Here is a 72,089-nt window from a genome sequence, read left to right on the forward strand (position 1 = left end):
ATTTTCGTAATTTCGGTTGAATTTGCCCATTTTGGTAATATTGAAGGCAAATATGCCTAGTTTGGTACAAAAACCTAATATATGTGTTTAGTTTAAAGGAAACATTTTCTTTAATTTTAAGGTAATCTTCCATGCCTGAAATTAATAAATAAAAATTGTTTTTAATTTCCTACAAATTTATCCCTTGAAATATTGTGAGCATAAGTTCATCAAAGAAGCTTGTGGTATTACCTTTTCAAAGTTCAGCCCCATTGACCTGTGCAATCAAAACAATCTATCTAAAAGGAATTAAAAAAATGCACCAATATATATTTTCTTGAAGTTTTTTCCTTTATTATATAATATGAGAAAGAAAGTTTATGACATAATACATAATATGATACGATTATGCATTAGAAAAACAACAAAAGCAAAAGTACTTTTAATAAACATTTTTCTCTATTCTCTGTATATAGTTCATCAAAACCTTAATTAAGAAAGAGTAATTAAAATATTTGGATTTTTTTAGCTTAGAGAGATAAGTGTAAAAACAGTGGTTAAAAATGTTACTCAATGAAGCAAGAGAAAAAGAAATAATTGCATTAATTTTATCTATTAAAAATAATGTTGGAAATATGTTACAGACTATAATAGAATGTTTTTGTACTAATAACTTAAATATTAGTTTATTGGACTAACTTATAAGTTAGTTTTACTAATATAAAAGTGTTTAGTAAGATATATTAAAGTGATTCATTTTAAAAATTGAGATGCTTGTTTAATTATTTTTTAACCTATAATGTTGTAATATATTTTTTATTAAAAAAAATTTTTAATTTTTTTAATCATTAGTGTTTCGTTACACAATGTTATATGAAAATTACTTATAAAATAATAGTTAATGTTAAGTAATAAAAAAATAATTTCAAAAAATAAATTAAAATAAATATTTATTAGAATGATTTGTCTAAAACAAATTGGATAGATACAACTTTTAAAAATAAATAGAAAGACTAAAAAATTTAAATACTTTTTTGAAAGCACTCAAATTACAATTACATAATATATCTTTATATTGAAAGTATAAATTTTATTTATATAGCAAAACTTACATTTATCTATCATTTTTCATTTTTTTCAACTTATCAAATAATCTTAATCGGATAAAGTAGTTTATTACTTCAGCTAATTTTCCCAAAACACATTCATAATCTAATTTTAATCATTCTATGTAAACATTTCAAGAAATGATGATCATCGCACTTTTGATAAGAAACATTTTCCACAAACTAACTCTTTCCTGTGTTTTATATATGAAAAATAAATATTTAATGTGATTTAAGAAAATAAAAAACAAATACAATATTTTCATGAGTCAAAATTGAAAATTTATTTCTAAAAAATAAAAGTAAACATTGGTCTCCCTGAGGTGCAAGTGAAAGACCTACTCTAACACTTCCTATCTAACAACTATATAGACTAAAAATGTATATTGCAAATGAAGGAGGAAATGATATCATAAATGTATTTCACTGAGATTCTATATATTTCAAGGTGGTAACTGAAGCGAATGGAAACTGTAACAAGTCTCTCTAAAATAGCTCTAAAAGTTTAATTATACAGAATACTTAAGAATAATACATAGAAAAAAAACACATCAAGGCAGTGAAATTTATGTCAATGTGCCTATCTGTTGCAGCCTTGATATGAAAAGATTGATACAAGGGAAGAAATACATCTGAAAACAAGAACTGTTTCCTAAGCAGTTCCAAAGAAAATGAAAAATGAGAACCAGTCAATGTATAACTTGCTTCACATCACATGCATCAGGCTCACCTTGAAGTGTTCTTATGATACTGAGCAGTCCAAAATGATTTGACAAAGAGGACTGTAAACAAATGAACTGATCTACACTGTATGCTCTATCTGGTGATACTCAAGATTGCGAAGAACAATTCGGGCAAAGATTTTTGCTTCAAGTGGAGCGGTTGCTGCTGCAGCCGCACCACGCAGAACTCGGGGTGCTCCCAAGCTCTGCATGAGGCTAGCATGGTGCATGGCATGTCGTCCACCAGGAATTGTAAACTGCAATTGAAAAATCAACGCATAACAACGTCAGAATTCAAACTGAATATGGATTACAAAATGCCTATGCTGCTACTTGCTATAGTTACCTGGAGAAGAGCAAATGCTGCACAAGCCTTGAGTATAGATGATTGATTTCGTAGCATAGTGATGAATCTTCCAATTTCAGCACCACTGAGAAACAATAAAAATAAAATACGGTAGAGGTTCCAACATGAGTAAACCATGGATAACCGATTGCAGAAGAAAATCTTAATGAAAGGAAGAACGAACTCTAGAGCACAAGGTATACCATTAAAACCAAAAAAAACAGCACAACTGCAGAAACATAGAGAAGAGACAATATAATGAAGCTGTCCAGCCTCCATGCATGGTGATATATTATACATCTATGAAAGATGATGAATGAGAGAAGCTATAAACACGATCCAATCCCATAACAAACCTAGCAGCATTACACGGCAAGTGCCAAAAGCCACAAAAAATTGACCTTGCTTTGGCATAGTAAAACATCTGAAAGTAGGATTTAAATAGCATACGCATGTTAAACTGTCATAATAATTATTGAAAAAAAACATTTTGTAATTCCTTCCAGTCTTACGCTCCATGAATTAGACACGAAGGAGACTTCTCAATCAAGCATTGTCGCTGAGTAAAAAATTCACTCAGAAAGAAGAAAGAAACAAAACATACTAGGGGGCAGTTTTTATCACTTCATTTAATATTCACAAACAATACTTTCATGAAACAGAAACTTCGGAAATAATTGGTCAAAATACCTATATATGCCCATACTAAATATATATATAGCTGAATGAATGCCCATAAACGAGGAAAAGTGTTAAAAAATTAAAATTCTATGCACTATTGCAACATAAAATTTTGATGCTAAAACAAAGAATACAGGAAAAGCAAGCAGCTGACAATGGCTTTGTATCATCAGAAAACAAGATCATACATGAGGTAGTAAGGTACAACAATAATGAAGAACAACTTTTACAAGGTATAAGGAGGAAAGCAAACCTGCATCTTAGATGTCCCGCTTCTTGAATACGTGCACCTTCAGTAACCTGTGCTAATGCTGCAGGAGCAGATGACGCAGCAGCAGCCGCAAATGCTTGTGGATCAGAGAACATTAGAACAAAAGCTTCAATGTGTTTCAAAGCCATCCTTCTAGCTCCATCCAAGCTCACACTCTTAGAAGTACTTTCAGATGGAGTGCCTACTAAAGCATATTCATCCATTCTGCAAAACATGTCACGATGCTCAAATATACACATAAAATGATCTCTCATACCCAGTTTCATTGGTTAAGCAATTATTTTACAGTAAAGTCATTTTATTTTTTTTTCATATATTCACACTATAAATACAGAACAGAACAAATTAGAACAGAAACAAAATAAACCAAAGATCCACCAAGTATTCAAATAATAAGAATGAACAAACTTCAATAAATAACATTTACCAAATGAAAAAAAAAACATTCAAAGAAACAAAAAGAAAGGGTAACAGGGACACAGCCGATTTTAATCAAATTAATTACCTCCCGTCAAACATGTAAGCCAATGCCAAAGCAGCCATGAAGCGTGCCATTTTTGATACTGATGAAGAACAGAGATCAACAAGCGCAGATACTCCACCTTCCTCTACTATTCGTAGAGCATTACTAGCATTGAAAGCAAGATTCCATAGTGCCCCTGCAGCAGTTTCATGAACATCCTGAAAGTGGAAGGTGGCTTGAATCTAATCAGAATTTTACATATATAAATAGATAAAGATGCTAAAAAAAATACAGACAAAAGGTATGTAAATGCTTGTGGGATGATAAATACTTGTGAGCAAAGTCTGAAGGAGCCAAAACTCACATAGTATACACGACAAAGTATCTCCCACAAGAGACTAAGATGCAAAGAATGAAAGCTTAAAAACAGGAAGACCAGATATTCCTTTAGTAAAAAGTTGAATTTCAACACATGATAGGCCTGTGAATTATACGCATTTCATGCCCAAACAACTCTTGCTTGAGAGGGAATGTGATATTCATGTGTCATCACTTGATAGCTAAAGCCCTTTGGGATGTCAGCAATAACGAAAGTAAAAAAATTATCATATCATAACCTAGAAAAGTAACTACTAAAAAACAAAACATCCCAGTTGCTAGCAACAAATAATAGTTGTTCTGTTTAACCACCTACTTAACCTGCATAACATATGCAGTATGAAAAAAACTATTGATAGAACCCAAAAGGGAAAAAGGCTTATGGAACCCCACCAATATAATTGCAAACAGCTACTCTAAAGCAACTTAAAAGACTAAAATAATAACACCACCAACAAGGAACTAGTTGAACCACCAAAATGGGATACTTTTTTGGAATTGCTATGTACTTGTCTAGCACTGAATTATAAACATACACGTAAGCATCAAACATGAAGGGAATAAATTACCTCTGCTTCAGAGCGTGCAAGTGCAATCAGAGGTGCAACACCTCCTTCTCGTCCAATGGCAACACTAAGCAAACAAAAACCAACATTAATGAATACAAGCATAATCTAATACAGAAAGATAATGAAATTTTATTATGACAATTTTTTTAACCAAGTTCGAAACCATATCTTAGTCAAAGAAAATGAACAAAAAGTAAAAAATAGAAAGAGCACATTGAACTAAAATCATTTATTTTATTAGTGAAAACCAGAACAGATCCTCTAATTCGTCTTCTGCTTTTAAACAAAGGAGGTTGGAAACTATCTATGATGCAACTACAAAAATTATATGCAACTACAAAAACAGCAGCATTGCCCATACAAATAACCAAAAGAAATACCAGAAAGGACATTAAATATTAAACCTTATATCTATCTGGAATTGGATGAAGGGAATGGAAGAGAGATTTAGCTTTAGATAATTATAGAAGGTATTGCAATAAGGTCTAAAAGTGTACAAAATAAAATTGAAAGGAAAAACAGAGTGGTAGAAAGCCTATTCCATGATTTTCCAATTTCCCCCATGGCTCATCATAAAGATTTAAGTTTATGAATGGCGATAAGATTACAAATATTTAGAAGATTTCAAAACTCAGTATCATTTTTATAAATTAAAAAGAAAAGATAGATTTGTCAAAAAAAGGAATCAAGAAGAATATAAAAAGGCACACTTGTAATAATTTGTATATTTTATATTCAAGAGTTGTTTTATATAAAGTGAAGATAATGGATAAAAATATTAGCAATGAAAAAAGTTAATCTATCATTCCATTTCTTAAATAGTATGCTTAACATTAACTTCGGTGTTAAGAAGATGGTTCACTGTAGTGTACTAAATTATAAACACATTCTTTAATTTTTAAGATGACTTTTCTCTGCAATTAAAGATAGGTTCTCTCTGTTAGACTGACTTTTGACAATTTATAAGCATAGACAAAAAGATAAATAAAGCATGATATACATAAGATTTCTAAAGTATTTTTTTAATCAAATCCTCTCAAACCCAAAAGAAGAGATAAAAAATGAAAGGAACATAAGAAAGCAAAAGAGCAAACAAAAAAAAAACAACTAAACCAAAACACTAATAAGTAAGTACTACTACGAAACCTGAAATAATGAAATCATTCAGTCCTAAAAGAGAAATGTGATTTTTCGTAGACAAATGTTTGTACCCCGATACTACATCAGATATGACATATTCCAAACAAGTCTTAAGAATCAAGATTCTGGGAGATCAAATACAAACTGAAATCTTTGAAGTACCTATTAGTTTCCGAGACTGATAATCCCCACAGAGCTCCAGCAGCCCTCTCTTGAAGTCCAGGGGAGGCATTAGCACAAGCTTGGGCAAGAGCAACCTATAGAAACCACAATGTCAAAACATAAACACACTAAACTTTTCAGTCTCCTGCAAGATCAATGCTCTGGTAAAAGGATTTACAAGATCCATTAAAAGATTATATTTGTTCAGAAAGTGGAAAAAATAATTTTATTCATCTCTATAACCTCTACATATTGACTGTCAAATAAAGTTGAGAATGTTTGGGAAACATTATTTCTTAGTATCCAAATATACTATTACATAAAAAAATGATTCCAGTAGAAATTAACATTTATCACATACTATTTACAAGGATGCATTTTAAAAAGTCTAATCATGTATACCAAGTATCTTAGCCTAGGAAATAGTACCCATTTATGCAGAGATTAATAGAGACAAGGATAAAGCTGAGAGAGGGAGAAAACTGAAGAGGAATTTCTGATAGTGATAAAATGGATTTGTTACAGAGAATGCAAATGTACATGTATTGTAGACTACTACGGAGTGGCTGCTGAGTTAACAGTCAGTTACACAGTTACAGCTAAGCTGAAACTTAGCAGACTATCATTAACACTAGAATATTATATCTCTAAAATGGATGTTCTGCATATAGGATGTACTGCAGAAGAAAGCAATTTCACTCAACCAATTCCATTCTATCTCCCAGACTCTCTCACCCTTTCTCCATTCCTCTCCCTCCCCCTCTCTAAATTTAACAACGGTTTTAAAGTGCAGGTTTCTCCCTTATTTTCTCTCAGATTTTCATTTTCTTCGGGAATGTTTCTTATCATCCCTTGTATCTTTCTATTTCTATTTAATACTACAATTTTTTCTATTTAAAAGTAATAGCTTAACCTTGTAAGAACTTACCAAGGCCTGAACTCCACCAGATGCGGCAATGGCTTCTCGATTTCTATCGTCAAATGACAAATTCCAAAGTGCACCTGCAGCCTCTTGCCTGTATAAATATCAGGGTTAAAGGAAAGGTACTGCAATAATTAATATGTTTCAAGGTAAAAGATCACAGGCTGAAGAGAAAAGGCAACAATTGTAAATCAATTAAACTGTTGTATAAATGGTTTATGAAACCAATTTCTAAAAGCAATGGCCATTTTCTTTAATCATATGGCAGTTCAGGTCATTGTTTGTCAAGTCTGTAGTTAGTTACAGCTTCTAAGATTAGTATTGGTTTAAGTGAGTTTATTTGTAGCAAACTTTTGCAGTTGCGTTGAGATATATAATTTATTAAAAATACAGGTGTTGAGTCAGTGTTTTCTTTCACAATTATTCAGAGTCTTATCTCATACAAATATATTCACTTGGGTTCCCTTTATTCCACCTAATCCCTATTTTTTTTATCAAAAACATACCTAAAAGCTATACACAGGTACAATATCACACACATGCAAAGACCAGTTAAACATTACCTAACGCCCTCGTGGGGAGAACGAGTAAGTTGAACAAGAGCCTCAAGAGCACCTGCTTCTTGTCCAACGGCAGCATTGTTACTGTTACTATCTCCATGAGCAGCTAAGTTAGCCAATGCACGAGCAGCCTATATTTAAAAGTAGTTATTTTAATAACCCCACACCAATGCAATTGCATCCCTCAATGGAAAGCAAAAGATTTGAAAAAAATATAACAGATTCTGAAGAATCAATTTATAAGTTAAAAAATAATGCCCATGCATATGTATTTAATGTAAACATGAAGAATTCATAGAAAATTATATAAAGCATCTCTTAGCTAGATCATCATTAGCATTGTATATATTGGCAAGATCACAACTAACACAGGCATGTCATCCCCCATGCGGCACTAGCACAGAACCATTGACCAAAATAGGACAGTGTAGACCACATTACCATCAAAAACAGAAATGGCATATCAAACTATTCCATTTCTCTCAATATATATAAAAAACTACAAACCTCTGTGAGGTATAACTTATAGCAGACAACTACATATGGAAATAGATCCATGATTCTTGTTCCACTTATAAGTGTACATCATCGTTATCCAGAATAGGAAATATGCAACATTGTTCTCAATCATGATTATCAAGCTCGAGTTTTAACTCTAAAAATGTACAAGTTGACAAATCCACAACCCGTTTCATGTTAACTCACTTGTAGGTTTGTTTTTTATAGTGGGCTCAGTGGGATCATAAACTCAGGTGAACTTGGTCAAACCCCCAACTTAGAGAGTTCAACTGCCGTTTTTTAACTGTAAATGATGCTCCTTTGTGTCATTTTGGCATGCAAAAATGGAAGAAAAGGGAAGACCCACGTTTAGGGTTCTCCACAATTCATCAATGTGTTGTTTCTCTTTGCTGTTGGTGACAGAGCTACTCTTCTCATCATGCTGCCCATCTCGCTGCTGATTACAATGCCCATCCTGACTCACTGCATCCCTTCTCTATCTGCTATTTGTTCTTCGCATCGAGGTTTCAAGCACGTGGCAGCTATCTTCTCCCTACAGTCTTGTGGTTTGCAAATTTCTTGAAACTCCATTTTCTCTATACAATTTGCAGACATTTATCTTCTTTTATCTATGAAATGTCATCATATTAAGAACCTGTTTTGTATGAACTTATATTCTATTTGGAGTTGTTTGAACTTATTTAATAGCAATGAACTACTTGACTTGTTACTTTATCATTGAGGTTAAAAATTTTGCATTATGGAAGTAAAAGGCTCAAAGTTATTACAGGTATTTCAATAATTTTTTATATGAAGTAAATAGATAAGAGTTCACGTTTCAAGTTTATGAATCAAGCTTACAGACCTTTCACTAGTTTGCATAAACTCTTGATTTTTAGCAACCTTGTTATTAATCGAAGATGGCAGAAGGCAAAAATTCTGCCATACAAACATACCATTGTGGCCTATGGTGCTGCCATTGTGAGCCTCCCTTCACAAATTGCCTATGGCAGTTGGCAAAAAAACCGTCATAACTGCCATGGCACCAAAAGTTAACACTGAGAAAAGATAGAGAATATAAGTCCAGAAATTCAAGAAGGAACCTAGAATCAGAATGAAATTCCAGATTCAAGTAAACAGCCTTGTAATGCGATGGCACCATCAATGTCAAAAGGATTTAGCCATTGCTAAGCCTTCCAACTTCCAAGCTAAGGACTCTAGGTAAAAAATCAAATAATACCACCGACAACACAATTTCATAGCCCCCACCCCCACCCCCACCCCTTTGCAGGAGCAAAAAGGAAATAACAATTATTGTTGGAAAGCCACCTCAATCATGGTCACTCCTAGCCAGCCTTAATTTCAGGCTCAAGGATGGTGTTTAGCCTTGCATCAACTAGAGATAAGATATGAATTAAATAGAGCTTATGAAGTTTGTAAAATCCTCACTTTACAAACCGATATTATGGAATTAAATTAAGCCCAAACTCTAAGAATTTTCAATCATGTACACACTCATAAAACCATTTTTAAAATATCTACGATGGGTTCCAATATTGAATTGGCAGGTATTATCAATGAAATAAAACAGCTTCAAAGATTTTAGTAATTGAATTGGATGGTACCCAAATACTAAAAGGTGGTGCTACCTGCTCTTGCACTCCCTCAAATTTGCACTTACGTGCAAGCATCACCAGAGCATGCACACCTCCTGCCAGTGCAACCTCTGTACTACACTTGTCATCGGCTGCCAAATTAGCCAATGCACCAGCCGCCCGTTCCTGAAAAATTAAAACTATCTAATCAACCAACTGTCTTACACATTATAAAACAGCAACTTACATTACTGGATATAAGAAGTAATATAATAAAAGTAACTTAAGAAACTCAACATAAAACCAGAACTTACTAAAACTCCATCTCCACTAGAGGACCACTTGAAGATAAGATCCACTAAAGCTTGTATTCCACCGGCTTCAGCAATAGCACCCTATGATGGAAGGCTCTTAAGTTTATAATTTAAAGCATTAAATGCCAACAAATGAAAACTATATAACATACAAAATCCAAATTCCAACCTTGTGCTCTTCTCCAACAGAGAGATTCCATAATCCTCCGGCAGCCTCTTCAGCCACCAGCTTGTTCATAGACCTAGCCAAACCAGCAAGAATCTCAATCCCACCTTCTTCTGCAACAGCTTTGGCCACATTGGCATTGACAGACAAATTTGCAATGGCCTGCACAAATTTTGAAAATTTAGAGAAACAAGTCCACATTGATTATGTTAGATTGTTCTTGGCTCAGATTTATAGTGAAAAACGCATCTTAAACGCACAAAATATCAAGACCACCTCAGCAAAAATGTAAGCATTAATTTTTCTCACAACAGATCAGGTAAAAAATGACTATAAATTATCAGGTAGACTGTATTTAAACAAAGGGATAGAAAGAGTACCTTGGCCGCCTCAGATTGAAGCCCTTCCCTCCAAGACTTTGCCAGGCCAAGTAGGAGGCGTATGCCTCCATCTCGCATAACTGCTTCAGCCCTTCCACAATCTATGCTAGCATTTTCGTCATCAATTACAACAAAAGTTGCAAGTCCTGTGGCTGCCCTCTCTTGAACATCCTCCTGAGAACTCTGCATTAGACTAAGCAAAAGTGCTCCACCTTGTTCAACCCAGAAATTATCAAGACCCTGCTGAGGACTCTCAGCAGAACGCAAAAGTGTGTGAGACAGCATCCACTCAAGCCAGGGTATAATTTCATTAAGATCCTTATCATTATTCTTTGAGGTCCTCCAGTTCAAAAACACATTTTTTCCTCTCTTTGTATTATCAAAAAATAAAGAAGCCAGTCCTTTAAAAATATCAGTACGAAGGGAAACTAATAACTTGTTTTTATATTTACTAGCAGAAAAGCTAGTGTCCTCTTCGAGGATAGGACAATTCAGAGCAATCAAAACCCTCAAATTCTGTGTTAAGGATAACAGTCTGAAAACAGCGGATGGTCCAATATCAGTTCTTGAAACATCTAACCCAATCAGGTTAGGAAGTTTATGCCAAAGATGGGAAACCACACCCCACTTCATACTTGAAGTCCCCGCCACAGAAAGGAAACGAACTGATAACACATTTCCCAGTGCAACCTCGTCAACATTCAGACAGTCAATGAAACCAATATCAGTCAACTTTGGACAATGCTTAGCCAAAACATTAATAGCATCACCATTTACATCCCTGATACCCGAGAGTCTGAGCTTACTCAAGTTAGGACAGCAATGAGCTATTGCTTTAATAGCATCACTACTTATTCTCTCACAAAAATCTGGTCCAAGCTGAAGGCTCTCAAGTGCCTCATGCCGAGCTACAATCACTGAAAGAGTTGCATCACTAATCTTCCTGCAATAGTCACCGCTCAATTCACGCAAGTTCTTAGCTCGAAGATGAATTATTGCATTAGCAGATTCCTCCCCCCGAAACCTGAGCTTCTGTAGATGCACACACCTGGGAGCAAGTGATGAAGCCATGTCAGCATCAAACCTGTGCGAACGAAGATCCAGAGAAGTCCACAGACACGGGGAGCTACCAAGAGACCTCCATGTTTTACAAGTTGACGACAAGCTAGCTCGATCTCGGTAACTCAGACATGACAACAGCTGAATTACTGTGTCATCAGGCAAGCAGTTCCAATCAACAACTCCTTGGGGTTCCAAATGCAAAACCTCCTCCTGAACTTCAGGGGAACTAGATTGCACCACATTCCCTTTACTTTTCCTTGCCACTTTCCTCCTCACTCTACGATTCATTTCTCAACAAAATCACACAAAAACCTTCAAACTTCAAACCCCAAATCCCCAAAACACTGCAAGAATTCACCAATACAACATCCTCAGACACACAAATCCAAAACTACTGAAAAAGATAACACCAACCTCCAAAACACAATCACCCCTCCACCCCAAAAAAACCCTAGTCTTCAACCAAAGTTAACACATCAAAAACAAGATAACAAACAGACCTGAAACCCCGCAACACAAAACAACCCACCTTAGATGCCTAAAAACGGATAAAAACACAAAATTCATATGCAGGTAAGAGCACACAAAAAAATATTAAAATGTTATTATTTTCTCAAACCTGTGGACTCAGGGTATTTGGTCTTTGTTGTCACACAAATCAGATGCATTCAATAGAATTCTCAATGAAACCCATCAAAGAAAAAGGAGTAAAGAATGAAGTTTGTTGAATGGGGTGCGGAGAGAAAGATGGATAATTCAAAGGGAAATTCAAAGGATGAGAAAAGGTTGTCTTACATGAGAGGGTCGAAGGAAGAAAATGAGAAAGAAAAGGAGACGGTTGATTAGGTTAAATAAAAGGGAAATGTGAGAGAATACAATAGAATTCCAGCATTGGGGAAAAGGGAAGGGAGGAGGGACGAAGGATGGGATGGGAAGGAAGGGGAGAACAACAATGCTGTGAAACTACAACTCACAAAAATCACCATCTTTTATATCCCTTATTTCATAAATAATTTCATCCATTTGCATCATAAATAAAATAACATCATCTTATTTCTTATTCTTAGACATCATTATTCATCTTCTCAAATTATTATGTAATGATTTAAAATATGTATTAGGATACTTTAAACAGTTTCTATATCTTAATTTCTCTTACATGTTTATTCTTGTACTTTTTTTTTCTATTGTCTAATATGTTATCTTTTTTATGTTAATATTATGACAGAGTACGTAAAACAACATGTCTATTAATTTCACCAAACTTTATTATTCTCCATGTAGTTATGGTGGATTAGCTTCTTAAGTAGTTCATTGTGGCAATGAACTTTAACTGTTACATTAATCTCAACACTATAGTTAGTTCGGTGTACTTCAAATGTCATATCAGTCGCACACCACCTCCATGACAACATAGCCAAACATAATTTCTAAAAGCATAACATTATGAAAATCAATGTCTTGAAGTATAAGAATTTTTAGAAATTAATTTTCTGAATTCAAATTTAAAGATGAGTTTATACATATTAAATAAATTTAATATATATGACATTTGAAAAAAAAAATAGAAATGTCATCTACTCCAAATCACAAAAAGATTCACTTTGCCACTCTAGGATTGTTGTTTTAGAAAACTAGACATAATCAAACTTAACCGAATATTACATTAAAAAATGTATTTATTTAAAAACATATAAATTGTATGGTTGTTTTAATTTGGTTTTAAAATTTAAATTAATTATTAATAAAAGTGGTTCAATTAAACTTAATTTAGCTCGTAAAAAACCCATATTCAATTGAATTTTGGAAAAAAAATTCATTAAGTCACTTCCATATAAAACAAACAAAAAGGATTGATAGTAATATAATTTTTGTTTTAGTGATAGATTGTTTTTGTTTAGTATGCCTCAAAAAACCTAGTTGTTATGACAAAATCCATGCCCTTAGAGTTTAATTTTTGACATTTTCTCTACGAAAAGTGTTGTTGAATCTTCTGTATTTTAATCGTTTGGGTAGTTCAAAATTTATCTAAGATTATATTACCTTTGTCTTATATGTATTAAAACAATGTTAAACAATTTTATTATCTTAGTTATAAGAAATATGGTACCACTTGTATTAATTGTTAATTTTCTGTAAGCTTTTTACTTTACTGTGAAGTATATTTAAAAGTGCAATCAATTGTTAGATTAGATTTTAACTTAATTCAATTTAACTAGATTTAGTTGAATAGATTAAATAATAATTTTAATGTATAAATAAAATAATAATTTTCAAAATATTATAAAGTTGACAAAATACTAAAAATTTAAAACAATGACCATAAAACTCATACATGTTTTAATGGGATCCCATAGAAGAATGACAAACAGGATCTCCCACTAAAATATTTATATTTTTCAATAATAATTCGTGTGATATAAAATATTCTATATGATAAAACATAATTTATTGTATAGTATAATAATTAGACCGTTAGAATTTGTACTATATATTTATCACGTAATTAAGTCAAGTTATCGGTTTAATACTCATATATTCATTCATTGTCTAATCCAATCTTAACAAATAAATAAAAAATAACTGTAAAAATTTTGTTAGTTAAGGACATTCGCTCGTTTTCCTTCAAAGTGAAAATAATTTGTCAACAACACGTATTAATAGTATAAGTCATACTTATTTGTTAAGAGAGATATTACTTGGAATTATAAGTTATGACATTAAATATAATCATTACTTAAATCTTTCAATTTATTATACTTCTGAAGTATAATAGATTAATTTTTTAATAATTTTGATGAATTATACATTTCTTTTTTATACCAACTCTAAAGACGTATTTATTTCAATAGTCTTTTGAAGTTTCATTTTTCCAAAAAGTTACCAAATTTTCAATTTTTTGAGTCAATTCCAAAAGTGTTTATCATGGTTTTCACTAAATAGGTTATTCTAAAAGTTAGATTATTTAATTTACGGTAAACACAATGGACATTCCAAATTCAAAATTCCAACCATTATTGGTTTATTAAAAATAAAATTAAAATATACAAAATAGAGATATAAAATAAGTTGTTTAGAAGTAAAGATGGGTCACGATAAGTAACATGACTACCAAAGCAAGGTTGAAGAATTCCTAAAGGATCTAATAGAAGTTAAATCGTGTTAAGTGCAATGACAACGAAATATAATAATGTGAAAATAGAGAAAAAAGAGAGTGAAAAGTTGTGTTTTTTTTCCCTAAAATTAAAATATACAATATTAATCCCCATAAGAAAAACTAACATGATATGAGGAGACCCCCCATTAATTTTTATAACAACGGATTTGGTTTCCCCATTATAGTATGTTACACTAATTCTTATAATTGTGACACATTAAATGATTTTTTTCCCTAATAGATATTAATGTAAGACATCGATATATCCAAGTTAATTATAAAAATAACTTCTTTGTATTGGGTAAGTATGGTTTCCCATATTCAAACAAACTCTAGGTTGGAATATACAGATAGATGATAACTTATTATTCCACTAACACTATTCGATAAAATTTAAATAAGCTAAAAACACAATAAACTCGTATATATTTAATGATCGAAACAAACTAAATAATCTCTTCTTAACCATTATATGAGTGTCCAACATGTATATAAATTATGATAGTTATACCAAATTATTTAGTAAGAATATTTTAAAATTAATATTTACTTTTATTTGAAATTGAATATTAATAATTTCAAATTAATGAACATGTTGTACACCGAAAAGTATTCATCTAACACCTTAAAACACTTTTGATGTAATGTTCTTTTCAAAGTTATCAAATTCCATTAAAAGTATGGACAATATGTTCTCCCGAATATATTTTTAAAGAAGAAAAAAACAATTGAAATGATAAAATATTGAAAATCTTGTAAAATACCAATAATTTTCTTTCATACGAGTCTTCCAACGCTCAAACGATGGAAAGAATTCATTCTTTATGATATTTTGAACAGAGTTACATACTAGTTGATGGAAGATGATACATTTCTTCTGAACAGAGTTACATTGTTCAAAGAGTGTTAGAGCAACTTGTAGTAGCAGTTATTTTCTGAGAGGAGAACCTCGTAGCCTTTCCCACATGGACACCTAAATCCAAGGCTTACGCACTTTTCAGCCCACTCAACACTAACAGCTTCTTCAGAATCTCCTGCTCCCAAATCATCCTGCAAAACCACATGAATTCAAACATCAAAATTAATCTAAGAAGACGAAGCCAAACATACACATACCTGAGGAAGGACTTTCTCATCTTCGGCAGCTATACACTCTTCTTCTTCCCTTACATTTTCTTCCTCATCATCCTTCATAACCTCATCCCACCATTGCCTCATCTCTTTCAATCGCTCCTTCATCCTTCTCAGTTTCTGCAACCACAAAACAAACAAACAAAGCAAACCCGTTATTCCAAACCCTAAAAGATCCAAACTTTTTATTCCCCTTTTAATTTCTCAACCCTCCGTACCACTGAATCAGGAGTGGCGGTTTCCTCGGCGTTCAGACTCGGCGAAGGTGTGGAGAGATCTGAGACACTCCTCCTGAGGCCCGGCGGCAGGGGTGGCAGCCCGGACCCTCTCTCCGCAGGAGTGGGAGGCGCCGGAGCCGGAGGGCGGTAAGGGTCGGAAACGCAGCGGCGGAGGACGGGGAAGGAGCGGCGCTTGTTGACGAGGGAGTTGAGGTTGAGCGGAATGGGGACGGCGGAGAAGCCGTAATGGGAGAGGTCCTCCTGGTCACAAAATAACTTCTTGGTGGAGGGCTCCCCGGAGAAAGAACACGAGGGCGGCGATCGGCGCTTCATGGGGTTGTTGACCGCGGAGCAGGGCGGCTGACGGTGGCAGCAGCCGTTGTTGAGGTGCATCATGGACAAGAGGTCGGTGGGCTCCACCACTGTCGTGGGATCAGCGTGATCGTGCATCGGTTGTGAGTTTGCCATGCTGGGGCATTTGTGTTTGGGAGGTGTTTGTGTTGGCGTTGGTTGTGGAGAATTTGCGGTGACGGGTTCTTTCTGAGCATGAACTTCACCCATTTTCTTGAACTCTTTCTTTCTGATTTCGCGTTCTTTTTCTTTCTTTGGTTTTGCTTCCAGAAAATGGGAGTCGCCACGGTGAAGAAGGCGAAGGGCTTTGGGTTATATATGTGTGAAGAGTATTTTGAATTTTTAACGGCTATTGGCGGCTTCTGTTTAAGCTTTTAGGATAACCACGCTTTATTAATGTTACAATTTTTCTAAATAGAGATAACTAATTAGTCTGAATAATTATTAAATACTCTAAAACAATTTTTTAATAAGTATTTTTATGTACGTTCATTAGTTTTTTTAAAAATTAAAATATATAATATTACATTTGAATATAATAATCATGATCGTTGTCAAAATTTGTGTAGAAGTCAGATTAACGATTAATAAATTTCTTTTCTTATTAGCAAACGTAATTTTTTTTTCTAGAAAACATAATTACAGTGTAGTAATTTATTCTAAATCCTAACAATGGATAATTGTAGGCGGAAGCATATACTTTGAAACAAAGAAAATACGTTCCCTTTTCAAAACATGAATTTGCGTATCTTGCTTAATTACTAATTAATGAATCGACTATATTTTAACTGTTCGGACTAGATTCAACCACATTCAATTTTAGTTTAAAACTTTTAATCCGTAAAAAAAAGTATTTGATAGCATTTTATTTTTATAAAAAATTAAAATAATTTGTTTGAATATGACATGAAGAAATTAAAATTTAAGATATATATAATATTTTGATTAGTTAAAATTTTAAATAATATACCATTCTTATATTATCTTTTTCACTCACTTTTAATTGAGATATTTTCCGTTTAGATTTATTTTATGTATTATCAACCTAATTTAAATCAATATTTTGGGAAAAAAAATTAAGGTATCAAAACAAATATACAAACTTTTTTTAAAATAATAAATTAAATATGTTTTTAGTCCCTCGTGTGATTTTAGATTTCGTTCTTCTTTCAAACGTTGATACACTTTGATTATTCATATTAAGAAACTTTAATTTTTAGTCCTTGAAAACCAACGGCGTTATATTTAATCTGATGTGGCTAACGATTGTATCACGTATGATATCAACTTACTTTCCCACTATGTGCCACGTTTCATACCAGTGTTGTAACTTAAAAACTCTTATTCTTTCCACAACCACCACCACCGTAATGACGTTAAGCCATCACCTTCCACCATCATCGTTTTCATCTTCGCCATCGTAGGACCTTCACACTGCCATGACGAAACAAACCTGCAAACTCAAACCACCATCGCGAAGCCAAATCGAAGTCAAGAGACCTTCATTGTGCATCAATTCATCTTCCTCCACCACCATAGAGACCCAAATCAGAACCCAAGAACACCAAAATCACATAACCCTAAATCCCCAATTTTCAAAAACCTCCACATCGTGCGTCTTCCTTCTCATCACAATCATTTTCAATTTCAATTTCACAATTGAACCTAGACAAAAGAGAATTATCGTCTATGATTCAAGATTGGATGAAAAGGTGTTTGGAACATCTCCTACAATGAAATTTGTTGTTGATGGTGTAGATGCATGGTCTTTGAATAACTATGGACCTCTATCTTTTCTCAAGGTTTGTGTTTAGTGTTGTCTTCTGCAGTGAGGCATTGTTAATTTCACATTTGGTAACTCTTCGTAGTGTAATATCATGACAGATATATGAGGCGTGTAGATCATTGTCCTTAAGGACTTATACGCGGCGTATTGTGCAAGCCCCTCAGAATACAACAAGAACTTCTCAGAATATCTGAGGATCTCAGAACTAGCAAGGATCTCTAAAAAGAGAATAAAAAACCCAGAATATTTTTAGGAAGAGAATAAAAGAGAAAAAATGAAACTAAGAGAAGAGAGAATTAGAGGAGAGTGATTTCTGGTGATGTGTTTTGGAGTGAAGAAAGTGCTCTATTTATAGAGCCTATGACGGAACCGACCCTCCTTAGCTTGAGGAGTAATTCACGCGGATACTCGTTACCAACACGCGGATACCCGTTACCAAAAAAAAGAATAATAAAATTTTAATTAATATTTTTAAAATTAATTTTTTTTATTACTCTTAAAAAAAGGAAAATTTTAATAACAATGACTTAGGATTCCTTTCAATTACCTTTTTTTTAAAAGAAAAAAAGATAAAAAGGGGTTACATTACTTTTGACCTAACCCTAATAGAGATATAAGACATATACATAGAATCCTATTAGAAAATTCTCTCTGAACGGAGGACTCTTTTTTCCTTCCTTCTGGTTCAGCTCGTAGAGGGAGTAGGCTCCATTCCCTCTTCCTCTCTCTCTATTGGTTCTGATTGGGGTTTTGTTTCGATTTGAGATTTGAAATTAGGGTTTATTTGTTATCTGATTTTGGGGGTTTCTTTTGTACGTTTTGATTCGCATTTTGGGAGTTTGTTTCTTGATTTCTTCCCTGTGGATTGGTGACGCGATTTTGGGGTTATGATTCGAATGAGTGCTTTGAGTTTTTTTGGATTTTAGTTCATTAATGTAGATTCGATTTTTGAAGACCCCGGTGGTTATCGCGGTTTGGAGATTTCTGTGATTGCATTCGTTTTTGGAATTTAGGTTTAGGGTTCCTGTTTGCGTTTTCTTGGAAATTATTTATCTCTCTGTTTCATACATTGATAGGTATTTGTGGATCAATCATGTGACTAAATTGAGACTTCAGTTACTGAGTGTTTCTTCCTCATATCTTTTTTTTCTCAAAAGTTGTTCAATATTTGTTTTATTCAACTTGTTTAAAAATTACAATGTGTCTTTTTAATATGTAGCAAATATATTAAATTGTTCTCTTTAACTTGTAATTTAATTTAAACCTTATTTAAAAATTCAAAAAATATATTTTTTAAATATCTGTGGGTTGAAAACAGGTATCCAACGGGTATCCGCAGGTTGAAAAAAATCCGCTGGTTGGAAAAATCCGCGGGTTGAAAAAAATCCATGAATTTTTTTTATGCGGATATCCAGCGGATAGCAGATCGGGTTGCGGGTACGATTTTTGCATGCAGGTCGGGTTGCGAGTAGACACTATCCGTGCCCGACCCAACCCGTTGTCATCCCTACTCACCACCTCTATTTGATCTAATCCTCTTAATTTTCTTATTTAATTGATTTTCTACTTCTGCTTTATAAGTTAAAAACACATAAAAGGCTTCATATTTATGTTTGATTAAGTAAACTTTGGTGTATCTAGAATAATCATCTATAAAGGTCACAAAATAATTTTTACCTTCTCTAGACATGGTTTGTTTCAAATCAGCTATATCAGTACGAAGCAATTTCCTTTCTTCTTAAAGGTGAGGTTAGGTGTGTTGGGTGATATTTTCGAAAATTATTTTTCTTATTATGATCAGGTTTGTCTTCTACCATGTTTGCTTTTGCAGACAAAGCTTTGACACTCGCAGCAACACACTCTTTGGTGTTGGTATCTTCAATAATTATGTGAGTGATCAATTCTGAAAGTGACATTTTCTTGTGTCTGTGTTTCAATTGTTGTAATCAGTCCAGGAAGGCGGCGGTTTCTCGATCAGAAGCTCTGAGACAAATTCATCTGGTAGAAGAACGTTCTCCGCTTTGATATCTTCGAGCAGCTTGTGGTACTCATTGATTTGTGACTTGATATCCTTGTCTTCAACCATTTCCCAGCGATAGTAATTCCCAATAATAAACCTTTGTCTAACTATATCTTCAACAGTGTATTTGAGAATCAACGAATCTCAAATATCTTTCGCTTTCTTATAGGAACAATACACATCGAACAAATCGTTAAAGAGTGCACTAAGTAAAGTATGACAACATACCTTGTTTGCATGAACCCAATCCTCAACTTGTTTTGAATTTGGAAGGAGACTGGAGTCCGATTTTGAAGATGAAAGAGCAAAGGCGACTCCGTACATGTCTAAGAGGGTTGACACAAATTCTTGCCAGCGTCGAAAATTCTGACCAAAGAAGACTTCAAGTTTTGATACATTTGGAAAGGGTTTCGCGAAGACCGTATGAGTTCCGGAAACAATATTTTGATTCTCCGAGATTGAGTTATTGTTGTCAGGTATAAGTCTTTAAGATTGTTGCAAAAGCTGACAATAAAGAACAAAGATCACGAACAAAGGATTTCCTGAGGCGTGTAGATCATTGTCCTTAAGGACTTATCCACAGTGTATTGTGCAAGGCCTCCAAGATACAACAGGAACTTCTCAGAATTTCTGAGGATCTTAGAACTAGCGAGGATCTTTGAAAAGATAATAAAATAAACCTAAAATATTTTTAGGAAGAAAATAAAAAAGAAAGAAGAAAACTAAGAGAAAAAAGAATTAGAAAAAAGTGATTTCTGATGATGTATTTTGAAATGAAACAAATGTTCTATTTATAGAACCTATGATGGAACTAATTATCCTTAGTTTGACGAGTAATTCACGTAAAAAAAATGGCACCGCCTGTCAAAAGGCTTCCAACAAATTTTTTTGAGAGAATCTTAAAAATAATCAATGAAAAAAAATACCTTGAAATCATTTTAAAGTAATAATAAATTTAAACTATGTTTTATTAACTAAAATTATATCAAAAAATATGGACAATCTTACATAAACATATCAATATTTGAATAAAAATATTCGAATGGGAAATTGGATGACGGAGAAATCAACTCCATACAATTTAAAAGTTTGTTTTTGGCTTAAATTTATACTCATTGCGAAATTTTTAAATACTGTATCATAATCTTAAACTATAATTCAAATATAAAATTATGTAATTGGACTGAAACAGGGCCAGATTCAAATTGACCCACGTGTTGTCTTTACCAGGATAAACATATAGCCAAAAAAAACTTAATTATCATATACAAAAAAATCCATATTTGTTCCCTTTTATATTTAATAATAATAAAAAATTTATTATTATTGTATTTTGTTTCCCATCTGAATCAACTTCCGTTTATACTTTTTTATATCAGCATGCAAAGTTTGCATCCACTCTGACTCTCTTTCTCTCTCCCAATCCAAAATCTCTGTGAATCTGTGACACTAGTTTTTTCCGTGTCTTCTAGTTTGACCTTATTTTCGCCATGAGAATTGCTACTCCTTCTTCTTCCTCGTCTTCCTCAGGTTGTTCTCATTTCTGGTCGTCGGCGCGCCGATCGAAACGCCTCGCGACGCCGGAGGAGAAGGCCTACCGCGACAGCACCGACCTCGGCCTCTCCCGCCGCCTCGGCGTCATCGACCTCGTACTCCTTGGAATTGGCGCATCCATCGGCGCCGGCATCTTCGTCGTCACCGGCACCGTCGCCCGCGACGCCGGACCCGGTACACCTCTACTCTTTTAGCTTCTAAAGCGTTGTTGAAGTTTATTTATATAATTATTTTTATTCTTTGAGAAGTAAATTAATGTCACTTTAGTTTAATGAATTATTAATTAAGTGTATAAGAGGAGATTATCAAATTAATAGTATTTATTTTCGTATCTGAATGACTGAAAAAAAATGACTTAGTAATAGTCTTAAGTTGCTTTATTAAGTAATTATTTTTGTGAAATTTTAGGACCGAAGACACTTTTTAAATCATTTTATTGCAAGATCTTATTTGAACAACTTTTTTTGTAGCTCCCATACAACTTAGGGCATTAGATTTCTTAAAATTCCATTTAAATTTTTACTCTAATTTAAATCTCACCTTTAAATCTTAAGTAATTTTCTCTAAGTCTGACCGTCAATTTTTTTACTAAGAAAAGATGTAAACTATGAACTTTTTTATCATTCGAGATACTGAGAATTCTTATAGGAGAACTCATTCTTCGCGGTGGAGATATCTATTCCTCTATTGCAAGGTCTTGTAAATAATAGATCTCATGTTTAAGATTTTTGTTGAAGGTCAACTGTTAAAGATTCCCTTACTACTTGTAACGTTATTTTTATTTATTTAATTTTGGACAAAATTTGGCTACAATTCTCTAATTACAATTAAGGTTTCGCCCGGCTTGTACTTTGTGTAGGAAATAACATAAATTACCGAAATAAATCTCCAAAAGCAAGCATTAATGCAATAACTGTATCTAAGTTTTACGTTTTGTTCTTTTATCCGCTAGGTTTGTTGTTGGACTTGGAGGTGTGCTAGTACCTGGGTAATGGGAGTTGAAGAGCATTGAACTTCATGTAGCAATAACCTTAAATGACACGGACATGAATGCAGTACTACACTCACACAAGGATAACACAAATTTTAAATATTACAAAATAGGACACATCTATAAACTTAATATCAGATTAAGAAGAGACCCAGATCTTTATTGAAATAGAATAGAGATATCACTGTTTCAAAAGTTTGAATCAGTTATCAGTCATTACTGACATGTCAAAAACTGCGAATTTAATTAGAAAGTGCCGGTGTAATCTGATACTTTAGAGGACTTTTAGACTATAATTCAATCATAATAGCATGTGTTGTAAGATTGTTGATTTTTGCAATAATTAGTTTAAAAGACGTCTATGGGGATTTCTATTTGGCTGGTAGTGATAATCCTTACAAATATTGAAAATCAAACCCAAATACTTTCTGCTGCGAGGCTTGATATGCACTGGTTATTTTCCAGTTACGATTATTCCAAACTTAGTGGCTTATTAATGTTTGTTTCTGTGATACAGGAGTGACGATAAGTTTTATACTTGCGGGAGCATCGTGTGTTATAAATGCACTCTGTTATGCTGAACTAGCTTCTCGTTTTCCCGCTGTTGTGGGAGGAGCTTATCTATATACATACACAGCTTTTAATGAACTTACGGCTTTTCTTGTTTTTGCACAATTAATGCTTGACTATCACATTGGAGCAGCGAGTATTGCCAGAAGCCTAGCAAGTTATCTGATAAATATTCTAGAACTCTTTCCTGTTTTCAAAGATAACATTCCAAATTGGATTGGACATGGTGAAAGCATTGGAGATGTGTTATCCATCAATATCTTGGCTCCTATTCTGCTAATACTTCTCACTTTAGTTCTATGTCTAGGTGTTCATGAATCGTCAATTGTGAATTGTATTATGACAGTGACCAAGGTTCCTTTCCATCTTACAAGTTTTCAAAATACAGTATTAAGCACGTGTTAATTATGGATTATCTGATATGGAATCACAATTTGTTTTGCTGTTTGTTGCAGGTAATCATTGTTATCATTGTCATTTTTGCTGGAGCATTTGAGGTCGATGTTTCCAACTGGTCTCCCTTTGCTCCAAATGGTTTAAAATCTATATTTACAGGAGCTACAGTAGTCTTCTTTGCATATGTTGGTTTTGATGCAGTTGCCAATTCTGCCGAAGAATCTAAGAGGCCTCAGGTATTTCATTTGAGATTCCTCCCGTAGTTTATGAATTTTCCAGATGCTATATCTCATTTATCTGTTGACAATTATAGTTTTATTGGAAGTAAAATAGGGATTGCTTTGAATTTATGTATTGCTCAATGCCATATTTTGGTTGATAATGAGTACAGAATATTCCTTGGATCCGAGGTCAAGGATTCCTCCAAGATGAAAACAAATAACATTATAAATCTCTGTTAACTCCTTTATGCGTGACTATTCATGGTTTATATTGTAGATGAATCACTAACATTAGTGACAAAATATAATAACAGAATGTCTAAGTGGCAAGATAAACATATGAGAAACAGAATTCCTCTTAGCCTGCCTTCCTATGTTGGTCTCATATGAATTCATCTTCTCATAAGTTATGTTTCCCTACCTGTCACTTGCATGGGAGTTTGCGATTTGTAAGGAGTTCAATTGTGGAGCCAGGAGTCCCACATTGAGTGAACATTGAAATTAGTTAATATTAGTTTATATTATCTCACAATAATATATTTACGTAGGCTAATTTTTATTTACACTTTCACTTATTTGTTCTTTTCTTTCTATTCTCAAGAATTAGTTCACCCAGACTTTTTTGTATTTATCTTTTCTGTTTGTGAAATTTCAGCGGGATTTGCCAATTGGCATAATAGGAAGCCTCTTAGTATGTATTGCATTGTACATTGGAGTATGCTTGGTTATTACTGGAATGGTTCCATACAATCTTCTAGGAGAAGATGCTCCTCTGGCTGAAGCTTTTACATCTAAGGGATTAAAATTTGTTTCTGTTCTGATTAGCATTGGTGCTGTTGCCGGACTTACAACAACACTCCTTGTTGGTCTCTATGTTCAGGTAAATCCCTTCTGAATTATGACACGATTGATGTGTCTGACATGTGCTAATGTATATAAATGGGATGTTTCTGATGAGCAGTCTCGGTTATATCTCGGGCTTGCCAGGGATGGCTTACTACCATCGATATTTGCAAAGGTTCACTCCATACGCCACACCCCTATTCATTCTCAGATCTGGGTTGGCTTGGTTGCCAGTATTTTGGGTGGGCTGTTGGATGTGCGTGTGCTCTCTCACATTCTTTCCGTTGGTACACTGGTAAGAGTTGACGTCTAATCTGTTGGTAGTGGACTTGCCAACAAAATATCTAGCTTATTTTGTATCATCATATAGTATATATAGTATATACGTGTGCTTTGATTAACATGAAATATGTGTGGACTAAGGAAAGTTGGGACATTTGTTGTTCAGTGGGTGTTGCATACATTAATCTAATCTTACCATGTTTTGGTATGTGTTAAGATAGTGTGCATCATATTTTTCCATTTAGGAAATAATATAGCATGATGTGCCTTGACAAAATGTATTATCTATGTTTGATTCGTGATTGAAAATTCTTAGTTAATGTCCCTCACATGATGTATTAACTTATTTCAGACTGGATATTCAGTTGTCTCAGCATGTGTTATTGTACTTCGCTGGAAGGATAAGAAAGGTAGTCAAGTGTCGTCTTCTGCTGAGCGGGAAGGTGTAATTTGCCTCATTGTCGTTGCTCTTTTTGGATTTGCTACTGGGCTCTTGTACCGTTATGATGCTTCATTTATTTTTCTGATTCTCACCATAGTTATCGCAGCCGGTGCTTCTGCTGCTCTTGTTTTCCGCCAGGTGAGGGTTATTTTATATTTTATTAAAGTGTTATTTTGATAAATTTCTCTAAAAATATTTTAAGAGAAAAAAATTAGGTTAAATGATTTTAGTTTTGTATAAAGTCAAAATCAACTTTTGAAGAAGATTAAATGATAAAGCTAGTTTATGCTAGGTAATTTTAACTTACGGGTTCACTTTATCTTTTTATTTTCTTTTCATATAAGTATTTATTGAGAAATTTATCTAAACAGTGCTTAAATGTATGCTGCTTTGGGCTATGTCGAAATGCTTTAGTTGCAGAATATGTTTGTAATAATATATAGTTATATTCTATGGATTGAAGGTTGTTGTATGATGAATGAACATGTAAAATTTCCGATTTGGTTATTCGACAATGTATAAATAGTAATCAAAGTGTCGAGTTTTTAATTGAGTCTCGTCATTAATGGAGATGGAGAGAGTAATCTGAAACCGTTTGTTGCCTTCTTTTCCTGGATCATACCACAAAATGAAGAACACATTATGTGTCAAATACACCAAACGGAAAGGCAATCTGAAGGTCAACAACTCTGCTTCCCGGATTTCATCAAAGACCATGTTAAAATTTGTGAAATTGACGAGCTTGGGGGATTTTGATGTTAATTTCTTTCACTGATTCCATTCTTCTATCATTCTGCTTTATAGGTTTACGCAGATGCACCGGGGTTTTCCTGCCCAGGGGTTCCCATTCTGCCAAATATCTGCATATTTTTCAACATGTTCTTATTTGGCCAGGTATGCCCATTATATCTCCTTTTTTTTAATACATGGCCAAAATAAAAAGTTTTTCAGTTGATTATTTGTACGTTAATTAAAACTACATAACGACGAACTTCTGTTGGCAGTTGCACGAAGAGGCATGGGTGAGATTTGTCGTTCTTTGTATTGTCATGATTGGTGTTTATGCAATATATGGCCAGTATCATGCGAACCCCAGTGCAGAAGATAATATCTATATCGAGGCACCTGTGGAAGAAGATCCATGAGTTATCTGTTCAATATTATGCAATTTCTTGCCATTTTTGGCCTACCAGGGCGTCGTTAAAATGTATGTTGTAGTAAATCAGCATTTGTAGCTTCTGTTAGAAATGTCCATTTTGTATGAGTAACTACTGTCTGTCCATATCTGTTGAATATGATACGGTCAGGTAGCATGTATGATGATGTATCTCTTCTCTATTACTTCATAAAAAAAGAAAAATCATCGTGTATCTATCTTGTTCTAATTTCAAATTGAAACGTTCCCAGGGTGAGGGTGTTTCCCTCTGAACCCATCGAAACTCATTCTGTATTCTTGAATAAATCTTGCATACGCATGTTATTTCTTTTCCTGGGCCGTACTTTCAAGATTGCGTATTGAAAAGTATTCTTGGAATATCTATTTCCTAGTGCATTTCGGATATATAAAGGTAGAGTATAAAAAACCGAACCGACCTGAACTGGCCAATCCGAACCCAACCCGAACTAGATCCAACCCGATTCAACCCAATCTGATCCAACCCGATTCAATCCGACCCTACCCCACCCGATCCAACCCGACCCAACACAACCTGATCCGACCCAACCCAACATATCCAAACCGTACCTAATCCAACCTAAACGAACCCAATCTAACCGAACCCAAGCCATCCCAACCGAATCCAACGAACCCAACCCAATTGAACCCAAACCAACCTTATCCAATAGAACCTAAGCTAACCCAATAGAACTCAACCCAACCCAACTAAACCCAATCCAACCCTATCCAACCGAACTAAACCGAATCCAACAGAACTGAACCGAATCGAACCAACCCCAACCCCAAACTTTAACCCAACCCAACTCTAACCCCAACCCAACCCAATCCCACACAAACCCAAATCCAACACAGCTGAAACCAACCCAACCCAAACCCAACCCCACACAAACCCAAATCCAACACAGCTGAAACCAACCCAATCCAAACCCACGCCAACCGTGAAACAACCCAACCCTAACCGTGAAACAACCCAACCCCAAGCCAAACCCAAACCCAACCCTACCTACCCAACCCAACCCAACCTACCAAACTAACCCTTAGCCAAAGCCAAACCCTAAACCCCAACCCCAAACCCAAACCCCAATATAAACCAACCCAACCTTAACCCCAATCCAACCTGACCTAAACCCAAACCCAACCCAACTCCTACACCAACCCTAACCCAACCCAACTCCAACCCCAAACCCCAACCACCAACCCCCAACCCCAAACCCCAACACAAACCAACCCAACTCCAACCCCAACCCAACCTGACCCAAACCCAACCCAACTCCTACACCAACCCCAACACAACCCAACTCCAACCCAAACTAACCCCACAAAAACCTAAACCCAACCCTACCCAATCCAACGCAACCAAACTCCAACCCCTATCCCAACCAAATCCAACCCAACCCAACTGAACCTCAACCCCAACCCAACTAAACCCCACTTACCCCAAACACAACCCACACAACCTAACTCATCTGATAATGTTAATTCTTACCATTATCTAAGCATTATTTTAGTAGCAAAATTAACTCCTTTCTAGTTTGTAACTTGCTTAATCATCTTCTTTTGTCTTGTTTTCTTAATAAGTGTTTTAGATTACATTGATGTAATTTCATTACTAATCCCCTTGTTTTGTAATGGAAGACTGAACCTTAACCCCAACCCAACTAAACCCCACTTACCCCAAACACAACCCAAACAACCTAACTCATCTGATAATGTTAATTCTTACCATTATCTAAGCATTATTTTAGTAGCAAAATCAACTCCTTTCTAGTTTGTAACTTGCTTAATCATCTTCTTTTGTCTTGTTTTCTTAATAAGTGTGTTTTAGATTACATTGATGTAATTTCATCACTAATCCTCTTGTTTTGTAATGGAAGACTGAACCTCAACCCCAACCCAACTAAACCCCACTTACCCCAAACACAACCCACACAACCTAACTCATCTGATAATGTTAATTCTTACCATTATCTAAGCATTATTTTAGTAGCAAAATCAACTCCTTTCTAGTTTGTAACTTGCTTAATCATCTTCTTTTGTCTTGTTTTCTTAATAAGTGTGTTTTAGATTACATTGATGTAATTTCATCACTAATCCCCTTGTTTTGTAATGGAAGACTGATTCAAATATATATATATATATATATATATATATATATATATATATATATATATATGCATTTTCTATCAATTGCTAGTATTTTTGTTTTCGATCTTAAAGCTTGCATGTAATAGGAATGTTCATGACTTGAATTTGGGGTTTCATGGATTATGAGGATGTAAGATGGAACCTAGAACTGAAACAGGAGTCCTTGTGGTCATTGATTTTAGAGATGGAAGATGATTCACATGTTGTCTTAAGATCCTAGCTCTTTAATGCGGGTTTGCATGTTAGATTTTCCAAGGATTGATGTTTAATAGGGAAAACCTAAGCTCTTTCACCCAAGGGATTAGGGTTAGAGTGTTTTTGTGAATTGACATTAGTAAATTGATGGAAATGAGATGAAATTGGGTAATCAAAAGAGTGTAGTAGGTGAAAACTAACCTTAGCAATGTTATTTCATACCATTTCTAGTCTATTCCATTTCTAAGTGCCTTTAAACACCAAAGTCCAACCATTGTGTATTTGTAATTTTATCTTTTTGCACATGCTTGTAAATGGATGTTACGTTCTTGAGTCTAAATGAGTTGTTAATTGTACAATTCTCTAGTATTACGAGTTTCTTGGGAAAACGATACATGATCTTACCATGGTTTATTACTTGAAGCAATTCGGTGCACTTGCCGAACCATCCAACATCATCCCAACCAGACCCAACCTAAACCAAACTAACCAACCTCAACCACAACCCCAACCCCAAACCGAAACCCCTAAACACCCAAACCCACAAACCCCAAACCCACAAACCCCAAACACCTAAACCCACAAACCCCCAAACCCAAACTCCAAACCCCAATCCCTAAAGAAACTAAACCCAATCCAATACCAACCCCAAACCTAAACCACAATCGTAACCCAACCCAATCCTACCCAATTCCCCAAACCCAACCCAACCCCAACCCCAGCCCAACACAACACAACGCAACTCAACCCAACCTAACCAAACCCCACTAAAGCCAACCCAACCATACCCAACACAACTCAATCCAACCCAACCCAACCCAATTCAAACGAACCTAATCGATCCGAACCCAACCCAATTGAACCCAACCGAGCCCAATCAAACCTAACCGAACAAAACCCAACCCCACCAACCCAACCCCACCAAACCCAACCCAACCAAACCCAACCGATCCAAAATCGAACCCAACCTAACCGAACCCAACCAAACCAAACCTAACTGAACCCAACCCAACATAACCCAACCCAACCAAACCCAACGAACCCAACTTAACCGAACACAACCCAACCTAACACAACCCAACCTAACCCAACCCAACTGAACATAACCCAACCTAACCTAACCAATCTGAATCGAACGCAACCGAATCCAATCGAACCGAACCCAAACCAACCGAACCCAACCCATCCGAACCCAACCAAATCAAACATAACCCAACCCAACAAAACCAAACCAAACCAAACCCAACCAAACCCCGCCCAACCCCAACCCTAACAGCAACTCCACCCGCAACCCTAACCCCAAACCCAAACTACAACCCAACACAACCCCAATCCCAACCCAACTCGGCCTAAGCCAGCATCATCCCAACCCCAACAACAACCCCAACCCAACCCTACCCCACCTAATCAAACTCAACCCAACTGAACCCAACCCAGCCAAACCCAAACCAACCGAATTCAACTGAACCCAACCTAACGAAACCCAACCCCTCCCAACTGAGCCCAACAGAACCTAAGCCAACCCAACTGAAACCAAACCCAAATGAACCCAATCCAACCGAACCCAACCTAACCCAAATGACGCCAACCCAACCCAACTAAATCCAACTGAACCGAACAAACCCTAACCCCAATCTCAAACCTAAACCCGAACTCCAAACCCCAAACCCACAAACTCCAAACTCAAATTTTGAACCCCGAACCCCTAAGCCCAAACCCCAAACCCCAAACTCCAAACTCTAACCCAACCAAACCATACCCTAACCCCAACTTCAGCGGCAACCCAACCCAACCCCACCCAAACCCAAACCCAACCCAACCCAACCCAACCAACCCCGACCCAACCCAACCTAACCCAACCCCAACCCCAACCCCAAGCCAAACCCAACCCAACAAAAACACAACCCAACCCAACCCCAAATCCAACCCAAACCCACAAACCCACAAACCCCAAACAAACCCAACCCAAACCTCAACTCCAACCCCAAACAGAAACTTAAACCGCAACCCAACCTTACCCAACCCAACCCCAACCCTAACCCAACCCAACCCCACCCCAACCCAAACTCAACCCAACCCAATCTAACCCAACACAAACCCCACCCCAACCCCAACCAAATCCTACCCATCCAACCCAAGTGAACCAATTGAAACCAACTAAACCTAACCTAACCCAATCCAACCGAACCCAACCCAACCCCACCCAACCGAACCCAACCCAACTCAACCTAACCCAACTAAACCGAACCTAACTGAACCGAATCCAACAAAACCCAACCCAATCGAACCCAAACTAAACCCAACCCAACCCCAACCCCAACACCAAGCCTAACCCCATCCCCAACACCAAGCCCAAGCCCAACCCAACCCAACCCTACTCAACCCAAACCCAACCCAACCCAAACCCTACCCAACCCAACCCAACACAAACCAAACAAACCAACCTCAACCCCAACCCCAACCCCACACCCAATCCAAAATTCAAAACCAAACCTAAACCAAGCTGAATTGAACCCAACCCAACCTAATCCAACCCAACCCAACCATACCAAACCAAACCAAATTAAACCTAACCCCAGCTCCAACCCCAAACCCAACCTCAAACCCAAACACCAACCCTGAACCCTAACCCCGAACCCAAACCCTGAACCAAGCCCATCCAAATCGAAACCCAACCCAACCTCAACCCCAACCCTAATCCCAACACCAATCCAACCCAACCCAACCCACCCAAAAAACTCCAACCCAACCCAAACTCATCCCAACCCAAACCCCAATCCCAACCTAAAACCCATAGCTAAAGCCATACTCTAACCCCCCAACCCCACACCCTTAACCTAAACCCCTAACCTTAAACCCAAACCCCAACACAACCCAACCTAACCTCAACCGACCCCCGACCCTAACCCTAACCCAACCCAACTTCAACACCAACCCCAACCTAACCCAACTCCAACTCCAACCCGAACCCAACTTAACCCCACGAAAACCCCAACCCAATCCAACTCAACCCTACTCAACCCAACACAACTGAACCCCAACCCCTGCCCCAACCCAACCCAACCCAACCCAATCCAACCCACCCAACCTCAACCCCAACCTAACCCAACCCAACTCCAACCCCAACCCCACCCAAACCCAAACTCAAACCCAACTCAACCCAACTCAACCAACCCTTACCTAACGCAAACCAAACCCAACCCCAACCCAAACAAACCAACCCATACCTTACCCAAACCCAACCCAAACCTAACCCGAACCCAACCCAACTCAACTCAAACCAAATTAACCCAAACAAACCTACCCAAACCCCAACGCTAACCCAAACCCCAGTCCTAACCAAAACCCAAAGCCAACTCCCAACTCCCAACCCCCAACTCCCAACCCTAAACCAAAACCTAACCCTAACCCCACCCAAACCCAAACCCAACCCAACTCTAACCCCAACCCCAATCCGACCCAACTCAAACCCCAACATCAACCCAACATAACCCCACCAAAACTCAAACCCAACCCAACCCAACCCAACCCCAACCCCAACTCCAACCTAACCCAACCCAACCCACCCAACCCCACCCAAACCCAAACCCAACTTAATACAACCCAACCCAACTCAAGTCAACCTAACCTAGCCCAAACCAAACCCAACCCAAACAAATAAACCTAAACCCAAACAAATCAACCCAAACCCCAACCATAACCCTAACCCTAACCCCAACCCAACTCATCCCAACCGAACCCAACCCAACACAAACCAAACAAACCAACCCCAACCCCAACCCCAAACCCCAAACTCCAACCTCTAAACACCCAAATTCACAAACCCCAAACCCCAAACTAACTCAACCCAATCCAACCCCAACCCCAAACCAAAATCCAATCCCAAACCAACCCAATCCTACCAACCCAATCCTACCCAACCCAAGCCCAACCTAACCCAAGCCCAGTTCAACCCACCCCAACCCCAACCCAATCCAACAATAATAAAAAAAATTAAGTTATATATTTTTTAATTAAATTTAATTAAAAATAAAATAAAATTATATTTATTAGGTTAAATTTAATTAAAATTAAATTTTAATTTATATTTAATTTAATTTATATTATATTATATATATTTTTTGTAATTTTATTTTAAAAATGTATAAAATATTTTTTTTATTTTTTGCGGATATCCACAGGTTTTAAAACATCCGCGGATAATTTTTAAATGGATATCCGTGCGGGTAGTGGATCGGATAGTGAGTATAGTTTTATCCAGCGGGTCAGGTTGTGGGTAGACACTATCCGTGTCTAACCTGACTCGTTGTCATCCCTAAATCCAACCCACCACCTTACAATATAACAGTAACATGTCATTATGAAATAATAATACATGATCTTTTATGTTAGTTAACATCATACTTTCAATCATAAGAAATTTTATGACTTTTTTAATCTACACAATATAAGAAGGTTTGTAAAAATTAAAAAAATATGTCATTAACAATTATAGAAGAAATCTAGGTAGACAAAATTTTGTCCGGCAGTGATTTTAATTTTTAGTTATAATATTTTATCAGAAATGTATTTACATTAGACATTTTAAATTGTAATAATCTATAATTAAAAGCTTGCTGATAAAATTCGAAAAAAAATCGGGCATATAAATTAAACAAATTCCAACATCATTTTTACATTACTTTTAGTTCATAATTGAAATATCAATAAAAGGTACATCAAATTTAAAGGTATGTTAGTTCTATAATGTTAATACTTTAACGATTTATGTTATTAGGGGACTAACATGCATTATTCCCTTTTATAAATAACTAATGTCGAATCTTAGCTTTTCCACCTTAGCAACAACACAATATGCTAATATTCTAAGTGCCTATTTGCATAAATGGAAAAGAGGGGTCTTCTACCTTTGCCTCATCTTGATCTTTATTCCATGATGACAGATAAACCTTATTCAAGTCACATGGTTATTTGTCTAAATCATCTGTTTAAAACAAAAGCAAAACTTCTTGTAAACATTAATGTATTCCAGAGGCTAACTCTTAAATATAAGAACATCTGTATCTATATATGCGGCTGACATTTTTGTATTTCACATAAGCCATGCATATAATAGTTTTCATCTCCATCTCCCTTCTACAGTGAAAATACAAATCTATATCTATGTTAAGTAAATGTTCTAAAGGGTAAAACTTTGCTTTACAAACAACTATTTTCATATTTGTATTTAAAATAACGGGTGAATTTCATCCCTCACCCTTTTATCCTAAGGTTCATAAAAGAGGGATAAAAATCATCAATTATAGAAAAAGACAACTAAAGTCATTGTTTTAAAATATAGAATCCAAGATAAATTTTGACCAAAATAAGGGCATTTTATCCTATTCTAAATTTACAACATGATTTCTATTAGTCATCAAGCAAAGAGACTTAAATATCTCTCCTAAAGCTTAAAATGTTAAGAGAATGCTTAAGATTGACTCACATAAGACCATCTCTATATTTTCAAATGATGTATAGAAAATGCATTTGATAATTAAAACTGTGCTATCATGTCAAAGATCAACTCTCTTAAAAGCATAAGCTGCTAGGCAAATCATTAGTTCAAGAGGGGCAACTACAATATGACAACCAGTTAGATAAAGCGATTGCTCCAAAGAAACAGCACACAAAAATGAGTAACTAACACAAAAATTCAAATGGTGAAGTTTAACATGAGAAAGATACAGTGGCACCAGAAGCAATATCCATAGATATTTTGTTGTATGTGAAAATAAATAAATGGAAGACCTGCTGCCACAAAAATAACAGAATTTCAACTTCAGCAGTTATGCAGAAACATAAGAAGAAAATAAAATTTCCTAAAGTGAAGGAAGCTGAATGATGCATACTACTATTAAGATCTCTGATGAACTCCATGTTCATCGGGTTAGAAATAATTGGATCACAATAGTTTACAAATCACCTAATCATCTTGTTTCCAATGGTCTTTTGCTCTTTTGCTCTATCAATAGATCCCATTTTCTGAAGCCTGATTTGAGCTTTGAACTTAGCTATAAATTCACTGGCTTTCTTATCTACTTCAGAATCCAGATCTGAATCATTGACAAATTCAGGTACCCCAGTTTCATCTGAGCTCATCCGAGTATTTTCAAGCTCGATATCTGAGTCTTGCTTTGACAAATTCTTGGTTTCTTCTAGCTTATCTCTTGTTCGATGATTGGAAAATTTAATCACAGGCTTAGGACAATAAAAATCCTGAGTTTTGTTACTGACTCCTTTCAATGGAAGATCTGATTCTACACTTTTCATTTTATCCCTTTTCAATACTGACTCTACATTGTTGACATTCTTTTCAACCTTTTCATCACTTTGCTTGCTAGATGTTTCTCCTATTCTCATTGTCCCTGAAATCAGTCCGCTGCTTCTTCTTGTTCTAACTGATTTTCCCCTTGATGGAGCTTTCATTAGGCTTGCAGGTTTTTCTGTGTCTGATTGCAAAGCATGAATCTGGGACTCTTTATTGCTTGGGGGATCCTCACTTCCAATCTCATTTAAACTTCTCAAATCATCATTCAAACTGTTCTTTATGTCATCTGAGAGTGAGGAACCATTGGTATAACCTTGTGCTTCAAATGCTTGCAATGAAGCTTCACTATTCCTTCTAACCAGAGGTGATGGTGAACTAGAAGAAGATTCATGTGAGCTCTTCTTTTCCCCTAAATCTTCCTTCTCCAAGTTCATATTCTCTGATAAAACAGAATCCAGGGAAGAAGATAAACTTGACTGTGATGAGAAAGATCCCATAGACTGGAAAGACCGTGAGCTGAGCAATTCAAGTTGAGTTTCATCAACCGACATTGGCCTTAAATGTGAAGGACGGGAATCAGCAACATATTTTCCCTTAGATTCCAACATGCCATTTCTAGAAGACATCTGGAAATTCTTCTTTCCAAAATCCACCTCTTGAAAATTCATATTTTCTGAAGCAGGCACGTAGGAAGTCTGCTTTTGTTCCATATCTTCCACTTGGAAATTCACATTTTCTGAAGCTTGCAAATAGGAGGTCTTCTTTTGTCCCATGTCTTCCTCCTCAAAATTCATATTTTCTGTAGTATGCATACGGGAAGTCTTCTGCCCCATATCTTCCTCTTGGAAGTCCATTTCTGATGAAATTGAATCCAAGGAAGAATAAATTCTTGTGTGGGAAGAGAAGGGTCTCACAGACTGGACAGATTTTGAACCAAGTGAGTCAAATTGATCTTCATCAACAGACATTGGCCTGAAATGTGAAGGAAAAGATGCAGCACCATATTTTCCTTTAACTCCCATCCTTCTATTTTTTGATGAAGACCCATGGAAAATCTTCCCCAAATCTATCTTCTGAAAACTTGTATTTTCAGAAGTAGGACCGTAGGAAGCCTTCCTTGTACCCACATCTTCATCTAGGAAGTTCATAATTTCTGAAACAGACACAAAGGAAGTTTTCATTTGCCCGACATCTTCCTGTTGAAAATTCTTCTTTTCTGAGGCAGACACATAGGAAGCTTCCAGTTGCCTCATTTCTTCCTCATGAGCGTTTACATTATTTGTTGAAATCGAATCCAAGGAAGAATACATATTGTGGGAAGAGAAAGATGGTGTTTCAAATTTAGTTTCATCAACCGAAAGAGGCCTAAAATGTGCATGACGTGTAACATTGCCATATATCTTCTCTCTATCCATCCTTCTATTCCTTGAACGCCATGGAATTGGGGAAGTTGATCCACCACCACCAGTAGTATCACTAAATTGTTTATCCAAATTGGAAGGTCCCAGATCCCCAAATTCCTTATCTCCGATCTTATCTGAGGCCCTGGAAGAGCCCCTTGAACCTGAACTGGAGTCACTTTCATTGGCATATTTAGGACTATCTACATCTCTTGCAACCGATCTTAAACTGCGAATCGGTAGCCCTAGAGGTTTATAATCAACAACCTCACCACACTCACCAGTGTTGTAGTTTGGTTGAGCCACAACCACCACTGGCTCACTATGATAGTACTCAGAATTCCAAGCTTGAACTACATTGGTTCCGTTCCCATCACATCCAACAGAAGAATAACCAAAACCATCTTCAGAAATTGGCAAATGGGTTTTGTACTGTTCATCAAAAACACCAACAGTACCACCCCCGTTGGAGCTTACAACCCCAGCCCCCCCATCAAAGTACTGAGGATTCCAACAATGCATCATCCTCTTCTCATCAACCCCACATGGATTTTCATTAGCATTTTCATTTTCATACCCATCATCAAAAATAGTGGAAACAGGAAACACTTTGGACACATAACTAGGTGCAGTGGCATTATCGTCAGCACAAGAAAGAGTGGTTTCTATTTCTACGTGTGTGTCAAGTTCTGAATTTCTTCTACTAAACAAACCATAAGTCACAGCAATGCCAATGAAGAGAAGGTGGAGAAGCTCCCAGAACTTGTTGAGTATGGTTTGGCTCACAAAGTCAGGGGCTTGAGAGGGAAAAAGTGGGAGAACGATGATAAACAGAGCCAAGAAGAGAGCTTTGAAGATGAAACCTGAGCAGGACTTACCTTGGTTGGTGGGTTTTGGTTGGATCCGTGAAAGTGGGAAATGGGGTTTGGTGTAAGGGGTTGAATCCGCCATTGATGGGAAAGTAGAGTGAGTGCCCCTTTGCTCTGTGGTGTGAACGTGTTTGTTTGATAGCTTGTTGGGTGTCTGAGATGGGGAATGAAGAAAGGAAGACTTTGATAACAAGGAAAAGTGCATCTGGTCTGGCACTAACAGGGAAGACAAAAAACATTATGGTAATTTCCCAACATTATTGTAATGACATTCTTACCCTTTTCTTCTATGTTTGACCTTTGCCCATTATTTGCTTTAAAAACGGTTGGGCCATCACAAGCTCACCAGCCCAGCCCAAATACACCACGCTAAAATCTGTAGAACTTCGATTTTTATTAAGGTTCATGACAGATTTCACAACTTAATGTTTATAAAGATGTATTTACAAGGAAATTTTCATATTAATAATGAAATTTGAGCTCTGATTTTTATAATTCTTCTTATGAGAAAAAACGGCGAGCGCTATTGTGAGCTGCTCACCCTGAAAATCGGAATTTGATGGACGTATTGAGCAAATAGATTAATAGATTAATGATGGAATTCACAACTATCAAGTATTTGGTACATCAAAATTGTTACACATTTTACTGCATTCAGACATGTAAAATTATATATGAAAATTTGAAAGTGTTTTTATCTAGTTCAATAAATATATTAAAAAATGCAGTTTAATAAAATATTTTAAGTCTTTTTATTATAAAATAATTCAAATTTGTGTTTATTTAAATCATATTTACATATGACTTTGATAGTTGATCTATTGGTTATTTATATCCAAAATTATTTATCATCCAAAATAGTAAATGTGGAGAAACACATGATAAGAGACGACTGCGCAAGAAATAGGTGAAGGAAAAGGGAATAGAAGAGGTTGCACAACCGAAAAGTTAGGTAACGAGAAATTTAGGTAACCTATATTTTCATTGGAATTCATGTAATAAAATAAACTATATCTTATATTTTTTTTAAAATTTAGACCTCAGAAGCTATTTAAGTAAATATAAATAATAATATTTTTTTATTGTTATTATAATATATTAAAAAATATATTTATTCAATTTTATTATCTATTAAATATATGTTAGTCTATATAAAAACGCCGATAGATAATTTTGTTTTGTTTAACAGTCATGTAAAAGATCTGTCTGCTCAAAAAAATAATTTATTATATATATATATATATATATATATATATATATATATATATATATGTATGTATATATATATATATATATTATATAAAGAAGATTTCACGTGTTTATATTTATTTTCCAATCCTCTTTAAATATTTTTTAAATTTAAAATGAATATTTATTAATTTTATTTTTTAAATAACAATTTCTTTAAATTTAATTTTTGTTTTTTGTAATATCCCAAAAATACAGTCTAAAACTATATAATAAAATAATCACATTCAATAATAATTCAGATCAGTCTTACACTAAAATCGTACGGTTATGGTCGAACGGCCTTACAAAGCAGTACGAGAAAAATAAAGTTGTACAGGAGTACAATTCTGACCGAACGGTTTACAAAAGAAAATATCGAATGATCATACTAAACAAAAGGGAAGGTGATCGAACGACCACCTTACTATAGACTAAACTACTGACCGAACGTTCTACTGTTCGGCCTTCACTTCTACCTCGACCAGGTTCTCTTCTTCCAGCGCATCTTCCAACAGCTCGTCTCCTTCTGCTCACATCCACACGGATGATCATTGCAATGATAAAGACGAACATACAAAACAAGACAAGACAGGAAATACAAGGTAAGCTTATGTAATTTAATTCATGTATAAACATACATTTCACACAATCAAACACGCAAGATATATTTCATCATACGTTTCATACAAAGCTTAATACTAAACTGACAGTCCGGACTGTATGAAATCTGTGTAGCTACAGGCATTCGTGCACCCGGGTGATGTAGTAACTGGGATGCCCTCAACAGCTGCCACCCGAGGTTAGTCCTATCTGTCCAAATTAACCATAAGGACTAGGACCTCCTGGCGTTCCCACACATGACCTACCCTCCTCTACGTGAGGACGAGTACTCACGGAACATCAGGATGAACCGCCAGCTTAGCATGACCACATTCATACTTTACCAATTCCAATATTCAACCATGAGTTGTTCCTCCTCGGAACGCTCGTCCATAATCCAACACATTTCATTAATATCATATTCTCTTCATCTTTCATTATTATTCATATCTCACTTAAACCATTTGTACATAGATCCGTAAAGACACCAATTACCGAACGTTCAACTTTAACCTTTAACGAGACCGAACACTCGAAGCGAGACCGAAGGTCTCCAGTTCCAGAACAAACTAAGACTAAAAGGTTTACTATCGGTTTGAAAAGGAAACTGAGTGCAATAGATATTGCAAGAAACGAATGGAACGAACGTTAATTACAAAGTGAGCCAATTGGATGAACTGACTCTTGAGAGCTCCAACCGAACACCCAAAAACCATGCTAAGTACTAAGACTCTAGGCTGGGACCAATGGATAGAGACATTTCAAGACGTTCAAAGAATAATACTTAGAAGAATTCACATGAACAAACCGAACGTTTATAAATACTTAGCTTATTTGAGTTTAGCCTCAAGAAAACCGAATTCAGTCAATGACCGAGCACGGTAGAGAGAGAACTCTATTAAATTAGACGGACGTTATTTTCATCAATATATATATCATAGGAGAGAGAATGAGCACTTGGTGTAAGACCGAGCACTACTCAGTACGAGCGCTTGGTGTAAGACCGAGTTCTACTCAACTTATATTAGAAAGCTTGATAAATATAATAAGATACTATCGAAGTAGTGTTTAAGAATAAACGAGACTATACAAATATATATATATATATATATATATATATATATATATATATATAGTTTATAACCGAACGCCAAGAACCAACTATGTTTGGCCGAACGCTCATGAATAGTTTCTCGAAACGAAGACGTTCGTCCTCAACTAGGATTCTTCCCAAATGAAAGAATCCAATTCCATCCAAGTTTACTAGGATTACCAAACGGTCAATGACCGTTCAGTGACGAACGTACACTATCATAGGAAAATTTCATATTCATAATTCATTTATATTCAACTTATTTCTTAACACATATTTTCATAACTTTATACATTCATATCAAAAATCAATTTTCATACTTCATACAATCCAAACATATCAACCATCATATATTAATTCAGTCAAGTCAACGATCGTTCATGCAACACACATAATCATACAAATTAAATTAATAAGCTTCCCTTACCTATGAGCGTGAACGAACGTTCCTAGAGGCAGAATTAAGGTTCACCTGACTACAATTCTTTCTACCCTCACGTTCAACAATTCTTCAAAACTAAACCAAACAGGAAACCAACAATGGCTCAGACAAGATGAAATCATGCAGCCAGAACTTGGTTTGCATGTACCAGATAACAAACGACTAAGGACAAGAAGAACTTACCAGTTCAAAACTCGAAACCGATCGGTTCAAACTGAAGCTCTTGACGTCGGAAGTTCTTCTACGGTGCCTGAACGGTGATCGGAGAAGAAAAGGTGAGTGTTTCTTTGGAGAGAAGATGACGGAGATGTAGTGAGAAGGAGGAGAAAATGGAGTTTCGGAAATCAGAGAGGAAAATGGTTGCATGCAGAGAATGGTGTAAACTTTTGAAACTTAGATTTTGCTTTTATCAACCAAAATCGAACATCCAATTCCTTGCAGTCACCTGTTTTCCATTTTCTGAAATTCTAACTCTCGTCTCGACACTTGGCTTCCACTAAAAAGGGTTTTAGAGTGCGTTTTAATGAGGTCTGACAGTTTTTATATTTTTTTAAAATTTAACTATTTTTTAATTATAAAACTATTTATAAAGTAAATAATTATAAAAATTATTTATATTTAATTTTATAATTATAATAATGACACATGATACTTGTTTCCATTAAAGAAAGTATAAAGCTTCACTTTCAAATTTATTGGGTATACCTCTTTTCAGTTCTTTTACTCATTTGTATGTAATACTTTCAATTATTAATATAACTTATCTTTTGAATCATTATATATATATATATATATATATATATATATATATATATATATATATATATATATATATATATGGATTTGCTAACGAGCGTATATCTGTTTTTCAGTTGGTACATTTTAGCAATGTGTATCGGGTTTTAGTAGACAAAAATACTCTTATATATCATCGATTCTAAGTTTTAAGGTTAAGGGTATTTTAATAATTTTCATTCTCAAAACTAAAAAAAAAAAAACCCAAACACTTACTCACCTTTCTCATTCCTCTCAACCTTTTCTCTTTCATGTCCCTCATCCAACCTTTCCTCTGTCATCCCTACTGTAGTCCTAATTAAAAAAAATCAGAAACACTCGTCGATAAACATTTTGCCTTTGTAAAGAATTGAGTCATTGACATATTCACCTTTAGGCAAAGGTTCAATTTCACCATTTTCACTAACCTCTCTAATTTCATCATCTGCATATGTTGAATCATCATCTCTAAAAAAAATCCTCCAGGCCAATTACCAATTCCTTCGGATGTTATTATGCTTGTGAAAATTAGATAAAATTATATACGACAAAAATTATAAAATGAAAACTCATTATAAAATCATTTTTGTAAGAAATTGTTTAACAATGAGTGTTTCTATTTTTTCCAGGCCAATTACCAATTCCTTTGATGTCATTATGCTTGTGAAAATTAGATAACACAAAAATTATAAAATGCAAACTCATTATAAAATATTTTTTATAAGAAATTGTTTAACGACAAGTATTTCTGATTTTTTCCAGGTCAATTACCAACTCCTTTATGCTTGTGAAAATTGTATAAAATTAGATAAGACAAAATTATAAAATGAAAATTCATTATAAAATCATTTTTTTTGTAAGATTGTTTAACAACCCATGTTTCTGATTTTTTTCAGTTGGGGCTACCATAGGATGACAGAGAAAATGTTGGAGTGAGAGAGATGAAAGAGAAAGGGTTAAGAGGGATGAGGAAGATCAGCAAGGGTTTGGAACTTTCTTTTTCTTTTTTTTAGTTTTGAAAATAAAAATTATTAAAATACCCTTAACCTTAAAACTTAGAATCCATAATATATAAGGGTATTTTTGTCTACTAAAATCCGGTGCACATTGCTAAAATGTACCAACTGAAAAATAAGCGTACGCTCATTAGTAAACCCCATATATATATATATATATATATAAAATAAGTAATAGAAAAAGGTAATAATAAAATGATAGTAATAATGGTACCTAGATAATTATTATCTTTAAGATGAACAAAATCTTCAAATTTTAAATCGAAGCAAGAAAAATATTTTAGAAAGATGGTGATTTTTGTAAAATTATATTAATGGTAGAGAGTAGGACATTTCAATCCAATCAAAGTCATTTCTTGAGTAAGTTCTTTTTTTTTATATCTTTTCTCTTGAGTTAATTTTGTTTTTTTATATCTTTTCTCTTGACTTAATTTTTTTTATTTTGGTTGCATTCGTAGATTATGGTGTTTGTATGTGTCTTTCATTGGACAAAGATAATGTCTACTAGTTAGCTAGAGAGTGTGAGAGAATAATTAAAATATTAATTTTAGTGTTTTATGTATAAATTATCTTCTTCATTTTCTTTTAAATAAAGGAGTTAAAAGTTTAAACTTTAGTAAATAAGTATTAAGAAGTAAGCAGAGCTAGTTAAGAATTTTATATCTTGGAATAGATTAATTAAAAAATAATTAACTTTTTACGTAGATAATTAAAAAAATAATTAATTGGAATGATTCTTATTGAATAATTGATTCTCTCTACAATGGAGTATATAATTTGGAAGAGCTCGGTGGAAAGACAATCCCAAATACTTAAAACGCTAGCTATCTAAAGATGTACTATAGTTGATTGTAAGAGGAGATGTGTATTCTTTTTCCTTCGTCTGACTTTTATTTCTAAATTAGGTTTTGTTGAACAAAATTTTAACGAGATACACCATACACCATGTTTATTAAAGTCTTCTTTTTTTTACATTATTTTTTTATTTTATTCGAGTTCACCTTGAGACTAACATTGAAGGAAAATATGCAAAAATGTGTAAGAACCTAAAAAATACAGTATTATGGTGGATAAGTGTTTTAAAACAATGAGACCAAATATTTTAATGTTAAAATAATTCAATAATATAAATAAAATTTCATAAACACGTCTATTATTTAAAACACTTATCATCTCTTTAGAACTTTTTCTCTGAGTTCTCTCTTCCTTCTATCTAAGATTAGTTTACGGATTAGTTTTCTTGATAAAACAAGTAAGTTTCTACTCATTTTTCTTAAATTCTTAGTTTAAGATGTATGCTTAAAAGTTTTCTCTTATGTGTTGTTCTCTTTCTTTTTCTAGTTTCTTGTTGAGCAGTGGTCCTAAGGACTCACTTTAACCACTGTTTTGTGATTTGTAAGCTTTTGTAGAGTTTTTTAAGTTGAGATAAGGGTAGTAAGTCATACAGAGTTGTTATAGTTTCTAACCAAATAAGGGAAATTAGTGTTTTCTTTTAATTTGAGTTATGAAGTATGAACTAATAGTTAGTATGTGAGTTTAATGTATGTTGATTTTTATGCTTGAAATGAGTGTTTTTAGTACTAAGTGTATTTGAATGAATGAACTTGGTTGAATGATTCTGTTTGGTTGAATGATTCTATTTACAAAACGCATCTTAAGCCTTAAGTTCATTCAAAGAGGGCAACACAATTCAATAGCCTGTGAAAGGACAACATTAATTTAAAACATGCCAAACAACAACATTAAATTTGAGCTATCGCTTAGAGAACGATGATATTAATAAGTGCAACAATGGTTATATCTCACCAATGACACTTATTATAAGCCACTAATTTTAACAGCCACTAGTTAATTGTGTGGTTCTATGAAGGAGAGTCAAAGGAGTAAAAAAAATTGAAATGGTGCATTGTGTTACTGTAGCCTTAGGAATATTGTCCTTGCTTCAATAATCTCTTTGAGTTCTACATGGCGAAAGCAAATAAAAAAGCAAAAGTAGCCTTTACGTGAACTTGGCAATAGCAGTAAACCCATGGAAAAACCAATATGTTGGCACTGGTTCCTGCTTGATTGGAATCGGTTACACGGACTAATACAACAATATTTATGAAGTAAATTGGGTTAATATAAGGGGTATTTAGTAATTTTTCTCGCAATCATCGCAAATCTGGCCTACCATATGAGGATTCACTTTCCCTACAATACCTCAAATCCTCTTTATCACTCGCTTCTAGATCTTTGAAAACAAAAACAATGAGTTTTGTAATTCCTTCATCGCAAATTATCTTAAACAGTAGATTCAGTCAAAACAAACATAACCTAAAAGATAACACCAAGTATCCCAAAATCAAAGACGACAGTCTTGAGCTCAACCAAGTGGCTACTCCACCTGCATGTAAAAGTCGGCTCCAACTTGACCAAAAGCATCAACAGAGCTGAACCAGAAAGTCGTGTGCATGATACTATTGAATATAATGAAAATTATATATGGGATTAATCTCCCATTGTATTAAATATATACATAGGGTATTCTATTTATAATAGAAGAAATATGGGTTAAACCTAAAATACAAATAAGGGTTAAATATGTTTTTAGTCCCTAAACTTTTGGCCGTTTCTGGTTTTCGTCCCTCTTCCAAAGTAAGGTACAATTTGGTCCTCATTCTTTAGAAAAACGTTCGTTTTAGTCCTCAAAATTTTGTTTTTAGTCCTCGTTTTAGTCCTCAAAACGTTCGTTTTTTCGACTAAAACGAACGTTTTTTAAAGATTGAGGACTAAATTGTACCTTACTTTGGAAGAGGGACGAAAACCAGAAACGGTCAATAGTTTAGGGACTAAAAACATATTTAACCCTACAAATAATAACAAACTAACTAAAGATAAAAGATAAATATAAAATAAAGATAATGTATCTAACACTCATCCTCAAGCTGGTGTATACAAATCGTATGTACCAAGCTTGTTACTAATATAATCCATAAAGACTTAGTGAAAATATCTACTTCACTCGAGTGACACCAAATTGGTAAGATTTGCAAGACGACATAGAACACGAAATACTAACCCAAAAGACTCCCCCTGAGCAACAAATCTGGGAGGTTGCTCCATGTAAATCTCTTCTTGCAAATCGTCCTTGAGGAATGTCACCATTGGATAAAGAGGTCATTGTTGGAGAGCTACCACGACTATAAAAAAAACTAACAAAAACCATCTTTTCCATGGGAAAACAAAGCATATATGGACGGGTCAAACGCAATGGTGAGAAAAGAGAGGTAAGAAGAGATAGCAGCGGAAGAAGCCATGGATGAATAGGAGAGATAAATCTTAAAAATCAAAGATTCTTCAATCAAGGCACCTGGAAAAGGAAAAAGAGCAACCTCGATGCTCTGAATAACTGCCCTAGAGGAGACGAGACGTGTGACAACACACGATAAACCTGAAAACGGAAAACGAGCGACCTCAACGCTTTGAATTACTACTACACATGCCACCATGCACGACGAACAAGGAGGAGATCCACAACTTTAAAAGGTGCTAAGAGCGTGTAAGAGCTCCGATGAAGGCATCAATAATGGCATGGTGGTCGCCTGGTCGAGACAATCAACATCATGTGATCGTCGATCGAAACTTGAACTCCGATAGTGGCAGTGGTAGACGACGGCGCCACCGACGACAATTGATGGTGCCACCGTCGACAGCGGCAAAGGTAGTGGCAAAGACACCAGAAAATGTTTCCTCAAAAGAACAGGCTCTAGATACCATGTTGAATATAATGAAAAATTATATATGGGATTAATCTTCCTTGTGTTAAATATACACATAGGGTCCTCTATTTATAATAGAAAAAATATGGACTAAGCCCAAAACACAAATAATAACAAACTATCTAAAGAAAAAGATAAAAAATAAATATAAAATAGAGATAATATATCTAACACACTCCCTCAAGCTGGTGCATACAAATCGTATGTACCAAACTTGTTACTAATATAATCCATAAAGACTTAGTGAAAATATCTACTTCTACACTCCAATGACACCAAATTGCTAATGATTTGAAAGACGACATAGAAGACGAAATACCTACCCAAAAGATGTTGAATATAGTGAAAAACTATATATGGGATTAATCTCTCTTGTGTTAAATATACACATAGGATACTCTATTTATAATAGAAAAAATATGGACTAAGCCCAAAATACAAAATAATAACAAACTAACTAGAGATAAAAGATAAAGATAAAAGATGAATATAAAATAAAGATACTATATCTAACACTCCTCCTCAAGCCGGTACATACAAATCATATGTACCAAGCTTGTTACTAATATAATCATAAAGACTTAGTGAAAATATCTACTTCCGCACTCGAATGACACCAAATTGCTAATGATTTGCAAGACGACATAGAAGACGAAATACCAACCCAAAAGACTCCCCCTAAGCAACAAATTTTGGAGGTTTCTCCATGTAAATCTCTTCTTGCAAATCACCATTGAGGAATGCCACCACTGGATAAAGAGGTAATTGTTAGAGAGCCACCACGGCTATAAACTAACAAAAAACATCTTTTCCATAAGAAAAAAAACATATATGGACGGGTCAAACGCAATGGTGACAAAAAGTGGAGGTTAGAAGAGACACCAACGGAAGAAGCCATGGATGAATAAGAGAGAGAAACATTAAAACCATGTTGAATAACCAGGCTCACTAATTAATTTATTCGAGATATCAACTTCAATGCTTTCTATCTTGTTAAGACCGAGTTCCACATCTCCAACAAGCGTCGATTATCTCATTTGGTGGAAATATTTATTACTTCAGTTCCAACAATCTTGTCATCTATCTGGTCCACTACTTTGCGTTGTCCAACATCAAAGAAACGGTAGAACACAAAATCATCCTTTGGTTGCGAATTTCCAATATTCTTATAAATGCAAATGACATTGCATTTTCCAACTATAGCTTCGAGAGGATTAACATTAGCGAAGCCCTTGCCATCATCGCATGCCAAAAACAACTTGTTCTCCTTGGTTTGGATCCCTTCCAAGAAATTCTAAATCTCTCGGGAGTGAAAGAACCACTGCACCTTGACTTTCCTCAACTTGTCGCGATTCTCCCAGACCTTGATTAGTTTTCCTATGTGAGGTACGTCGCAGCTTTCGTTTTGGAGATAAACGGTATCGTTGAGAACATACTGCACACCATCAAAGGTGAAGAACTCGTAGAACCGCACGTCCTTCTTCTTCCTACCCATGCCTCGCTTCCTACCCCATGCAAACTCATAATTCAAATCGTGTTCCTCCATTGGCACCGCCATGGATGGTGACTGAAAGAAAGGGCAACGGTTGCGCAATGGATGAGGTAGTAGTTTGAAAAGAGAAAAGAAAACCCTCACTGCTAGTTTGGGAAATTTTTTTCCCAAAAAAACTATATTTTTTAAGAAATACTCAAATAAACAAAGGAGGTCAGAAGAGACACCAACGGAAGAAGCCATGGATGAACAAGAGAGAGAAAAGTTAAAATATCCAAGATTCTCCAAACAAGGCACAAGAGCAACCTCGATGCTCTGAATATCTGCTTGAGAGGAGACGAGACATGCGACAACGCATGATGAACCTGAAAGAGGAAAAAGAGCGACATCGACGCTCTAAATCGCTGTGAGACATGCCACCATACATGACGGAAAAATGAGCATATCCACAACTTTAAAAGGTGTTGAGAGCACATAGGAGCTCCGATGAAGGCGTCGTTAATGACATGGTGGTTGCCTGACTGAGACGATCAAAACCATGTGATCGTCGATCGAAACTTAAACTCCGACAGTGGTAGCGATAGACGACGGCGCTGGCGGTAGTAAATAGCGCCACCGTCGACATGGCGGATGGAGTGGCAGAGGCACTAAAAGTTTTTTCTTCAAAAGAACCTTATACTCTGATACCATATTGAATATAATAAAAATTATATATGGAATTTAATCTCCCTTGTGTTAAATATACACGTATGGTCTTCTATTTATAATAAAAGAAATATGGACTAAGCCCAAAATACAAATAATAACAAACTAACTAAAGATAAAAGATAAATATAAAATAAAGATAATATTTTTTAACATATACAATACATCTTACTAAATTCTCTTACTTTTTTTTATAATTTTTTTATAATTGTTAACATATAATTTTTTTTATTTTATAAAATTGTGTATATTTTTATTCAATTTTAATGTATGAAAATGTTTATGTTATATTAATATTGTTTTATAATAATAATAATAACTTATTTGATTTTTTTATGATTGATTTTTTTGAGAAAAAACATTTCCTTTTAAGTTAAAATGCACATATTATATTTTAGATATTTTAGATGTTAAAACTAAATATAAGTTAAAATTTTAATTTATGTATAATGTTTTTTAAATAGTTTATCAAAATAAATTTATAAAAACTCTCAAAAACAAGAAAGAATTAAAATGTGTTTTTACAATTGTTTTCAAATATAAGTAATTTCTAGACTTATAAAAAATAACTTTTGAACATTTTTTCTTTTAAAATTATCTTATTTTTAAGCTTAAATAAATTCAATATATTATATTTTTAACTTTTCAAAATAAAAAATTATATATTTAAAATATGATTTTAGTTAAAAAATTATTTTGAATAATTTTTTTCAAATTAATATTTATATATTTATATTTTAAGAAAAAGATATTAGTGAAAAATTACTTTATTTTTAATCTTAAACAAACTCAACATATATTATACTTAAAAAATTTTCAAAATAATTAAATTATATATCTAATTACAATTAAATAATCATTTTAAATATCATTTTATAACGCCAACATTTATATATTTATATCGAAAGAAAAATTATATTAGTAAAAAATTACTTTATTTAAACTTAAACAAACTCAATATATATTATATTTTTAACTTTTCAAAATAATAAAATTATATATTTAAAATATAACTACAATTAAAAAATTATTTATAAAATCAATATATATATATATATTTAATTAAAAAAGATATTAGTAAAATAGCATGTAAAATTTGAAAGTTATTAAACTTGCAAAGCAAATAAAAGAAATAATTAAAAATGCATTAAAAATAAATTAATTATTTAGTTTAGGAGGCTAGTTTCATCTAACACTGCCCGAACCTACTTTATATGAGACTTTTGGAGACGAGACTTTTAAAAAATCTTCTATTATGTGAGCTAGAAAAATTGGGCTTGATTTGAGAAGGGGTGAGTGTCAATTCATGGGCTAAGAGCTCAAATGACATCTCTAATTAGGGTGCTACTCCCTCCACCACCACATTTTCTCCCTCCACCTCCTCAATTCTATTACATATTTTTTGAATTACAGAACTAACCTTTTTATAATTACAAAAATAACCTTTTTACTTTTTAATCCTAATTATTTACTTTAACCCTAAAATCTATCTTTCTACCCCTTCTCACCCACCTCCCAACCCTCTCATATTCTCACCCAAACTCCATCACATGAGTTTCTCATCTTCCAATTTTCCTCCATATCCATTTTCTTCTTTCTTCAGCGGTTCGGCGGTGTGTACTAATAACAATAAAGATCCTCAAAAATACATTATTAAAATACATCAAAATATATTAAAAAATAATATATCAAAAAATATAAATTATATTATTTAAATATCTTCAAAATTAATATAAAAAAACCCTAAAATATAAACCGTATAATCTTTAAACGGATGTGAGCATCCGTCAACGGATGTCAACATCCGTTTAAAGATTATACGGTTTATATTTTAGGGTTTTATTACGCACTTTCACGCCTCTGAACCTTTCACGCCTCTGAACCAGCATCTTAAAGCACCACCACACTCACGGCTGAAGATGAATTGCTTTTCCCAATTTCAATCTTACTAAACACAAAGTCCACCACACTCTCACGTCACAATTCTATAAAAGAGAAGAAGAGGTGAAACATGAGAGGCAACTTAAGGGTAGTGGAACGTAAGAGACAATCTGGGAAAAATAATAAAGAGAAAGAGGGAAGAATGATAAAGAGAATGAATGTCCACGTGAGATTTTAAATAATATTAACCCTAAAATTTTAATAAGGGTAAAATAGGAATGAAAAAATAAAAAAAAGGTAAAAGGGGAATGGGGTGGTGGAGGAATCAAGTTGTGGTGGTGGAGGGAGTAACACCCCTCTAATTATTGTGGCAAAGGTTTTTGACAAGTTTCTCACTTAAGGGTTACCTCAAATTCTATAAATAGAGTATTTCCTACTATCCGAAACACACAACATTTTCTCTCATTCTTCTTCCTCTTAGTTTGATCCTTTCTCATTTTCTTTTCTAAAAATATCTTGGGTTTATTTTTTACATTTTTTTAATATCTCTTACTAATTATGCAAAAAATTTTGAAAAATTCATGTTGTATCATGAAGACTTCTACAATACACCATGGATAAGTTTTTTAAAACAGTAAAATAATACATCTCAATAAATGTTGTTCGCAATTTTATCAACAATTTCTACAACAAGTTGGACTCAAATTCAATCATTGTTATATATTCTAATAAACTTCTCTAAAAAAAGTTGGACTGAAATTCAATCAGTGTTATATATTCTAATAAACTTCTCTCAAAAAAACCCATATGATAGTTGTGTGATAGAGTTAGTCCAATGTTATTAACCAGTGTACTGCAATGCCAATATAGTGTTTGTTGTGCATGAAACTATGACATTGTGAGAGACACATGATGTGCAAGGTTAAAAGCAAAGACAGATAAATACATACAACAAGAAGTCTCAATGTTTTTCACCGTATCAGTATACGTTTCTCTGCACTTCCTCACAAATTACGTAACCTAAACCTCAATCATCTAACAAATTCATTTTATCCCTTCTACTTGCAGAGTCCAACTTCAGAAACAAACAAATAATCATAATATACTTCTAGTTGTATGAATATAAGTTTTTTATTTATTTTAAATTAGTAATTCAACACTTCAATACATTTTTCTTATTATTTGGAGTACCTTACATTTGCAAATTACATTGGTCAACCACACACAAGTAAAATTAATAGGCCTATTATTGAGATTACTGTCAAAAGACAGTGATCGGCTATTTAGTTTACTATTCCCGTTGTTCCCCTTTTTCCCACTATAAATAGAGTTCTCCATTTTTCTTTTCAGTTGTAACAATAACTCATAATCACACATTATTACAGTAAATAAAGTAAGGTGTTTTCTTACTTCCGACGAAGCTTTTGTGCCGATTGCATCTTTCTCTCCCGGACGTCCATGTACTGGAGGGTGCCATTCCGCTTTTCTCTCTAGCTACTGGAAGAGCCCTAGGCTCTGTCTCTCTCTCGGCTGTCTGGACGAAGATGTTACTTCGTCAGTGCGCTTGTCCAAGAGAGACATTATGTCTCCTCACGGTCCTTTGTCACAATTGGGCCGCACAGTGCTCAGAGACATATTGGGCCATATTTTAATATGGTATCAGAGCAGGTTTTAAACCTGCTCTGCTTTCGCTGCCCCTGTTTTCAAGTCTTGCATCATTTCTTGGACTGTTTCTTGTTTTTACTTTTTGATTGATTTCTACTATTATGGAGCACATGGATCAATCTGCTAATCCTACCAGCCCTTTCTACTTGCATCCTTGGGAGAATCCAGGACTCACTCTCATCTCTCAAGTTCTAAATGACAAAAATTACTCTTCTTGGAGCAGAAGCATGAGGAGGGCTCTCCTTTCCAAAAATAAGATCAAGTTTATAGATGGGTCAATCAAGAAACCTCAAAGAAGTGAGGTTTTGTTTGATGCTTGGGAGAGATGTAATATGATGGTTCTTTCTTGGATGATAAAGACTCTCTCTCCAGAGATTGCAGAAAGCGTAATATACGTAGAAGAAGCCAAGGAGCTATGGGAAGAGTTGAAAGAAAGATTCTCTAAAGGTGACTATTTCAAAATTTCTGATCTACTCCAAGATATCCACTCAATTAAACAGGGAGAGAGAGGTGTTAGCCAATTCTTCACAGATTTAAAAATTCTTTGGGAAGAATTAGAATCCCTTAGACCTATACCTACTTGTACCTGTGATATTCCCTACAGCTGTGAGCTTTCAAAGATTTCTCTGAAGTACAGCGAAATAGAACATGTAATATGCTTCTTGAAAGGGCTGAATGACACATACAATACTGTAAGAACCCAAATCCTTTTGATGGATCCTCTCCCTAACATCAATAGATTTTTCTCCCTCATCATGCAACAAGAAAGGCAAGAGAGACAAGATTTGGCCACTGTCAGTCAGAGCCAAACTGCTGAAACCAAAGTTCTGGCCAGCACTGCTGAAAGAAACAACAACTGAAAAAGCCAAGGACGTGGTAATGGGCCACGTGGTCAAGGAAGGGGGAGAGGAAGGAACCCTAACCATGGAAAATAGTGCTCCTATTGCAATAAAATGAATCATACCGTTGATGAGTGCTACTCCAAACACGGTTACCCCCCTTGGTACAAGAAACCTGACAACAATCCGGACAGGAAAGGAGACTGGAGCTCTGCTAATGTTTGTCAAAATAGTACTGGTCTAGAGGGTGTTCAATCTGCTCACCAGGTCAGCACCAATGCTTCCCTCAATTCCTTTACCCCTGAACAGATGGAGAAGCTCCTCAAAATGATAGAGAAGGCTGATGAACCCACTCACAAAATTAACCAGGTGCAGAGAGACAACACAGAGGTTAAACAAGGTATTTCTTCTTGGATTCTTGACACAGGGGCCACAGACCATGTGACCCATGATAAGAAAAACTTTGTTACCTTTTACAAAATTAAACCTATTTCTATCAGATTGCCAAACAACACTATTATCACTGCCAAACATGCAGGGACTGTACAATTTTCTAAAGTTTTGGTTATTTTTAATGTTCTGTATATCCCAGATTTTTGTTTCAATCTGATTTCTGTCCAAAGTCTCATCAGAGACTCAAACTGTAATCTAACCTTTTCTTTTGAGGTTTGTCAGATAAGGGAGAATTCTACATTGAAGATGATTGGGTATGCTAAACCGTCCAAAGGACTCTATTATCTACAAGCCTTTCCTAACCCGGATCAGAATTACATTTCTAAATCTGTTTTCTCTTATGAACATGTTGATGTAAATTTGTGGCACTATAGGTTAGGCCCCCCTGGACATAATACTATGAAACATATATGTGCAAAGTTCCCTTATGTACAAATGGGTCCTGATATTGTTTGTGAAGCTTGCCACCTTGCTAAACAACATAAACTACCTTTTCCTAGAAGTAATTCTTTGACTACTGATTGTTTCCAAATTATTCACTGTGACATATGGGGCCCTCTTTCCACTTCTTCTGTCCATGGCCATAAGTATTTTCTCACTATAGTTATGACTACAGTAGGCATACTTGGGTCTTCTTAATGAACAATAAAGGTCAGACAAGGGATTTATTGCAGAATTTTATTGTCAAAATTAAAAATCAATTTGATAAAATGGTTAAAACTGTTAGATCAGACAATGGTCCAGAATTTAACTGTGCTAATTTGTATGATTTATATGGCATTGATCACCAAAAGAGTTGTGTTGAGACCCCTGAACAGAACTCTGTTATGGAGAGAAAACACCAACATATTCTTAATGTGACCCGTAGTCTTCTTTTTCAGTCTAATATGCCTAATGCTTATTGGTCCTATGCAGTTAGTCACGCTGCTTACCTGATAAATAGGTTGTCTTCTCCCATTCTTAATAACAAAACTCCCTATGATCTTGTTTATGATGCCCCCCCTACCTATTTGAATCTCAAAGTTTTTGGGTGTCTGTGCTTTGCTTCTACCCTTGAAAACAGCAGAAATAAGCTTGACCCAAGAGCTAGAAAAGGAGTTTTCCTTGGTTAAAAGAGTGGTGTCAAAGGTTATGTTGTTCTTGATATGAACACTAAAGAACTTTTTATAAGCAGAAATGTTGTCTTCTATGAAGACATTTTTTCCTACAAAGACCAGTGTAACAGCAGAGATGTTACTAACAGAGGAGAAGGTGGAGCCCCCTCTCTTAATGACCTCCTGGGCACTCATGACCTTATTGATGATGCAAGACATCCGGAGATGGATGCCACTGAGCAAATAGAGACGCAGCAGAATGTCACCGAGAACAATAACAGTGACCATGTTGCTCATGGTGAAGAGAATCATAGCTGCAGGAGATCCAATAGGGTTAGAAAAACCCCTGAATATCTCAATGACTATGTGCATCAGGTTAAACAATCCTTGACTGTGAAAAATAATTTTAAAACCCCTTATCCCATGTCTGATCTATTGTCCTGTGAATCTTTGACAGCAAAACACTTAAAGTATACTATGGCCATTACTGCCAATGATGAGCCTCGGTCATATAGTGAAGCCAAAGGCATGTGCGAGTGGGAAGAAGCTATGCAAAGGGAAATCAAGGCCTTGTAAGACAATAACGCCTGGTACTTAACACAGCTGCCTCCAGGCAAGAAACCCATTGGATGTCGATGGGTATACAAAACCAAGTACAATGTTGATGGTACTATAGAAAGATACAAGGCACGTCTGGTGGCAAAAGGATACACACAACAAGAAGGGATAGACTATCTAGACACTTTCTCCCCTGTTGCCAAACTCACCACTGTTAGACTCCTTATAGCCCTTGCAGCCTCAAATAATTGGTTTCTCCATCAACTTGACGTGGACAATGCTTTCCTTCATGGAGACTTAAATGAAGAAGTTTATATGGAACCACCACCTGGTCTTAATACCCATAAAGAGGGTCAGGTTTGTAGGCTTACTAAGTCTCTATATGGACTGAAACAAGCTAGTCGGCAATGGTTTGACAAACTATCCTCCTTTCTCAATTCTGTCAACTATACTTAGTCAAAATCTGATCACTCTCTTTTTATCAAAGGCACTTCTACAGATTTCACTGCCTTACTTGTCTATGTAGATGACATCATATTGGCTGGAAACTCCATGACTGAAATCAACAGCATAAAGACTTTGTTGCACAACAAGTTTCAAATAAAGAACCTAGGAGAACTCAAATACTTTCTAGGCTTGGAGGTGGCCAGATCTAAGAAAGGTATACACCTATGTCAAAGAAAATATGCGTTGGACATCCTTAAGGAGACAGGAATGCTGGGATGCAAACCATCTTCTACTCCATTTTTAAGTGATACAAACACACTGTATAAAGCAGACAACTACTTAGATGATCCTGGCTCCTATCGACGATTGATAAGGAAGTTACTATATCTCACCAATATCATACCTGACTTGTGCTTTTCCATTAATCTATTGAGTCAGTTTATGAAATCTCCTACTAACCATCATTATCGGGCTGTACAACATGTTCTCAGGTACATCAAGTCTACGCCCTCGGAGGGCTTGTTCTTTGGAGCTGATTCTCAAACTCATATAAAAGCTTTTAGTGACTCAGATTGGGCAACGTGTCCAAATACTCGAAGGTCCACTACAGGGCTTTGTGTTTTCCTTGGATCATCCCTTATTTCGTGGAAGTCCAAAAAGCAAAGCACGGTTTCCAGATCTTCCACCGAGGCGGAATATCGTGCCCTAGCAGCCACTGTATGTGAAATACAGTGGCTTCACTATCTCCTACAAGACCTTCAAGTACGGGAAGTTGGAACTCCTGCCCTATACTGTGACAACAAATCAGCGCGACACATAGCTCATAACCAGACTTCCACGAAAGGACCAAGCACATAGAGCTTGACTGTCACGTTGTTCGTGAAAAACTACAGGCCAACCTCTTACGTCTTCTCCCCGTTCGGTCGGATGAACAGCTGGCTGATGTCTTCACAAAATTTCCCCATCGCGTGCGATTCAGATCCATCGTTCCCAAGCTTGGATTGGTGAGTATACACCATCCAGCTTGAGGGGAGGCTATTGAGATTACTGTCAAAAGACAATAATCGGCTATTTAGTTTACTATTCCCGTTGTTCCCCTTTTTCCCACTATAAATAGAGTTCTCCATTTTTCTTTTCAGTTGTAACAATAACTCATAATCACACATTATTACAGTAAATAAAGCAAGAGTGTTTTCTTACTTCCGACGATGCTTTTGTGCCGATTGCATCTTTCTCTCCCGGACGTCCATGTACTGGAGGGTGCCATTCCGCTTTTCTCTCTAGCTACTGGAAGAGCCCTAGGCTCTGTCTCTCTCTCGGCTGTCTGGACGAAGATGTTACTTCGTCAGTGCGCTTGTCCAAGAGAGACATTATGTCTCCTCACGGGCCTTTGTGACAATTGAGCCGCACAGTGCTCAGAGACATATTGGGCCATATTTTAATACCTATTCTACTTGTAGTAACCACTACTACTCAGCTAGGATCACAACCACGAGAAAATATCTTCATTCCTGAGCTTGAATATCAACACTATTTGATTACCAGTTTAGCATATTCCCTGCAGCACTGGTTCAGTTCAAAATGAAGTGCAAGGAATCCAGTTTCATCATCATCAAAACCATTGATATGATCTACTAGTCATATTATCTCATGAATAAGCAAGCTATAGGATAACTATACATCAATTTTGATAACAAACAGTAACTAAAAGGCATTTAAAGTCATCAATTCTACTGCAGACACAGTCACAATAATTGATAACTAGGTCAAGGACTGTTGCAGCACTGATTTTAAGGTGTTGAGCTGATGAGAACACACATCACAGCCAGAAACTGTGGCAAACAAAATGATAATGGCATGCACATCCAAAATCTCATCAAAGAAGAACTCTGTCACAACATTCAACCTTGGAACTCACGGATCACAGAACTCTCTCAAATGTAAATGCTTCAACAGTGAGGTTGACGACCAAATTCCCAATCATATACATTTTCTTTTAAATCCTTATGAAATATTGTTCAATTAAAAAACATCATAGCAAAACTCAAATTTGTGAGTTATAAACTGAAAGAAGAAATGTGTCATTTAATTAATGTGTTCCTATGATTTGAAATCTGCTTCTAATTTAAGATGTTAAATGACAAACAAATATGTTAATCATATTTGTGTAGATATTTTCTTTACCTTAAACTTTTAAAAATATTTTTAAAATAAAATATAATAAAAAGTCAAATTGCCTTAATTTACTGAAGTGGTAATTATTGTTGAACATCATTTCAAGCAACATAAATCTCGCGCACATGATTGACTGTAATATGATCTTATAGTGCTACTATTTATAAGTAGTTTGGTATTGAAGTGAATATAGGAGAGAGTTTAAAGGTTTTTTTTGTCAAGATTTAATATTTACCTTGAGCTGTTCTTTATGTTCCCTTTCCATACTTCATGAAACACTGTTACCCTCGTGGACTTAAGGATCATGATTTTTGGGATTCTGTTATAAGATATTTCTCTATCATTCTTTTTGTTTTGCCTACTTTATATATTATATTTGTCACTAATTTTCTTACATCCTTGTTTGCTTAAATATAAATATTATTTATTTGTTATAAGAAAATGTTTGAGTATAGAACATACAAAGTCTATCATTGCTATACTTTTATTATTTTGTATCTATCATATTTCATTACGTTACATCATCTACCTAATAATACTTCTTCGTAATTACTTCCATTTTACACTTCAGAAAAGGAGGAAAGGAACCGTCTTTTTTATTTTCTTTGATCTTTTATCTAATCGGTCGATCACTTCAAATAAAACATTTACGAAATTATCATGATTACGATAAAAGAAAATATAATTTAAAGAAAATAAAGAAAGAAAAATAATTTGTAACATGGTAATAAGAAAAAATGAACCATGAAAAAAATAAATTGGTCTATCGTCTTTTGTACAAAAATATTTACATAAAAAAATATAAAACTAATGTTATTTTTGTACATTTATTTATTTAATATTAGTTACTTGATTTCAAGCACTCTTCTTCCCTTTTTTCATTTATTATATGATCAAATAAGAAATAAAACATTTTTTTATTAAACAATATAAAAATTATCTATCTTTTTTTTCTTTTTCACACTTTCTTCTCTCTCTTTATAGCTCATGTCATGATACAGTAAACGCTTGACCTATGCTGAGCGTCTGCACTTCATCTACTGTGTAAAAGGCAAACCAAACCAAACCAAACTCCTCGTGTAACCAATGATCTAAAACAGCAAAGTATTGGGACAGCTTAGTTTTTAATGTACTTTTTCTTCCTTCCTTTTACAACTTTAAACTTTCTAAATCACGTGATATAACCATTGATATAAGTGCGTAGACACACACTTCTTTGCATTCTCACGTTAAACAAAATAATTTCCAATTAACATGTGGGTTTAATTTTAATTTCTCTTGAAATTTCAAATTATTTTATTAGATGGACAAATTAATTAAAAAAGATTCTTAAGACTTATGAACCACTTGAGTAATTTATTTACTATATAAACAAAAATCAATTTATTCAAATAAATATAAAAAAAATAGGTGCAAAAAATTTGTCCTTCCGACCACTATGCGTGGTTAATTGGTGTTCATGAGAGTTTATATTCTAGTTCCATCATGTCTTGTAGTTTTCAATTGGCAACCCGCAATCAATTTCGTTCAATTTGGGTTTCTCTCAAACCCCTTTCACAAATAGTATTTGCCCCATGAAATTTAATATTTAATATATAAAATAAAACATATTACATGAAATGATTACAGAAAAAAAAAACTTAAAAAAGGGTTGGGAAAGAGAGATCAACAAAATAGCATTAAATCCCACTTTTACGTGATTTATCACTCCTTCAAGAAAATCCCTCGATTAGAAAAAAAAAAAGGCAAATAAAATTAGTTTCTAAAAGGTGAAAAATAGTTATTCCTTGGTGGAATGTAAAGGGAAAATCTTATATTTTATTTACATTTGTTGTACCATGTGGTGTGACAAAAAAATCTCTAAAATGAGAAATCACTATCATTCCTTCACGTTTAACCCTCTTTCCACCATCTCTCCTTTTCCCTAGGAAGTGGCATCCCAATTTGACGAGAACTTCACGGATTCGGATTCTCTTTCTCTTCTTTTTAAAGTCTAAACTAATAAATGCTTCTACTATTTGGCATATGAAATCTTACCCCACTCTGTTAACGTATCTACCCTACACAAACCTTCAAGTTGACTACAACGTATGCCATACACAAAATAGAACGTCAAGAGTTAACACCAAGTCCAAACTCATATATCCCTCAGTCCAAAAAAACCACAAATTAGTGTTTCCATTGAAAATTGGTTCTTTTCTTCACATTCCACATGTCTAGTAACTAAAAATGTCTAGACATCAATGTAAACATCACATTGCCCACGGCCAATTATGGTCGAGGAAATGAGCCATCAAACGGCCAAGTGTTGACGGCCACCGGCCGCCGGATGTTTGCCCCAAACAGTTTGCGAGAAGTCGGCGGCACCACCGGGTGGACGGCGGCAGGAGAAGACGTTGAAGACGAGTGGCCACGCTCACAAGAGGGGCACATTGTGAGAGTGGTGGGAGGGTTCATGTGCATGTACATTTGTGGGGATGATTTCAATGCCCTAAGCTCTTGGACCTCCTTCTGCAACCTTCTATTGTCTTCAGTTAAATTCTCACAACATCTCTTCAAGTATTCACAATCCACTTCGGTTTGCTTCAACTTGGTTCTGTTTCAATTCAACTAAGATCGTTACATTATAGTTCACATGTTCTTTTGAAACAAACGATATCCCACACCAAACATAGAAGAACATGATCACACCACAAAAGCAAAACAACCAACCAACCAAACATGGATATTCAAATTCACAACTACATACTATATTTGAGTGGCCCTTTGTATTTATTATCCATGTCTTTGATATTTGACACAATTGTTTTAATTATTATAATTTTGGATCTGTGTCAACATAATTGTGTCGTTGATCATTGTCAAAGGAGGGTAGTCAAACCCATTATTTGTTTTGACGTTATGCTAAAGTTGCTTTGAATGCATTTTAAACAGTTAGATTAATAATTAACATGGACGAGGAACAACGAAACCATCCCACATGAACATCTCTTTCAAGAATTAATACTATCTATATTTGTCCCTTCAATAAATAAAATACTTATAAAAAATTATAACCAAGCTAACAACAATTAGATGACATGCGTAATGTCATTTTAAACCATTCAATAAAACGACAGTTTTTTAATATTTATTGAAAATAGCACCCACATTATAATTTTCTTATTTTATGTTTAATATGCACTTCAGTTAGGCTTCAACATATCATAAAACATGTGGCGACTCAGGCACCGCTTTGAACGTTATATCAAACAACCCAAAATAAAAATTAAAAAATAAGAAAAATAAAAGGCTACATAAAGTAAAAAAAATAATTAAATTTAGATATTAATTAATTATTGTAGACATCTTACCTTGCCCTTCTGTTCTGAAACCACACTTCTACTTGTCTTGGTTTCAGATTCAACTCCTCTGCCAAGGCTTGTTTTCGTTTCTAAAATTCAAAACAAAATAATTATCATTATCATTATTCTAATAATATGAATAATAAATTTCATTTAGTAATAACAACTTTTGAGATAAATTCTAATAATAATAAATAGAATAAATTTCAAAAAATATCTGTATTCACAAGGAATTTACACAAATGCCACTAACTAACCGGATTCAGTGTGTTATGCTCCTTGAACGTTTCTTCCAACACCATGGACTGTTCTTTCGTGAGCCTCAGTTTCTTCCTCCCGCCTTCGCAGTCTCCGCCGCCACCATCATCGTCATCGCTCCCCCGCGAGCACGACGTCCTCTCTCCAGAGGCCACCAACGCAGCATTATCGTCGTCCCTCTCGCTCCGCTTGCCGCCGCTGACGCTTGACACGGCGCTGTTCGGTGACGAAATGCCGTTGTCTTCCTCACATTCCACCGTCGATTTCACGTCGATTCCTCGTATCACATCGGAGCTCCGATCTGTACATGCAAGAGTTTCAAATAGGTTTATTAAGGAATGGCAGTTTTTGTAATTAAAGGACACGGCAGAGGGTATTTCTGTAAATAACAGTATCTGTATTTGTTTGGAAACATCAGAAATAAATAGAATAGAAATAGAAAGTAGAAATGAAAATAAAATGTTGCTGAAAAAAAAAAGAAAAATTATAAACATTACACGAATGTTTCATTTTTTTATATTTTATTCTTCTTATAAATAATAAATCAAATACAATAATTTTTTCAAACCTTATTAAAAGCTTTGTAATAATACAACTGATTAAAAATATATTCAGTACGCAAAGATAATCTCAGTCAAAGGCACCAAAAACGTTACCGCCAAAATCGGGGTTGCAAAAACGTTTCTACAAACCTTGTGCAAAGAAAACCTGGATCTGAACTAAGTTTTTTTTTTTTTTGAATGAATGAGTTAGATATAACTATCAGCAACCAGGCTTCAACTTTAAAAAGTCAGAGGAAGAAAAGATTTTTTTTTTTTCAGAAAAAGAAAGAGAGTTTGTATGTGTGAAGAGATAAACGAACAAAAAATTTGTGAAGTGAAAAAATACTATTTTTGGGTGAAAAAGCAAGGAGAATATAGAAACAAAATATCAGAAAACAATGAAAGAAGAAGAACCTCGTACCTGGTAACTGAAACAAATCAGCAAAGAGAGTTTTGTTGTGATTTATGGGAACAGGTCGGGGTTGATGCTGCAGTTGTTGTTGTTGTTGTTGAGGGTGGTGCATGTGATTCACCTTGAAAGACTGTTGATTCACTCCCAAACTCAAACTCAAACTCAACCCAACCCCATCATCTTTTTCAGCCATTTCTCTTTAGAAGAGAAAAACCAAGCAGCAATGTATTTCTGGTTGGCCACTTGAGAAAAGGGAAGAGAAAAAAGGGATGTAATTTAGGGTAGGCAAAATGAAGGAAAAAAGTGTGGTGTTTGGTGGCAGTGTGTGTAACAGGCTTTGGCTTTTTTGCAGTGTAGGGAAACTGATGGATGGAACTAAATATATATGCAGAGAGAGAGAGATAGAGAGCAATTTAGTGAATGGATGGTACAGAGTTAATTATGACCTGGGTCAGAGTGACAAATTGCCTCAATCATCACTTAAATGGTTATCCTAGGCATTTTAATATAATTATCTTATGCTGTATATGTTTTAGGATTTGGATTCTTGAACTCTACCTCGGGTTACTTTTTAACCCTGGTTAGTTAGTGTTGGGGATTGGATTGGATTAGATTAGGACTAGGATTTGGATTACTATACATGTATTAGTAACTGATTATGCCAGAGCTTAATTAGCTTTAACTAGTTCTGTTAATGAAAAACTGCTACTTTTTCGCTCCAATGTTGACCAGAAAGAGCAAGTGCATTTGTTTCACGTGATGTGCTTGGAATCATCATCATCATCGCCTCATCATCGTGGAGATGATGAGTGAACTCACGTTTCACCTATTTATTTATGTTATAATAAATAAATATATTATTTATTATTATTAAAATAAAGTGTTGAGATAAAATTAGAAAATTTATTTTTTATCATTATGGTATGAAAATTTAGAAATACTGTATCGGAGATGGTGAGAGTTGTAGCATGATGGGCCTTGTAGTGGATTTTGTAAAGGTGTGTGGGGCCCGTTTGACATGGATGTTCAATGGCATGGTAGCCCCAAATCACGATGTATAACAGTAGCAGAGGGATGGGATTGAGCCCCAGGCCGCGTCAGCGCGTGAACTTCATTCTCTTCAACTCATTTTTTCAAGGGCATAAAGATAATTTCCACTTCCATGCTTTGGAAGTTCCAATGTTATCAAACAAAATTCTGCTTCAGTAATGAATGACTTTACAAAACTGGTATCATTCCATTAAATATTTATTGAAAAACATTTATTATTGCGTTAGTTTCTAGTTTGTAAATAGTAGTCTTCCCATTTTTACTCTCAACTGCCAATAAAACTTAAAAAAAAAACGTTTAAATTATTTTTTTGAATTCTAAGACTATTTTTGAGTCCATATATATTTGTAAATAACTGATTATATCAATTTTTTTCACAACAAAAATAATTCAGAATAATTTTTATTACCTTAATTATATTCATTAATATTTAATAATAAAAACTAACACAAAATATGTCAGAGATATAAAAATAAAATATTAAAACAAAACAAAATAATATTTAATTACACTTAAAGCATATTTAAGAATAAATTTATGTAAACTAAAAAAAATAGAGAAGTGATTTGAATATATTTATAAATTATCATAGAAAAAAAAAACTATACAACTATGAATCATGCCGGTGAAGAAACTTATTCCAAAAAAAAGTCGTTGAGGCAATTAAAATATACTAAAATTATTAACATTCTATACTTGCTGAAAATAAATAATCATAAATAAATGGTCATAACTATAATTTTAAAAGTCGTAACTTTGAAACTATCAGTTCAATCACAACAGTTATTAATTTAAAAAATAAAATTTATTATATTTTTTTTTCATTGTAAATTTGAATATAATTGTTTAACCTCAATTGCTTCTCGTTTAAAGAGAGCACTTATAACATGGTCTTTTACTGAAATAAAATTTATCAATTTTTAATTAATTGAAATAAACACATTTGAAATGCAATATTCAAATATTTCTAATTAAGAAAACATTTATAATATCTTCCTAAAAGTTTGAAATTCTAATAAATACTAAGAAAGTTAAAACAATTAAAACTAATAGTTTTAAATAGATGAAAAGTAAATAAATAATCTATAAAATTAACCTTACTGTTAAATTTCGTATATTTTATTGCTATACATTATTGTCTATAGACTAGAACAGATAAAAAAGATTATTTTGTAAAGTTTTTATTTTATTTTATACAACCCTTTATATATGAAGAGGAACACATTTATTATAGTAATAATTTCAAAAGAACATTTATTATTATTTGAAATTTTGAAAATGATAGATAAATTAATTAAAAAAAAATTCAAATTTTCATTGAATAAAAAAATAGTAGAAACAATTATTATTCAATATTTTTTATATAATAATGTTGTTGATACAAAATATCCACCCAATTTTATGAATAACTAATATTTAAAAGATAATTTGACTAAACACATTAAATTAATGTGTGTTATAGTGTACATATATGAACTATTGTTTTTTCACCTTATTATTATTGCTTTTAATTCATTTCACCTTCCACACACAAAAACTAAAATTAATTGGTATAAATACTATCAATACTACAAAAAAAAGGAAAGACAAATTGGCCTCAGCTTCTGTATCTAAAATTGAAACCATTAATGTTTCACAATTAACTTTTAATTCATATCTAAAATTGAAACATCTTTTGAATGTTGTTGAAAATAAGAAGATGTCCACCACGTTACCAGAACGGTCAACTGACATTTCCAATTCAATGCTCTTAGTAAATTGAAATTGTCACAGTGTAACTTTCAATTAATTGCTAATTGAGTTATTTCTGTTATCGATTAATCTAATTCAAGATGGGTAACGTACTTATAGAGTCAAAGTTTTAAACTAAACTCTTCATGAAGTTGAATTTGTAGCCATTAATGGAGCATAAGATATACTAATGTAGGACTAATGAAGAAAAGCACCGTTTTACTTGTTTTATCAAAGTCAAAAGAAATTATATTTCATAAATGGGGTCGGTGATAACGATTCATTTCATTAATAATAAAAATATTTACATTAGAAATTAATTGTTTCATGAAGAAGTCGTAGTTTCCAACACCAAAATAATTATATTAATTTCTCATCAAACAGGTTTGACAGTTCTTAAATTCAGGTTTCAGGAGGTTTTATATATATATATATATATATATATATATATATAAAATAAAGTTTATTTAAATAATGCTGACTTATAACTACACAAAATTATTATTATTATTATTATAAAAATTTAAAAACTAGTGAGCCAATTGTTGCAAAAGTAAGATAATTATATTAATTTTTTATGAAGTTTTTATGGAAAGTTTTGATTTAAACAAGTTTTTATTTTATTTTAGAGTTAAATATATTAATTTAAAAATTTGATTTGAAATTAAAATTCGTTTTTCTGTCTCAATTTTTAATATAAATTTGTTTTTTAAATTTAAAAAAATATTTATAATTTTTTTAATTCAAAAATGTTAAAATCGTTTCACATATCAAATTTACATGTTACTCCATCATTTATACGTTTGATTCAAATATTAATTTGAAATATTATTTAACAGATAAAAAATTAATGACAAATTAAGGATAATATTTATTTATTTTTAAAATTAAAGAATAAAATTAAATTAAATTTTAAAACATAAATAAATTTCAATTTTATATTTAAATTTAGAAATTACAAATATATTTAAATTTTATTTTATTTATAATTATGAAAGATAAATTTTTTTTAATATTTTATGTTTTTACGTGCTTTAATAACAAAAGTTGTATAACAGTTAAAATTACTTCCTTTTAATAATTTAATTAGGTGTATACAGTATGTATGAGATGTGTATGGATAATTGTAAACATAATTTCAATCCGATAATAGTTTCTAATAATATGGATATAAAGAAATAAAGTTTCACTCTAAGAAACAATATTAGAGAACTTTTGAGAGTTTTATATAAAGTTAAAATTTAATATTTTTAGAACGGATAATTTAGTTTGAATCTTATTTGGTTTATTACGAATTTGTTATTTAATAAATTTAATCTAACTCATTTATTAGAGAGTTAAAAAAATTCGAATTTGATGTAGTTCATAAAAAAATGTGGGTTAAATAAGTTGATTTACTGTTCACCTAATAATGTTAAACTTCAAAGACAATTCAAAATAAAAATATATAATATAATCTAAAATGATCTTAAACTTCAAATATAATAAAAAAAATAAACACAAAAGAAAAACTTAGATAGATTGGTAAACCAATTTGATTCATCACAAATTCAATTCGGGTGAATGAGATTAATAGTGAGACAGGCTTAAAATTAACTCATTTTTAAGTAGTTTTTGTTTTTTTGGTGAGAGTGGAAAGAATGATAAAGAAAAGGATTGGGAGAAGTTGGATATAAAGGAGTGGGGAGAGTTTGAAAAGATGAATGAAAGATTTGGTGGGTGAGAGGTTGAAGAAATTAGAGTTTGGAGGGAACAATATCTACAAAGTTCATGCAAACTTCCCATCATCACAAACCCATGATGTGATTGCAACCCACTTCAAATTCAACTCCATAAATAATATCCATTCCAATATTTTCACACCAAAATTAATGGATGAAAGTGATGTAAGCAGAATATTCTGCTCTTATAAGGGGCAAACCAAATACAAAAAAAGATTCTTGTCATCCATATATGATCTTACTTCATGTCCATTTGCTAGAGGCACATGATTCTTAAATTATTTATATTCATTTCACCTTTAGATATTTCAATACCAAATCTACTTTCTCATTGCAAAACTTTACAATCTTCTTCAAACATCAATCTTACAAATATTTTGTTCCCAAAATAATCATGTCTATGTTCACACATTATGACCCAAAAAAATACTATTTTATATTTAAAAAAAGCTTGCACTCAATTGAATTCATAGTTTTTCAGCAAAGATTAAAGAAAAAAAAAGTGGAGTAGTTTATTGACTGAGGAAAAAAAGATGGGGGTGGGAGAATGTGAGTGTATGTGACTTGTCTTAAAATTGTATGTGTAAATTTTAATTCTTTCATTATCATGTTGCACAACTCAGAAATCTCTTTATTCAATTACAATAATGTGATGAATCATTAGATTCAGTTTAATGATGGGAAAATGACAGATAGCTTTGTCTATTATATTTTATATTTTTTCTTGAAATGTTAAATTTTAGACATTTATTAATGTTTTTTTTTCAGGAATTGGTTTGTGTGATTAATAAATAAAATGAAGTTTGGAAGAGAAAAAGGGTGAGAAGTGGGGGAAGAGGGGGCATCCATAAAAGGTAGTGAAGGGTGGGGGACAAGGGAAGAGGAGTCACGTGGGGAACACATCGAAATTCACGTGCATGAGCATGTCATGTTGTGCCACGTGGTCCCATCATTGCCCCGTGCGTTTCACTTTGTGTCTTCCTAACCAGACACGCAATCTCCCAATAATCATTGGATACTCTCTCCTTTCTATCCTTCACACGCTACTTCCCTGCGTGTCCTTCACTTTCCTCCCTAGTTTTTGTATTTATCAAAATCACATTTCTTTGCCACCAAATTTATTTTAATTGCTAATACGGGCTTCACTTTGAACATAAAGTGGTACTTTTAGTCATGTAGTCACATCCAAAAACAAAAACAAATACTTCATTAATTACTTCACAATAAAAATATACCTTCCTGATTTAACAAAATACAATAACTCATCTTACAAAAAATATCCTATAGTGCATTGTTAAGAAACTTTAAAGTGACTTATGAGTTTCAATAAAATGTAATGGATATTTTTTTTTATATTTCTATTTTTTTTCTATGTAATTTTCTGTTTCTTTAATAAAATTAGATCACTTTTAATTTTAACGTTCTTTTTGTCAATTTTTCACATAATATTGTTTTATACTCACTAATATAATTTGTTTACCGTACCCACTAATATATTTGCTTACCGTTATTGTCATGCCATTTCGTCCTCTTAATATCTATTGAATATTTTTATTTATAATATTAATATAATGTCATTTTTTATATTTTCATTTTTTTTTTCTTATCTTACTCTTAAATGATATTTTTTCAAATTAAAATTATTATTTTACTAATTTTATTATTTACATGATTTTTTAATTTAATGATTTTTATTTGATTGTTTTTAGTCTTAATAAATTTTTAAAATTAAAATAACTTTTTATAATAAAAAACTATTCACAAAATAAATAAATAAACAAATAAAAACAGAGTATCTAATAACAGATATTTACGTAAGGACACTTCGTATGTTTTTGTTGGGAGCACTAGGTGTGTTTGATTTTAAACTACTTTCATAATTTACAACTTCCAACTATGTTTAACCTTATGTTATCCAACAATTCATTATTTAATAAATAAAAAATCAAATGATATTCACATTTAGAAAACATATATATTGTTTTGAACTATCACATAACTTTAAATTAAATATCTATAAAAAAATAAAACTTTATTTATCCAATCCATTATTATAATGTGATAGTATAATTTGTTAATGTTCAAAATAGATCTAATTTACAAAATATAATAATAAGATTTATATGATATTTTTATTTTTTTTAATATATTTTATGACATATATAATAATATTTATGTGATGTTAAGCATAATCTATTCATAATCTACATTAATACTATATATGTTATTATAGTTTGTATATCAACATGTAAAACTCTAAAAATGATATTTTAGAAATGGCGGTAGTCTAAAAATACTAAGACTTAGTTATTTAATATTAAATGGTTTTATCATAAATAGTTTTGTTATAAACTAGTTTCATTATTTTAAAATATATCATTTTCCTAGAAACTAATTTTATAGAGTTCTCTATCTTCTCTCTAAAATTTCTTACTCCTGAGTCATCTATTTGACGATCAAGAGACGTATAATCGATCACGGCGTCAATGTTTACAATTCTAGCCGATCAATTTCTATCATAGAGCAAGTAAGTTTTTACTCATTTTTCCTCCTTCATTCCTAATCTATGTTTAAAAGAATCTAGTGTCTTTGTGTAATCAAGCTTCTCCTAATCATTTTTGGTTCATCTAGAGTTCTAAGGACTCTATTTGTTTTCAATTTTGTATTTGGTAGGTTTGTCTAGAGATTCCTTGCGTTTCAAGTAATCGGTAGAACGTTCTTTAAGTTGAGCAATTTTCTTGTATGGTAAAGGGAGCTAGAATTCTTGCTTTAGTTTGTGTTTATATTATAAATTTGGTATCTCTATGAATTTTAGATGAATTTGAGAAATTGGTATGATTGTATGTATATTATGTATGTTTAATCAATGATTTTGATAGTATGATGTTGAGTATAATTTGAATTTTGTGATTGTGATGTGTCACACTATCATGATTGAGTGTGACGAAGTTGTTTGGTGGTTGAAATACTGAGCTCAAGTGTTTGGGGTGAATGGTAGTCATATTCTTAAGTTTTAAGACTAAAAAGGAGGTTTTGATGGGTGAGTTGGAGAAAGAGAGGCTGAGGTGAGAAAGTAATTGACTATGAGCTGTCATGAAGTGATTTGAGATTTGCTAAAAGTGTTTTGTGAGTGAAATCTTATTTGTAGCAAAGAATTGGTTCATAATTGAAGTTTTGAAGCATTTTTAGTGTAAAAATGAGGTTTTGAGTAGTGAGATATTGATGTAAAATGTGTGAACTGTTTTTTAGGGTTATGAGTGTGTTATTAGACTAATTAGGACTTGTCTAGAGGTTTATATCATAAAAATTTGTCATGGAAGTAATAATTGCTTCATAGGTTGAGTTTCTTAATTCATTTTGGAGGTTTAGGTTTTGGAAATTGAAAGTAGGATGGTTGAAAGGAAACTGAGGTGTTGGAGGGTGCTAACAAGTGTAATTGGACTTGGTTATGCAACTAGTAAACTGATATAGGGATTAGAAAGTGTTGTTTTTAGTTTAGGTACTTTTGGAGCTGTCAAATGGACTTAATGCACGTAATTTCTGGTCTAATAATCAAATGGGTACTTTGTTTTAATTTTAAATATGTTTTTGCATCAATTCTAGTGTGTAAGGAATCCATTTGATCATTAGAACAAGTCTCAAGATCATCAAAGTCCATGAAAACAATGTGTTGTGTCAACTGATATGGTGCTGAGGGGCAGTTTTCTAGCTCCGAGCGCCACCAATCCAGGGGCGCCAACTTTTTGGCGTTGAGCGCCACCACTCCAGTGGCTTTGGCCCACTAAGGGGTAGCTTCTGGGCGTTGAGCACTACCGTACTAGTTTTGTTTTTTTTTTTTTTGTTTTGGAATTATCAAATTTGGAGTTCCAAGTATTAGTTTTGGATGTTATTTAGGCCGTTTTAGGAGTTTTGGACCCTTCTGAAACTGTTGTGAGGGTTTCAAAGTTGTTTTCCTTTTCTAAGTATGATTTTAAAGGGGCTTTGTGTTGTTTAGTGGTTCTTCTTGGACCATTCTTGTGTATTAATGTATATGGAATGATTTCATGCGATTTTTGATGACTTGTTTAGGTGTTTCTATTTATTTAATGTATGATCAATAGTCTCATATATTGGTATACTATGTGAATGAGAAGTGATCTCAATGGTTTCAAAGGTATGGAAGGAGAGTTCCAAGGAGGAACTTCTCAGTGGTGGTTTCAAGTATTGTAAGTATGAATATAGGAAGCTTAGTCTCAAAGTTCATCTTGACATTCTAATGGTCACTCATTCTCAAGTAGAGAGAGGTGAGGCATGTCGTGAGAATAACAAGATGTCATAATTTAGGGGCTTTACCTTGACCTAAAGCGAGTGATAACGGACTAACCTAGTGTAGTAGCTTAGGGTGGGCCAGTTATTTCACTACAACAAGTACATGGACTGTCATAGCTCAATATTCATACTAATCCGGATAGTCAAGTCAAAGGGTTGTCATGCATAAAGTGTTTGGTTGATTTGGTGTGAGATATGTATCATTAAGTAAAATGTTTAATATGTTTTTGATTTATTATGAAAATGTTTTGTATCAGTAGCTTATCCTTACTTTTGTCTTTACTTGTTTGTTTTTGTTTTCTTTTTTGCGATGATCACTTTAAATGGTGTGAACTTAGTGATAACGTCTTTCAAGTCGTTCAAGTGAGGTTGATAATGAAACAGTAACATAAATAGAATTTTGTTCTCCAAGTGTTAGATCTTCCTCATTGATATTATGTAGTTTCTCGTAAGTTAATATTTATGTAATGTTTTATTTTAATAGTTTTATTCTATTAAAATGGGATGTTACAAAATATATATATATATATATATATATATATATATATATATATATATATATATTTATAAAATATGTAAAATACATGTTATTATATAACAAGTATATAGTTTAATAATCACTTTTATTTATAAATACTCCTTTATAAATTTTCTTCATTTGAAACTTATCACACATCATTCATTCTCCGAAACTAATCCATCAAATTTAATAAAATAAAAAATAAGAAAATTATATTACACAAGCAATTAATAATTACATTCAATTATGTATAAGTGGAAGATGTCATGATTAATTTTATATTGACTCATATAACATATTAAAGATATAAATAAAAATTAAAAATATAAATAAGTATTATGATGTAATAAATCTAAACCATGATATTCAGGTGAAGAATGTAAATTATTTTTTACCAGCGAACATATAGTAGTTAAAGTATATGGCATATTAGATAATTTTTTGCCTTAAATTTAAGAATTTTAGATAAAAATAAGTGAATAAATAACAGATATAAAAAAATTCTCAAATTTATTGTTTTAAAATATTTTTGAACTGAAACGAATATTATACAAATGAATATTATCGTTTTTGTTTATATAAATTTTTACATGTGTCTTTTTTTCT

At 33.8% G+C, this 72,089-nt stretch overlaps 6 protein-coding genes and 1 pseudogene across 10 annotated transcripts; 2 read left to right on the top strand and 5 right to left on the bottom strand.

Annotated features, from left to right (window-relative positions):
• Window positions 1-1,490: 1,490 nt before the first annotated feature.
• LOC124839616 (protein ARABIDILLO 1-like) lies at window positions 1,491-12,275 on the bottom strand. Of its 4 annotated transcripts, none has more exons than XM_047315499.2 (13): window positions 11,934-12,275; window positions 10,253-11,658; window positions 9,876-10,034; window positions 9,707-9,787; window positions 9,447-9,578; window positions 7,303-7,430; window positions 6,746-6,833; window positions 5,818-5,912; window positions 4,516-4,579; window positions 3,611-3,786; window positions 3,088-3,309; window positions 2,154-2,238; window positions 1,491-2,064 (listed from the first exon to the last, which is right to left on the bottom strand). In XM_047315499.2, exons 2-13 carry the CDS (start codon window positions 11,600-11,602, stop codon window positions 1,888-1,890), a joined length of 2,757 nt encoding a protein of 918 aa, XP_047171455.1. In that variant the 5' UTR covers window positions 11,603-11,658; window positions 11,934-12,275; the 3' UTR covers window positions 1,491-1,887. The 4 variants fall into 4 exon arrangements, with proteins under 4 accessions (XP_047171455.1, XP_047171454.1, XP_047171456.1 ...); XM_047315498.2 differs by having other exon boundaries at window positions 10,253-11,814; XM_047315500.2 differs by having other exon boundaries at window positions 10,253-11,852.
• Window positions 12,276-15,248: 2,973 nt separating this feature from the next.
• Window positions 15,249-16,516, bottom strand: LOC124839607 (uncharacterized). The gene is made up of 3 exons (XM_088114287.1): window positions 15,821-16,516; window positions 15,588-15,722; window positions 15,249-15,521 (listed from the first exon to the last, which is right to left on the bottom strand). The coding sequence occupies exons 1-3, from the start codon at window positions 16,379-16,381 to the stop codon at window positions 15,378-15,380; spliced, it is 840 nt and encodes a 279-aa protein (XP_087970413.1). The 5' UTR covers window positions 16,382-16,516; the 3' UTR covers window positions 15,249-15,377.
• A 4,817-nt stretch (window positions 16,517-21,333) lies between these two features.
• Window positions 21,334-26,764, top strand: CAT9 (cationic amino acid transporter 9). 2 transcript variants are annotated; one of them, XM_047315486.2, is made up of 9 exons: window positions 21,334-21,705; window positions 23,040-23,446; window positions 23,548-23,724; window positions 24,365-24,589; window positions 24,671-24,847; window positions 25,187-25,414; window positions 25,911-25,955; window positions 26,081-26,170; window positions 26,281-26,764. In XM_047315486.2, the coding sequence occupies exons 1-9, from the start codon at window positions 21,468-21,470 to the stop codon at window positions 26,419-26,421; spliced, it is 1,728 nt and encodes a 575-aa protein (XP_047171442.1). In that variant the 5' UTR covers window positions 21,334-21,467; the 3' UTR covers window positions 26,422-26,764. The 2 variants fall into 2 exon arrangements, with proteins under 2 accessions (XP_047171442.1, XP_047171443.1); XM_047315487.2 differs by lacking the exon at window positions 25,911-25,955 and having other exon boundaries at window positions 21,337-21,705.
• A 7,689-nt stretch (window positions 26,765-34,453) lies between these two features.
• Window positions 34,454-37,577, bottom strand: LOC124839614 (cotton fiber protein). Its single transcript, XM_047315495.2, has one exon. It carries the CDS (start codon window positions 37,575-37,577, stop codon window positions 34,755-34,757), a length of 2,823 nt encoding a protein of 940 aa, XP_047171451.1. The 3' UTR covers window positions 34,454-34,754.
• A 9,744-nt stretch (window positions 37,578-47,321) lies between these two features.
• Window positions 47,322-47,846, bottom strand: LOC148199205 (protein ANTI-SILENCING 1 pseudogene; annotated as a pseudogene).
• A 4,286-nt stretch (window positions 47,847-52,132) lies between these two features.
• On the top strand, window positions 52,133-52,891 carry LOC148199206 (uncharacterized). The gene has a single exon (XM_088112597.1). The coding sequence runs from the start codon at window positions 52,133-52,135 to the stop codon at window positions 52,889-52,891; it is 759 nt and encodes a 252-aa protein (XP_087968723.1).
• Window positions 52,892-59,716: 6,825 nt separating this feature from the next.
• On the bottom strand, window positions 59,717-62,567 carry LOC124835369 (homeobox-leucine zipper protein HAT3-like). The gene is made up of 4 exons (XM_047310281.2): window positions 62,163-62,567; window positions 61,199-61,500; window positions 60,951-61,030; window positions 59,717-60,193 (listed from the first exon to the last, which is right to left on the bottom strand). The coding sequence occupies exons 1-4, from the start codon at window positions 62,344-62,346 to the stop codon at window positions 59,869-59,871; spliced, it is 891 nt and encodes a 296-aa protein (XP_047166237.1). The 5' UTR covers window positions 62,347-62,567; the 3' UTR covers window positions 59,717-59,868.
• Window positions 62,568-72,089: the final 9,522 nt, after the last annotated feature.

Source organism: Vigna umbellata, chromosome 4 (genome assembly GCF_029865625.1).
Source record: "Vigna umbellata cultivar VRB3 chromosome 4, Vumbellata_1.0, whole genome shotgun sequence".
Classification (NCBI taxonomy): domain Eukaryota; kingdom Viridiplantae; phylum Streptophyta; class Magnoliopsida; order Fabales; family Fabaceae; genus Vigna; species Vigna umbellata.

What these genes read in the sequence shown, in the direction of transcription:
- LOC124839616 (XM_047315499.2), bottom strand. Translation starts at nt 11,602, where the DNA reads ATGAATCGTAGAGTGAGGAGGAAAGTGGCAAGGAAAAGTAAAGGGAAT. An exon ending in TTGAGGGAGTGCAAGAGCAG is followed by an intron (nt 7,431 to 9,446) that starts GTAGCACCACCT and finishes TTTTAAATATAG; the next exon opens with GCTGCTCGTGCATTGGCTAA. An exon ending in CTGGTGGAGTTCAGGCCTTG is followed by an intron (nt 5,913 to 6,745) that starts GTAAGTTCTTAC and finishes TGGTTTCTATAG; the next exon opens with GTTGCTCTTGCCCAAGCTTG.
- LOC124839607 (XM_088114287.1), bottom strand. Translation starts at nt 16,381, where the DNA reads ATGGGTGAAGTTCATGCTCAGAAAGAACCCGTCACCGCAAATTCTCCA. An exon ending in CCGCCACTCCTGATTCAGTG is followed by an intron (nt 15,723 to 15,820) that starts GTACGGAGGGTT and finishes TTGTGGTTGCAG; the next exon opens with AAACTGAGAAGGATGAAGGA. An exon ending in ATGAGAAAGTCCTTCCTCAG is followed by an intron (nt 15,522 to 15,587) that starts GTATGTGTATGT and finishes GTGGTTTTGCAG; the next exon opens with GATGATTTGGGAGCAGGAGA.
- CAT9 (XM_047315486.2), top strand. Translation starts at nt 21,468, where the DNA reads ATGAGAATTGCTACTCCTTCTTCTTCCTCGTCTTCCTCAGGTTGTTCT. An exon ending in CTGCTCTTGTTTTCCGCCAG is followed by an intron (nt 25,415 to 25,910) that starts GTGAGGGTTATT and finishes CACAAAATGAAG; the next exon opens with AACACATTATGTGTCAAATA. An exon ending in ACATGTTCTTATTTGGCCAG is followed by an intron (nt 26,171 to 26,280) that starts GTATGCCCATTA and finishes TTCTGTTGGCAG; the next exon opens with TTGCACGAAGAGGCATGGGT.
- LOC124839614 (XM_047315495.2), bottom strand. Translation starts at nt 37,577, where the DNA reads ATGCACTTTTCCTTGTTATCAAAGTCTTCCTTTCTTCATTCCCCATCT.
- LOC148199206 (XM_088112597.1), top strand. Translation starts at nt 52,133, where the DNA reads ATGGAGCACATGGATCAATCTGCTAATCCTACCAGCCCTTTCTACTTG.
- LOC124835369 (XM_047310281.2), bottom strand. Translation starts at nt 62,346, where the DNA reads ATGGCTGAAAAAGATGATGGGGTTGGGTTGAGTTTGAGTTTGAGTTTG. An exon ending in TGATTTGTTTCAGTTACCAG is followed by an intron (nt 61,501 to 62,162) that starts GTACGAGGTTCT and finishes TTGCATGTACAG; the next exon opens with ATCGGAGCTCCGATGTGATA. An exon ending in TTTCAGAACAGAAGGGCAAG is followed by an intron (nt 60,194 to 60,950) that starts GTAAGATGTCTA and finishes GAATTGAAACAG; the next exon opens with AACCAAGTTGAAGCAAACCG.